Source organism: Pinus tabuliformis, chromosome 2_2 (genome assembly GCF_031772625.1).
Source record: "Pinus tabuliformis cultivar Carrire ecotype Pingquan chromosome 2_2, CPIR1, whole genome shotgun sequence".
In the NCBI taxonomy this organism is placed as follows: Eukaryota; Viridiplantae; Streptophyta; class Pinopsida; order Pinales; family Pinaceae; genus Pinus; species Pinus tabuliformis.
The window spans coordinates 387,396,989-387,469,077 of record NC_142300.1 but is presented as its reverse complement, the minus strand read 5'-3'; the positions used below and the strand labels follow the sequence as shown (position 1 = coordinate 387,469,077).

Below are 72,089 nucleotides of genomic sequence, written 5' to 3'. Positions count from 1 at the left end.
CACTTCTTCTTATGAGTCACACTAGTGACATGTCATATCACAAAACATTTTATATTTTACTTTGTTACCACAATTGCAAAGATGCATTAGGCACGTATAAACATAGATTAGGGTATCCTCCATTTTCCTCCATTCCAATTGTTGTTATATTACTCCTCGTTCTACTACAAGTGGACTTCACCATGTCCATATTTGTTTCTTTCTTTTAGTGCAAACCAAAAGATCATGGTTAGCAACAAATGGAAAATTTCAGAAAATAGTATGACTATGCTCAATGTATGCAACAAAAACAAAAAAGAGTTATAACGTTCCAAAACTACAACATTCCTTCTACATTTCATCACTACCTTACTTTAATTCACTCCCTTGATATTTTGATTCTACTATGCATTGTAGGTTGTTGATGCAGGCTCTATTCCCCTTACATTCTTATGTGTATCAATTTTATTAACACACAATATGTTAATATAAATCTCTTCATCAATTTAGGACATCTTCTCAATAGTTATGGTTGCACGACTTAGTCATAACCCTTGTCATTTTCATTATTCCAAGACATAAAAAAATTCTAATTTTGTTGGGCTACTCTAGGGAATCCAATCAACATCCACTTGTTTATCCTACTACAACAACTGAACTCAAACTTTATTTAACTATCATTTCATTCAACCCACTTTCTTGGTCATTTTGATTCTAGGTGAACTTAACACTTTCTTTTTTGGAAAATGATATAATATAAACCAATTAGAAAAATTTTAAATGAATAAACAATACAAATATGTAATCCCGTACAGATATGAGGACTATTTCATCCTACGAGTTTATGTCAATGAAGACGTTGTTTCCCTCTTCAACGTCCATTGTAATTTCCTTTCTAGGAATTACATGTTTTCATTCTTATTTTACCCTTTATTGATTTCAAAATTACCCATTTACACATAAATTTTACATTTTATGAACCCTTTTAGCCCTATTCATTTATACTTTATGAACTCCTAGGAAAACAAACTATAATTTTTATGTTGATAGCCTTGAAATTTTTTACTTGTTTTGGTATTTTCAAGATTATCTTTTCCTTAAACCCAATCATTGTGACCTTCCATCCCATCTTATCAGCACTTTGACAGCTATTTACAAGAGTTTTAAGTCATTAATCTCTTTTGTTACTGCCACATTACCTATTTCCTTATGTTTTCTCCCTGTAAAATCTCATTGGCCAGTCTTTTATGCCACAATCCTTATCTTATTCTATATTTAAAACTTTTAGAATATCAAGAAATCGATTACCACAATTCATCCATCATAGATTTTTCAAAATATTCTTTCCGGATTTCCGTAGAGATTTATATATTTCCCAACTAAACATATTATTACTTTTTCCATAGTTTTATCAATCTTATCAATACTACAAACCAAGTCTATTTATGACATTCATTCTCATTTGATTCATAGCCATAAGTTATAACTTTATGAAAATCATACAGATTTGATTCATAGATAAATTATAACATTCAGTATACTCATATTCCAGTTATTTTCTTAGCATATGTTTTTCTTGGAAAAAAAATTCAAGTTCTGATAATACTAATCTTAAATATGCTCAATGAGACTCTTTTTGGGTTCCCAACGCCCTGGCATTTAAAAACCTTATGGTGTCTTACACACACACACACACATATATCTTGTTTTATGCATATGTTATGTTATCCTTTAACTCTAATCCACCTGGATCAATTCACCTTTGTTTCAGCCAAATAAAGTACCGATAACATCTTTATTTTCTTTGATTTAGATAAGTTATGTTCTTCAAACCTTTATCCATGAACTCACGTTAATATCATAGTTCCATTTCTTTTAGAAGTAGTCTTAGTCTTGAAATCTATATATATTCAGAGTTTCTCTTCTTATAATCTATGTTCATATTTCATCTATAGAGTCTTGTTTTGGGGAAAATATCACCTTGAAATAGGAGAAATAGATCCTATACTACCTCCTTGTTAATTAATCTAGGTCATAACTTGTTCATTCACTTGGCCTCATATGTTTATTTGTTATATCTTAACTTGCTATAACCTCTTATTGTATTTTACATTAAGCCTTACCAATACGCTTCAAACTTTTTGATATCAAAACATAGTCCCTTGTGATTTAAAATATTAATCATAAGAGTCTCTTTTATCCTTGGTCCCTATTTTATCACCAAGATCTTTAACCAAGTTAGTGTCCACTACAAGACTTTTGAGAGTCCAACACTGAAAAACCCTCAAGGTATATTCAATTTTTTTTGGACTTTCAACTTAAAATACATTAATAATCAACATATCAAATAAAGTTGTAATAATATTTATGCCCATTTTCCATTTATTTATGAAGGGTATGCACTTGATCAGACCCCCATTATCGAGTATTTTTCCCCTACCTTAGATGGGAATTCCTTGTTCATATATGAACTTAACATGTCACAAGTTTGTGTTCCTCGTACTTGAATGACAACAGAGCACGTTTTTGTTTATGATAACTACAATAATTTTCTACATATATTTATTTTAGGCTTAATAGATACTCGGCTCGTACTATTCCATTATTATTATATTCCTATATGTTCACATCGTTATGTCCCCTGAAATGTATATTCCTTGTAACAGTCATGCTTATATTTGGCTTATGCTTTCCATGTAAATATTTTTTCCATATTTGAATTTAATATTTAAATGGGTTAAGTAATCTTGGCATGAATTTCAAGGGGATGAGGGAGGTCATTTTCTTGGGAAGTTTAGCTTACTTGATGAAATAAATTGGAATTTTGGGGAAAACCATTGAAGGTTGGTTGTTGACCTTTAATGTAACCGGCATGGAGTTTTAATGAGAGGCTAATGTTGTAAAATTTAAAATTTCAAGCAAGGGTCACAATCCATACTTGTTTGAGCTACACAAGATAGAAGGAAAAAATTTAATTCATCATAAGCTATGTGGGTAGTGTGGATAGCTGCAACTTCACATAAAATATGAGAAACCATGTAGAGATCACAGGAGCACAGTGTGGAAAAAGGAAAATATACACGAATTGGAAAGCAAAGAGTGTGGAGGGAACCCACATGCATAGGCAAGAAGACATAAAATCTTGAATATGTTCATAGCATAATAGTGAAGATACGCACAGGTTCTTGAAGGGATTGTGCACACATAACAAAGAACATGACTAAAAGAACAAGAAAGATCTCACTGGTTTTGACTTCTACTCAAACAATTACATGCCAAGTTTATGTATCTTAGATTGTTTGGTTTTTGCTTTGTGCGTCGGAGAGGGTGTATACCAAGAGTCTTACCGGTGGTGTCTAGAGATGCTCATAAAAGTACATGAAAATCTATTGTGAATAATAGGAATACAAGAGCACATGTGTCATAAAATAGTTAGTGGCACATACAACAGTGTGGATGACGATGGCTTCCTTCACCACCGTCATAAAACAATTATATGTTTTCTCGAGCAATAGGAGCAAATAGGTTTCCTTTAGCTCAACTTAAGTCTCATGATAGCTTTGGGGGATGGAGGTAGAGAGGGCCTTCGCTAGATTTTGTTGACATCCGAGGTAGAGGCTTAGGCCTTGGATTTCTAATTGAGGAAGATTTGGGTGTCCATTTCTTGTTTCTCATCTATTTTGAAAATGCGTTCTAGATTCCCTTCATTGGGTGGAACCATTGCGTTACATGTTTCCAAGGTGGAGATAAAACCTCTTTATTCCCTAGAGTGCGTGGGTGGCTATTTTATAGCTAAAGGGTGGATGCAACAAGCCTATGTATTTCTTTTGCATTGGTTGACTGCTAAGTAGTTGGTGGGCGGGGATAGGAGGATCTCTGGAGTGTCTATTTTATCTAGTAGTGGATTTTATTCACTTGAGCAAGACCACCTCAGTCCCTATCATCTAGCTTGGGGCTGACAGTTGCAAGTATCTTGGTTGCAACATCTTTGTGCTTGGGTGGAGAGTTATAGTCCCAAATGCATTTCCTATCCTCAATACAAATCTAAGATAATTTATTCTTATGCATAATCATGTATGGAAATCATGTTAAAATGAGAATTAGTGATATGTTGAATTTTCGCTTAAAAATCCTTGGTCTACTTGTGTACCATTGTTGAATTGTTGGTTATAATGCTTATGAGGATGTATTAATAAGCATGAATGTTTTCATGTGGTTAATGGCCTTACACTAACATCCTGGTGGAAGGATATATTTACCTATGATATTGTTGGGGTTGCACTAGTGAAATGATTATACAGTAAAGTCAATGGTCATTATCGAATTCTTGTCATATTGTGATGATTGAATTTTGAGTGGCTAAGCAACTATTTTCATGGGTTGTTGTATACCTGTTGTTGCTAACTCTCATGGTTTCACCCTTTTCACTTCAATATTATTTTATGTAGGTGACGTTGAATCCTTGTACATTTATTGTTCAGCTGGTAGGGTTGATAGAGTCAAGGAAAGTAAGTTTCATGTTTGGTAAATATATGCTCTTACTCCCTATGTTCTTAGGAAAGAATTGGACTTGAATGTGTTGTTATTTTGACATCATGTTATTGAGTTATTGTTGGAAACGTTATGCATAAGATCCCTTATAATTATTGTCAATTGAGTGTTGGAACCAATGCTTGAAAAATTCAAGAAAAACCAAAAAACATTATGATAGAAACTTGTACTTGGAACCTTGTTAAAACACTGAAAATGAATTAAATTTAAGCTTCATTACCCCCAAGATGCAGGTCAAGAAGTCAGCCAGGCGGGTGGTGGCTCTATACCACTACCTTTCGCAGGTCGACTATACAAATGGTAGAGGTCAAGAGTTTGAATGGAGTCGGGACTTTGGGCAGTCTAGGGGTGTGGCTAACCCAAACCCAACATATTACCATGCCAAGAGGAGAAGGCCAACCCTGACTTAGGTTGGAGGTTGGGGATCATGCCTAGAAAGGAAAATAAAATCCACACTAGTGGAAATGGGCCAAATTCCAACTGATCTTTTAGTTTCCCTTCCATGTGTCCCTATCCATGGTGGCAGTGCATCCTAGACACCTACCACGTGGCCCACTATATGGTTTCCACATGGAGGCCAAGATCATATAGGAAGGTAAAAGGTACTATCTTTAAGAGGGAATAACTCGTAATAGATAAGTCGGATTCAAGAATTTTTTATATGATTGGAATAATATCAGTTATATGGATGAAATTACAATGCCCTCTATTAGATGTTTGAAGGAAGTTGAGAAAGGTCAAAATATTTAGGTCTTGTCCCCATAACTATACGTTGGGAGTTGGATCTACGTAATGACTACCTCCTTCTAACTTTTGTCTGGCTTTGTGGTTAGGAGGGGGTGTCACAGTGTTGCATTAGATCATATAGATCCAACACTTGGACTGGATGGGCTCTATAATGAGAAAGCTAACAACATAGTCCTTGAATGAGATTTCATGAATATTTTTAGAAAGTTAGCTAAATTGATATTTAGGTGTTAAAAGAAGGATTGAATATAACTGATTAAACACATGATTGATATATGTATTAGATTGTGATTCCACATGAAACATAGCATTGATCATTAAATATATTTTATTGTTGATTGATGAACTAACCAAGTGTGTTGGCTGATATATATATATATATATATATATATATATATATATATATATATATATATATATATATATATATATATATATAGATATAGATATATATATATATGGTGGTTGTTCATGAGAATGGGATAATCCTTATAGCTAGATTTTGGTTAATATTGATGTTCTAACATGGTCTATTTTGTTACAACTACACTTCAAATGTGGAACTTGTATAAGAACAAGGTTAATGGTCATGATTATGTCTATTTGTTTATTTTATTATGCATCTAACAGTTATGTGTGATTAACAACACATCAAAATCACTGAAGGATAATAAATAATTAAATCATGAGGGTAGGAATGCTTCAGTACAACTCTAATAAGTCAAAGTATGGATACCAAGAGGTAGGAATGAGTAAGAAAGGTCGGTTGAAAATAAGGGAGGATACGACTCTCCTTATTAGTCAGATACCTTGAGAAGCTTGAAGGTTGAGATAAGAAGTTTGAAGCTAGATAATAAAATAATAGTAAAGGCACAAGAGAGGCAAGCTGAGGTGAATGCAGTCATCCTACAAAGTCTCTCAGAGTTACACAAACTAAAGCAACATGATATGGGAGCTTTCTATAGAGCCAAGTTGAGCCTCTTGGAATAAGAAGAGAGAAAAAACGAGGGATGTTATAAGATCTATGAAGAGCCACATAAGTTAAAGGGGAGATATTTTGAAGTAAAATGGACCATTAAGAACCCTAGAAGGAAGATCCAGAACTCGTGGGCATCATTCTAGTAGGCATTCCAGTTTTTCTACCAGGGGGAATCTTTCTCATTTTCCCATCATCCTCATCATCATCACCTTAATCATCAGAGAAATAGGGGGAGAAAATATATGGCCAAGGATCTGAAGAAGGATAAACCACTTAAATTTGATTGGGAGGTGAATAAATACAAAGATGTAGAAGCCTGGTTTCTTGGGATGAAGAAGTTTTCTTAGAATTCATGACTATTTTGAGAACATGAAGGAATAGATAGCCACCTACAGTCTAGAAGGAAGCGTGGGCATATGGTGGGAGGATTTGAAAAATGTTAAAGGAATAATTGAAGAAATATTGACTTAAAGTAAGTTTTAAATTCTCTTCAGAGAGAAATATTTATCATATTAAGACAATAAGGAAAAGGAGTTTTATGAGCCGAAATTGGGATATATGTCAGATGAAGAGTACATTACTATATTTCTTCAGCTACTGAGATATGTGTCGTATCTCAGGGATGAGAAGGGAAAAAATAAATTATTTATCAATTAGATGCCCATATCATTTAGTGACCACATCAAGCTTTATGAGCCTCAAACATTGGATGATGCTATGAAAAAATTTCAGCACTGCTATGAGCAAGCAAAAGGAAGGCCAGCCTTTAAAGGACATTAGAAATTAAAAGGTGACAAGACATAGAATAAAATATGTTCCAAAAATATGATTAGTAAGAAATCAAGTGTGCCCTAAGTTGGTGAAGGCCAATTAGTAGAAAAGTTGTCAAGGGGAGAAAGCTCATGCAAAACTACCTAGAGGATACTAGTGCAGGCCTGAGGTAAAAAAGCCACTGAGGCATTGGATGTGTGGTGAGAATCACTAGAAAATGGATTTCCTGCATCGAAAAATTGTAGGACCTTAGATATATAGCACACCGGAATCTTGGATAGTGGGTCACATAGTGAAAAGAACTCCTATGATTTATGCAGTGGTGAATAATCGCTAGGAAGACCACCATGCGTCTATCATTGAGATGGAAGGTAATTTTTCCAACTGAATTATTTCTATTTTAATTGATTTGGGCTCTAATTATAATTATGTGAGTCCAAATATTGTAGAATAGTGTCAACTGACCAAGGAAATGCATGTAGAAACATGGTCAATTCTATTGGAAGCAATAATCATAAGAAGAATTAATTACTGGGTGAATTCATGGGCATTTGAACTCAACAACATGGAAACTTTTGCAAATTTAAATTTATTTCCATTGGGTGTGTATAATATGTTAATGGGAATCTATTGGTTGTACAAACACACGCTAAGGTAGATTTATTTGGAAAAGATATTTAGTGCTTAGACGATCAGGGAGAAAGAAGAATTTCACAGGGTGTTGTTGGGAAAAGTATCCAATACGGAATGACCCTATCCCACTCTAAGGGTGATAGTACCTCAGCAACAATCGAAGCAAAGCTATCTAAGATTTCTTCCTTATGAAAGTAAAATAGGGGAGAAAGAGATCCACTAACCGATGTCTTCCGCTAATGGTTGATCCAATCTTCTCTCCTTGCTGCTTGTTCCCAGCTCCTTGCTCTTTCACTGGCCCAGCTACACAAGATCCTGCAAAATGGCAAGAGATGGACACTACAAGAAGCATACATTCATAATTGATTCAAGGATTAGAATAAATCAAATACACAAGTATAACAATACACCATTGAGACACATGCATATAGAAGAACCTCAAATGCTTTATTAATGGAAGAAGTAAAGTTCAGGAAGTGATACAACCATAAAAGGCCCAATCCAGCATCACCTCCCAGCAGAAAGAAATCTCCTCTTCACCTCCTTCAAAGCAAATCACCCAATAGTTCTATACTCAAACCAACATCACTTCCTTACATTCCCAAGATTCTAGCCGCCCTAGACCTCATGAGAGAGATCTATATATAGGGTTTTGGAGAAAGGATGAGTCAGCTTGAGGCCAGCATTAAGCTGACTAGTGTCCTCTCTCACTTCAGTTATTCTTTAGTTCTTGAATCCACTTGGAGGTTCTTGCTTCCACTTGGAGATCTAGACCCTCTTACTCATCACCAGTCGAATTCCTTGATCAAAGTGTCATTTTGGAAGCTTCCTGGGCATTGACACCTTGAAGAATGACTGTGACACATGTCCCAATTCTCTCAGCGCAGGTAGCCTTCTTTGCAGTTGACATTCAGCACAGGTAGACAGTGCAGCAGTTGACATTCAGCGCAGATGCTCAGTGGAGCAGTTGACATGATCCAGAATTGCCTTGTTTTTGAGTGTTTGCAGGTGGAGAACTACTATTCAGTGCTGTGGTTTGCTGACCTTGTTCCTCTAGGGGTAGGAACAACATGTTTAGGGACTTTGGATCCCTTAGATTATGGACATTTCATGCTTCATGCTGTAAAGCACAAAAATGTCTATAACAGTTGCCCCCTAAAGTATGAGGCCGTTTATCAGGTGAAATGCTTTATCAGGAGGATCCGAAGTTCATTCAATCGCTGAGAGGTGACCTGTAATAAAATACAATACAATACATTATGATTCATTCTGCTTTCATGATCTAGCTGAGGCGGGCATTCCCATGCTCAGCTTTATAAATTCATTTTGGTACATAGAACAGATGATCGTCTGATGGTAGACTGATAATTCTCTGCTGAAATTATCATCCTTTGAGTAGGATGATCATCTGCTGCAATGATGTACATATCAAATGTCTTTATATTTCCTGAATATATATCGCAGCCCGGATGGATGAAACTAGATCCGGGGTCTTCAAACTCGTTCGATCTTCACTCTAAGTACAAGTCGATCCATGCGAGAATTGCGCTGAAGTCGAACATGGAAAGACATCGCTTGATTACCGATCAATGATGTAAACCGTTAACAAGCGCGAGAGGAATCACCGATAATGATAATGACCCTCAAGGTACTGCAGTACAATTCACGTGGTGTGAATAAAGGACTTGGCGTCGAACACCACGCAAAATCTTTCGGTCGAAGGTCATTGATGTATACCTGTCGCCGGAAGTGAGAAACTTGCCATTGAGGCATGCAAGCTTCAAAGCACTGAAGGGGTTTGTTCCTAGATCAACTTCTTGGATAATGAGCTGAAGTCGACAAGAAGCGATCCGTCAAAGGAGGGCCTTAATGAATCCCACATCAGTGACACGGAACGGAGCTAATGATTTCAATGGAGGTGAAAACAATCTGTGACATATGATTCAGGTTGGCGATCATGGATGGATGAAGGATAATGTATGGCAGTGGACAGGACACAGTTGACTCTTTCTGAACAACATCTCTTGAACATATAACGACACTGATGTGATGGATCGGTAGCATTACCCCAAATGTGGATGGTTTGGCGAGACCATGGTGATGAGACCGGTGAATGAAACAACCCAACCCGATGTGATACGGAGGAAAAGTGTCATGTTCAAGAGTGACTTGCTACCATTAAAGCTTTGAGGTTCTCTCAATTTTTCCCCAGTCATTTCTGACCAGTACCTCTTTATTTTTGTCAAGCTTGAGGAGGATAACATATGCTTGTTCTATAACCTGCCCTTCGGGCAAGCCCATCGCTATGTTTTAACGAGCTTAGCGATAGGGAAACTCGTTCTCGTCTAAAGACAAGTTTGTCGCTATTTAATCATTTTAACGAGTCTAACGACAAGGAAAACTCGGTCCTTTTCATTTTTAGAGAGTCTGAAAAGGTACAAAAAGTTAACTCCAAAATTCCTTTTTCGTCATTTAATCCCTTAAGTCCGAAAAAGTATAAAACAATACAGAAGGGATGAATTTTCGATAACTTTAACGAGCCGAATAAAACAAGCGCTTGACCTTTTGTGCAATAAACCCTCAGGTCCAAAAAGATTAAAATCTAGAGGAGGGATAGCTCTTCCGGTCACTTTAACGAGTTGGAAGGCCAAAACTCGGCAAACTTTTCATATTTTACGAGTCAGATGAAAAGAGCTCAAAGAAGACTCATCTTTTGAGGAACGAGTGATAAGCAGGGATAGCAGCAGATTCCAGGTACAGGTTGGAATTTTCCAATCACGGCAGTGTCACAAGGATGGCTAGGTGAAATCACTCTTCACAGCTATTCCTCAAAATGGGTAAACAATCATATGGAGGTGAACGATCGGCCAAATGACGGTGGAGGTGGCAGGTGCAAACACGACCAAGGCTTTTTATGGCTGATAAATGTACGATCACAGAGGTTATTTACCGGTACTGGGTTCATTTTTTAAAGAGCTTGAATGTGCCAAAACATTGCTCAATCTTATGTTTATTTTTTAACGAGCATGAACTATGCGCTAAAACTGCTCGGATCTCGTTTTTCTATTTTTTAACGAGCATAAATTCCGCGGTAAAACTGCTCGATTATACCAGTCATAAGATAAGAATGTCTCCTGTGAGATAGCTATTTTTTATGGAGCTTTATCTCGCGAAGCTATGCTCCTAATTTGGCAAATTTTGACCTTTGCCCCACATCCTTTCTTTATGCAAGTTAGGAAACGAATAATCCAAAAAACAGATAAATAACCGCTCTTTGCTTGCACTCCAAAAGGTTTGCATGCCCCCAGGTATAAAATACAATTTCAAGGCTGCCCCTCCTCTCCCCCACCTCTGCTTTTCTTTGGGTGTTCACAGCTACTTGTCGTCTTGCCAGTCTAATGCTAACGATACTTGTCTTCTCGTTATTTTTAACAGGTCTTATGTGATACTTGTCTTCTCGTCAGCCCAACTTTTAACAGATCTCTTGCAAGATCGCAAGAGAACAGCTACTTGCGACAAGAGAGCAACTACTTGTGACAAGAGAAGAACACTACTCAAAGATAAAACATTAATGTTATTGAGGGAGGCTTGCCTCTTTCTGGTTACCCAAAGATTGTTTCGTTAATCTTTCAAACAAAACATTTCCTCGGCACTGTCTACCGAAATAGACAAGGGTGAATGACTGTTGTCAAACACGTAACCTTGACAAAAGAATCCTATTCCAGAACAACCCCTCTTCCATCCACGGACGGGGTACGGACTAGTCATACTCTCTCGCGGAAATTCTACCTAATACCCAAGGTTTTCTTTGCCCGAAGCAGACCAGGATGCATGCCCCCTGGGTTCCAGTCCCATCTTTCCGAATCACTCGAACTCATCGGGAAGGAGGATTGGGGGTGGAGACATTTCTTGATTGAATAGACCATTCAGGGTTGGTATGTGATTATTTGCGATGCGTGATCCTGGAAATGAAAGTTGGTCTACGAGCTTGACCATTCTTCCTTCGTGTGGAAAACACATTACTCTAAAGAGTGAGGAGACTATTGCTCCCATGCAATATATATAGTCTCGTCCAAGGAGTAGGTTATAATCCAAGGGTCCTTGAACGACCATCATGTTCATTTGAACGGTCTTCCCTTTCAATGTAACAGGCACATTGGGGAGGATCCCTAATGGTCGACTGGTTCCTTTATCTAAACCCGAGAGATTTCTTATCTCAGGCAAAAGCGTCGGGGAACCCAGTGCTTTCCAAGCAATAGAGGAAAGGATACTCACAGATGCCCCTTCATCAATGATAGTTCCAGCCATTACCATTCTGTAGATTTGGACTATAATTCTGAATGGTATACTGGCTGGTAATCGGGGTCCGCCTAGTTGGTTCCAATCAAAGGGCACAACCAGGTTGCTTGGTGGTGGGACCGAATATACGGCCATATATCACCCTGACGATGTTCCTTCCTGCGATAAAGGAATGGGCGCATTGCCCTGATGCTCATCAGAGTCTGTGTTGATGAAAAGAATCTGGATGGTGTCATCCTTATTCTCTTCAGTGAGGGTGTCATTTGAAGACGAATCTTCAGTGACGGTGTCATTTGACGATGAAACTTCTGAAGGAAGAACCGGGTCAACTGCCGTTTCGACCTTTGGACTTTCGTCCGGTCTGGATTCAGTAGGTTCATTTTCAATGACTGACGCTTCAGCTGACCACTTGAGCGGGCCAGCTGTATTCTCAACCAACGAAGGACTTGGCACGAGTTTTTTGTATCCAGGAGGAAGTCTCAACGGTGAAACCGGACGATCTTCCAAAACTCTCTTCGCTTCGTCTAAGAAGGGACAACGGTGGATGGCGTGATCGCTTTCACACAGTCTGCAGGGGGATCTTGCTCCCCCTCTTTGTCTTGAACCTTCACTTTCGCTGGTTGACGGTAAGCATTCAACATGGCTATCATAGGTTGATGCTCCCGAATTGTGCAAACGAGGGGACCAGTCCCTTAGTATCCGGGGAATACAGGGACAATCTCTATGGAAGTGGTCTCCTCTACATATGACACATGGCGATTTAGGCCCGGTCTGTGCTGTGTGTGGATTTTTGTCAGATGTCTTTTGCTTTCCCCCAGTCACCTTAGGCTCCTTCTTCTTCTTCTCTCTCTTCTTCTTCTCCTTCTTCTCCATGGGAGCTTGGCTTTTGCCGGCTCTACCTTGCGAAGATGAAGGATTGGAGGAAGAGTTATAAGAAGTAGAAGGCTGGTGGGCAGCTCTAGACTGATCTAACTGTTGACTCGACTGTTCAGGAACCATGGTGTTCTGAACTACATTGGTTGAGAATAGCCAAATTGGCAGGCCAATTGTCAGTCCTGGAAGCGACAATGTGGCCATGTGGGGCGCACCAACTTCTCCCCAAGAGGAGAAAGGACTAGGATTTCCATCATGTGGAATTCCTTGGTTGGGGCGTTCCATGTTCTCAACCTACAGATCAACGCAGGAATAGGAGGTGATTATGTTCCGTTTAAAATAAATTTTATAACGACGCTTTAGACACAACTTGCTTTTTCACTTTTTAAGAGTCGAGAAAAAGCTAAAGATGACTCTAGTCTCCTTCGATGTTTTAACGAGCCCGAAGTGACAAATGCTCGGATGGACTTTTTCAGTTATAGAGTTTGAAAAAGGCCAAAAGAAACTGCTCTGGAGATCTAGGCAGAGGGTGTGCCAAACGTTTCGCAAAACCACAGAATACGTTTTACGGTACGAGTGGTTGATCTTCGTGAATGCTGTGTTCACTGCATTGCGATCAGTAGGGCGACCGACACGGTTTCCTATGGATAAAGGCTTTGTTCCTATAGGGGTCTCCCAATATATACGCGACGGTACGTGGGAGCACAAGTGCATATTGATACTTATCGCTTCACCGTGGAGGAATCACCCAACCACTCAACGCTAAGATATCACGTTTAACGACGCCGGAACACGTCTCTAGCTTAGACCTCTATGTGTTTGTGTTATGTTTCAATGCGTTGTTATGTAAATTCAATTCATTTTAATGTTGATCTTGTTTAGTAGTTTGCCTTTATGGATCACCACGAGATGTATAATACAACTTCCTAAATGCAGTCTAAGATGATAAGCAAGCTTTTCAATCTTTCAACTTTGAAAATCTTAACTACTGAGGGAAAAGAAAGACATCATCTTTTCACACAGATCATAGAGCACACACTAATGCACTTTTTCCTAAATCAACATGCAAACTGTCAAAATGCACATGCACAATGCAGGTTTTTCTTTTCTCTTTCTTAATGTTGATGTAATACAAAAAGAAAGCTGTTGTATAATTTTGAATTCAATTTCAAGTGAAAGCAAACAAGCTTTTGTCCAAAATCAAAAGACACCTTAAGATTTACTTGTTTCAACACTAGAAATGCATAAATTTAAACCATATGACGAAAGCAAAAGCTCAATCAGCTATGAACAGCAAACAAACTAACTCTTAAGATCAAAACGACACTTATCACAGGTCTAGATCTAAGAGGTCACAGCAAGACTAGTTCACTTTCGCTATGGGAAACTACAAATGATGTAAGAAATACACAAAGAACAAATACAGTTTCTTATACAACCGAGGCGGAATAGTGGCAAGGAAAGTTGGTTTCAGATAGGCACATTGACTGGTAACAGGCTGCAAAAACAAGGATGAAAACAGGGCAATAAACAGCAAGGAACCCCAGTTGCACAAGGAAAAACTGGTTCAGCGCAGGTAGTACACTGTCAATTTGACATTCAACGCAGGTAGCCCCTTCGGGACCTGCGATGAAATGCAGACTGCCTTCACAGTGCCTGCAATGAAGAGATAAACTTTCGTTTTTCTCAGTTTCCGGGTTACAGATTGCTCAAAAATTCACAGTTTTTGGCCAAATCAGAAGCTATCAATCAAGTACACACTAAAGGATGAAAAGGAGGATGAAAAGCTATCACTAAGAGATGTTCAGAGTCCTTGTGGATCAGCTCTTCAAATCATAAACATGCCCAGAAATTGAGCTAGAGTAGCTGCCCTCTACTTTGCATTTCAAAGATTCAAATACGGTTTGATTCGGTACTCCCTGTGTTTATGAAATGAATAGCAAAAACACAAACAACCAACAAGATACGATCCCCAGTGGAGTCGCCAATTTGTTGTTGGGAAAAGTATCCAATACGGAATGACCCTATCCCACTCTAAGGGTGATAGTACCTCAGCAACAATCGAAGCAAAGCTATCTAAGATTTCTTCTTTATGAAAGTAAAATAGGGGAGAAAGAGATCCACTAACCGATGTCTTCCGCTAATGGTTGATCCAATCTTCTCTCCTTGCTGCTTGTTCCCAGCTCCTTGCTCTTTCACTGGCCCAGCTACACAAGATCCTGCAAAATGGCAAGAGAGGGACACTACAAGAAGCATACATTCATAATTGATTCAAGGATTAGAATAAATCAAATACACAAGTATAACAATACACCATTGAGACACATGCATATAGAAGAACCTCAAATGCTTTATTAATGGAAGAAGTAAAGTTCAGGAAGTGATACAACCATAAAAGGCCCAATCCAGCATCACCTCCCAGCAGAAAGAAATCTCCTCTTCACCTCCTTCAAAGCAAATCACCCAATAGTTCTATACTCAAACCAACAGCACTTCCTTACATTCCCAAGATTCCAGCCCCCCTAGACCTCATGAGAGAGATCTATATATAGGGTTTTGGAGAAAGGATGAGTCAGCTTGAGGCCAGCATGAAGCTGACTAGTGTCCTCTCTCACTTCAATTATTCTTCAGTTCTTGAATCCACTTGGAGGTTCTTGCTTCCACTTGGAGATCTAGACCCTCTTACTCATCACCAGTCGAATTCCTTGATCCAAGTGTCATTTTGGAAGCTTCCTGGGCATTGACACCTTGAAGAGTGACTGTGCCACATGTCCCAATTCGCTCAGCGCAGGTAGCCTTCTTTGCAGTTGACATTCAGCGCAGGTAGATAGTGGAGCAGTTGACATTCAGTGCAGATGCTCAGTGGAGCAGTTGACATGATCCAGAATTGCCTTGTTTTTGAGTGTTTTCAGGTGGAGAACTGCTATTCAGTGCTATGGTTTGCTGACCTTGTTCCTCTAGGGGTAGGAACAACATGTTTAGGGACTTTGGATCCCTTAGATTATGGACATTTCATGCTTCATACTGTAAGGCACAAAAATGTCTATAACACAGGGAAAGAGGAATCCTAGTTCAATGACTCTTCTCATGGTTATGCAAGCCAAGAATATCAGTAGGAAGCAGTGCATGTTGTTTCCAATGCAAATTTCTTGTGATGAGAGAGTTAGAAACGATATTGAGAATGAGGAAAGTGAGTTGTTGGAATGATATCTAGTTCTGTAGAAATATCCAGATATGTTTCCAATATTGTTTCCTTGATTTGCTCCTCACATAGAGGTATATTTCTCTATTAATTTGATTCCTGGAGTAGCATTATGAGTACTTGAAAGTTGGTTGAGCTAAAATTATAGTTAAAGGATATGTTCGATAAGGGCTAGATAAGACCAAGTGTGTCTCCATGGAGAACACCAATTCTATTTGTGAAGAAAAAGGATGGAACCCTTAGATTATGCATTTATTACAAATAATTAAAAAAGGTGACCATAAAGAATAGGTATCTCTTTCCATGGATTGATGATTTGTTTAACCACCTGAGGGGAGCAACAACATTCTCCAAGACCAACTTGAGGTCAAGTTACCATAAAGTGTGCATCAAGGAGGAAGACATTCATAAGACCACATTCTAGATGAGGCACGAGCATTACGACTTTGTAATGGTACCCTTTGGTCTTACTAATGCCCCATCTACATTTATGTTCTTAATGAACAATGTGTTGCGTCCTTATTTGGACAAGTTTGTCATTGTTTTTATTGATGTCCTATTGGTGTAGTCAAGGACATAAGAAGAGCATGAGAATCACTTGGCTACAATGCTACAATTGTTGAGAGAGAAAAACGTTTATGTAAATCTTAGCAAGTTCCAATTCTTCCAATCATAAATACATTACTTGGGACACATTGTCTTGAAGGACAGGATATCAATTGATCCGAAGAGGTTGAAGGCCATCATGGAGTGGCCAACACCAAGGAATGTGAATGAAATCAAATTTTTCATGGGGTCAGTAGACTACTACAAGAAGTTCATCTGAAACTTCCCCAAGATAGGGAACCTTATCACATCCTTCCAGAGGAAGGGAAATAGGTTTTAGTGGAAAACTTATTATGTAGCTAATTTCGATCAATTGAAGTAGTTTCTCACTAATGCAGTAGTGTTGAGGATTGTAGATCTAGAAAAATATTTTGTGGTTTGTAAAAATGCTTCTAAGGATGGGCTTGGTGAAGTTCTAATGTAGGAAGGACATGTAATTTGTTATGAGTCTCGGAAGTTGAATGAGAACTAGGAAAATTATGTGACTTTTGATTTGGAGTTAGATACCATTATTCATGCCTTAAATATGTGGAGGAATAACCTCCTTGGCAGGAGATTCACACTTATGACATATCATTGGAGCTTAAAATATATGTTTGACCAACCTAAATTGAATTCTAGACAAGTTAGTTGGATAGCTACACTTAGTGAGTTCAATTTTGAGATCAAATACATCAAGGGAAAAGAGAACAGGAGATGGCGATGCACTTAGTAGAATAATTCAATTAAATCACTTGATATCCATAAGCTCTTATGGAGTGGACCTTGTGGAGAGGATAAAAATTGCAGGACAATACAATGAGAGATATCAACAAGTGAAGGAAACATTGCAGCAAGATGGTGAGGGTGGAAAATATGTAGAGTATTATCTCACATATGACGACCTTATTATATTCAAGAACATAATCTATGTGTTGAGCAATGAGGAGTTGAAGAGTCTCATCATCAGGGATTTTGACACAAACCCATATTTCAGCCACCTAGGACACCAAAATACTCTTAAGGTCATCAAGAAGTTTTATTTTGGTCCTAATATGAAAAAGGAAGTGGTTTATTTTGTTATTGAATGCATACAGTTCCAACCGGTGAAGGTCGAATGAAAAAAATTGACTGGTTCATTGTCACCCATTCCCATTCTAGAATGGAAATAGGTGATCTCTATGGATTTCATCATAGGTTTTCCTAGAACCTCCAAGTGACATTATGTACTTATGGAGGTCACTGAAAAGTTGAGCAAGGTGGATCATTTCACAGCATTCAAGTCCACCAACTCAACTAGTGAGGTGGCACAATTTAATAAAGGAGATTGTAGGTTACATGGAGTTCCCAGAAAGATTATTTCAAACAAAGATGCCCAGTTCACTTCAAAGTTTTGGAAGGAAGTATTTGCAAGCTTGGGGAAAGAGTTGGCCTTTAGTATATCTTATCATCCACAAATGAAAGGGAAAATAGAGAGGGTAAATCAAATCCATGAGGACTTGTTGACAACGTATGTAATGCGCCAAAGAAATAAGTGGGAAGAGTAGCTTCCACTTGTTCAGTTTACATGTAATAATGGGTACCAAGAGTCTTTAAAGATGAGCCCATTTAAGGCATTGTATGGAAGGAGAGGTAATACTCATGTCATCTAGAGTCATCCAGTGAATAGTGTCATTATTGACGTAATTTGTTCAAATAAATGGAGGAGAAAATGCAAGTCATTAAGGAAAATTTAAAGGTAGCACAAGACAGGAAAAAGATCTATGTAGATCAGAATTGGGTGCATAAACAGTTCTAAGTTAGAGAATGTGTCTACTTAAGGTTTAAACAGAAGAAAATCTCCTTGAATACTAGGTCATGTGCCAATTTTGCACCATAGTTTTGTCGACTTCTGAGATCCTTAAGAGGATTGGACTAGTGGCCTATAGGGTGGCCTTACCTCCATCAATTAAAATCCATGATGTTTCCCATCTTTCCTTGCTTAAAATATATGTACGAGATTCTAATCATGTCATTTATTGGTTTGTGCTACAAGTGGACCCATAGGGAGAGTTCCACCGAGAACCACTATGCATTCTAGATCGAAGGAGTCTCACACTCTGGAATTGATCCATAGAGCAAGTCAAGGTGCAGTGGAGGCATTTCTATCCATAGGAAGCCACTTGCGAAATGGTTTGTGTGATGAAGGAAACCTATCCTTTTTTGTTTTCTAGTTGAGCCAAATGTTTATATATATATATATATATATATATATATATATATATATATATATATATATATATATATATATATATATATATATATCTATATATATATATATATATATATATATATATATATATATATATATATATATATATATATATATATATATATATATATACATATACTGTAAAGAGATGTAGAATAAAGCTCCATGGACAACATGTTCTTTTTTTTCTTTTAGCATGTTTTCTCTATTGTATATCGACAAAGAACATTGAGGCTGTTGTTCCCAAAAGAGGGAGGGTTTTTTAATGCTCATGCTTATATTCGGCTTATGTTTTCCATGTAAATATTTATATATGTATTTGAATTTAAAATTTAAATGGGTTGAGTAAGGGACATGGATTCCAAGGGACTGAGGGAAGCCAATTACTTTGGAAATTTGACTTACTTGTTGAAGAAAAAATTGGACTTTTCGATACAACCATTGAAGGTTGGTTGTTGAGCTCTAATGAAAATGGTATGGAGTTCTAATGAGAGGTTAGTGCTGTAAAATTTAAAATTGAAAGCAAGGTACAAAACCCATATCTGTTAGAGTTCAAAAAGATAGAGAATCAAGTACACAATTTAATGCATGAGTAGCTACATGGGCAGTGTTGAAGGGAGCGACTTCACAAAAGAAAAGGAGAGACCAAGCATAGGTTGCGGGAGCACAAAATGCAAAAAGGGAAATATGCATAGGAGTTGGTAGGCAGAGAGTATGGAGAGAACACACACACACGGGAAGGAAGACATGAGCTCTTGAAGATGCTCAGTGCATCGTAGTGAAGATACATGTAGGTACTTAAAGGACCTAGGCATATACAACAAAGAATATGACCAAGAGAATGTGAAAAAGCTCATTGGGTTTGAATTCTACTCGAAAAATTACATTTCATGTTTGTGTATCTCAGCTCGTATGCTTTTATATTTGTGCATTGGAGAGAGAGTACATCAGGAGTGTTTTTCGTGATCAATGGAGAAAATCATTAAAATAAATGACAATATGTTATGAACAGATGGAACACAGGAGCATTTGATTCATAGGATAACCTTTGGCATGTACAATAGTGTAGAGGATGTTGCATTGCTTCACCACCCTCATAATATAATTATACTTTTGGTTGAGAAAAAGGATAAAACAAGTTTTTTTCAAGTGATAATAAGTCTCAATTTATTCTAGGGGCATGGAGGGTGGAGAGGGCCTTCTCCAAATTCCCTTGATAGCCCGGGGTAAAGGCTAAGGCCTTCGATTCCTGCTTGAGGAAGATTTGGGTTTCCATTTCTTGTTTCTCATTTGCTTTGACAATGAGTTCTATAATCCCTTCATTGGGCGGAACCACTATGTTCCATGCTACCATGGTGGAGTTAAATATTCTCAATTATCTATGGAGATAATATGTTGATGTCGTGGGAGCACAACGTTGAAAAAGGGACATATACATAGGAGTTGGCAGGCGGAGAGTGTGGTGATACCACATGTTAGACTCTGTCTTGCCCGTTTGTTGTCAGCCCGTTGCAGTCAATTTGCACCGCTTGAGTTCAAGTCTTCAGCAGGATAGCTCCTCTATTCTATATTCAGTCAAAGGGAATCGAATAATATTGGATGAGACACATTTTATCAAGGAAGCTGTAGCTTTTGTATCGGAGTTTTTATTGTCCATTCCATGCCTTTTTGCAGAACCTATATTCAAACTGTTTGGCCAAACAACTGCCATTGCTGCTAAGTCAGGACTTCTCTTGAAATGGATGCTTCCCCAACTGTTTGCATTTGCAGTAAATGTATCTGTTCAGAAGTTTTTACATGCACAGAGTTTAGTCTTACCTATAGTTTGGATCTCGGGAGGAGTATTAATCTTGCACCTTATATTCTGTTGGATAACTGCCTTCAAACTAAAACTAGGCCTCATTGGTATTGTCATGACACAATGTATCGTGCGGGCTTATGACCATCCTTGAGTTTCTTTACATAATGCATTCTGCTTCATGCAAAGCTTCATGGATGGGCTTCAAATTAATTGCATTCCGCCAACTTCCATCCTTCTTAAGACTATCTATATTTTCAGCCATAATGGTATTCCTGCAGATATGGTACTATCAGATCCTCGTTTTTCTTGCTGGGACATTGAATGATCCAACAGTTGATATAGATGCACTCTCCATAAGGGAGTTAATCCTGATGCTCCATGACATTGGTTATCAAAGTATTAGTATGATACTTCGGGAGATGATGATACCACTTGGCTTCAAACGTTGCCATAAGATGTTCCCTCCTGTTCATAATATTCTCTTTGCAGCGTAAGGGTCTCCAATGAACTTTGTGTTGGGAATGCTGAGGCTGCATGCTTTTCAGTTTTTGTTTCGGTCGCTACATCTTCAATAATCAGCATAATCTTTGCAATAGTTTTTCTTTTTTTGCAAAAATGTCTTAGGTTATCCCTTCACAAGCAGCTCGACTGTCACAGAAAGAGTCTCAGAGTTGGTTCCATTTCTTACTGCATCTATCCTTCTTAATGGAATACAGGCAGTGCTATTAGGTGTGGCTATAGGATCTGGTTCACAGTACTCTGTTGCTAATGTGAACTTAATTTCCTGTTATATGGTGGGATTGCCGCTAGGCATACTCATATGTTACAAGTTCGGATTGGGGATAACTCGCATCTGGTCTTGGATGATAGCTGAGAAGCTTCCACACAGGAGTCCCTTCTATACTACACTCGTGGGCTTATTGAATCTAGAAGATGAAGATTGTTGTGGGGAAAAATTCCTATGCAGGACGATCCTATCCACCTAAGGTGTGACAGTGCCTTAGCAACAAACAGAAACAGCTATTCTAGTATTCTTCCTTTATGAATTAAGAATGAAGAGAGATAGATGGACTAACCGGTGTCTTCCGTTTGTCCCTCGATCCGGTTTCTCTTCTCTTTGAGGGTTCCCATCTACTTGCCTTCTCACTCGCCCAGCTTCAACAAGTTCCTGCAAGATCACAAGAAGAGAACACTACACAAAGACATAGATTCATATTCATAACTAGTTCAGGATTAGAAATAAACTAAACATATTAATGCAATCATACATCAAAGATACATCAGTATATAGGAGAAACCAAGATAGCTTTATTGATGAATAACAAGGTTCAGGAGGAGATACAACCAGGAGGGCTCCAATCCAGCATCTCCTTCCCAGCAAATGAAATTCCTATCTTCACCTTCCTTCAAAGCATTAAGCACCCAATGATTCCAATCTCAAACCAACAACAATTCTTTGCAATAACAAAATTCCAGCCTCTAGATCTCATGGAGGAGAGATCCATATATAGATGTTTGGAGAGAGGATGAGTCAGCTTGAGATTTGACTAGTGTCCTCTCCCTCTGTCAGTTCTTGCTTCCACTTGGAGACTAAGAGCCTCTTACTCATCACTAGTCGAATTCCTTGAGGCAAGTGTCATTGGAGAAGATTCTGGAAGCTTCCAGGGTCTTTCCACCTCGTTGAATGAACTTGCCATTTGTCACTTCCCGCTCAGCGCACCCTGGTAGTGCTTCTACCTGCATTGTAGTGCACCTAGCCAGTGTAACTTCTGCATTTCAGCGCATACAACTAGTGGAGCCTCTGAATTGATCCTGAATTGACTTGTTTTTGAGCAGTTTCTGGTGGAGAACTTCTGTGAATTGTTGTCGTTTGTTAGCCTTGTTCCTCTAGGGGTAGGAAAAACATGTTTAGGGACTTTGGATCCCTTGGATTATGGACATTTCATGCTCAATGCTGTAAGGCACAAAAATGTCTATAACAGTTGCCCCCTAAAGTATGAGGCCGTTTATCGGGTGAAATGCTTTATTAGGAGGATCCGAAGTTCATTCAATGCTGGGAGGAGACCTGTAATAAGATACAATACAATACATCATTTTTCATATTGCTTTCATGATCTAGCTGAGGCAGGCATTCCCATGCTCAGCTTTATAAATTCATTTTTCTGTACATAGAATAGACAATCGTCTGATGGTAGACTGATAATTTTGATGAAATTATCATCCTTTGTGTAGGATGATTATCTGCTGCAATGACGTACATGTCAATGTCTTTATCTTTCCTGAATATATATCGCAACCCAGATGGATGAAACTAGATCCGGGGTCTTCAAACTCATTTGATCTTCACTCTAAGTACAAGTCGATCCATGTGAGAAATGTTCTGAAGTCGAAAATGGAAAGACATCGCTTGATTACCGGTCAATGAGGTAAACCGTTAACAAGCACGAGAGGAATCACCGATAATGATAATGACCCTCAAGGTACTGCAGTACAATTCACGTGGTGTGAATAAAGGACTTGGCGTCAAACACCACACAAAATCTTTCGGTCGAAGGTCATTGATGTATACCTGTCGCCGGAAGTGAGAAACTTGCCATTGAGGCATGCAAGCTTCAAAGTACTGAAGGGGTTGTTCCTAGATCAACTTCTTGGATAATGAGCTGATGTCGACAAGAAGCGATCCGTCAAAGGAGGGCCTTAATGAATCCGACATCAGTGACACGGAACGGATCAAATGATTTTGATGGAGGTGAAAACGATCTGATGACATATGATTCAGGGTGGCGGTCATGAAAGGATGAAGGATAATGTATGGCAGTGGATGGGACACGGTTGACTTCTCTGAATGACTTCTCTTGAACATATGGCGACACTTATGGGATTGATTGGTAGCATTACCCCAAATATGGATGGTATGGCGAGACCATGGTGATGTGACCGGTGAATGAAACAACCCAACCCGACTGTGGTACGGAGGAAAAGTGTCATGTTCAAGAGCGACTTGCTACCATCAAAGTTTTCTTGAGTTTCTCCCAATTTTTCCCCAGTCATTGCTGACCAGTACCTCTTTATTTTTATCAAGATTGAGGAGGATAACATATGCTTGTTCTATAACTTACCCTTCGGGCAAGCCCATCGCTATGTTTTAACAAGCCTAGCGATAGTGAAACTCGTTCTCGTCTAAAGACAAGTTTGTCGCTATTTAATGCTTTTAACGAGTCTATCGACAAAGATAGCTCGGTCCTTTTCATTTTTAGAGAGTCTGAAAAGGTACGTAAAGTCAACTCCAAAAGTCCTTTTTCGTCATCTAATTCCTTAAGTCCGAAAAAGTATAAAACAATATAGAAGGGATGAGTTTTCGATAGTTTTAACGAGCCGAACAAAACAAGCACTCGATCTTTTTGTGCAATAATCCCTCAGGTCCAAAAAGATTAAAATCTAGAGGAGGGATAGCTCTTCCGGTCACTTTAACGAGCTGGAAGGCCAAAACTCGGCAATCTTTTCATATTTTACGAGTCAGATGAAAAGAGCTTAAAGAAGACTCATCTTTTGAGGAACGAGTGATAAAACGGGTTAGCAGCTGATTCCAGGTACGGGTTGGAATTTTCCAATCACGGTAGTGTCACAAGGATGGCTAGTGAAATCACTCTTTGCAGCTGTTCCTCAAAATGGGTAAACAATTATATGGAGGTGAACGATCGGCCAATGGAAAAGTGGAGGTGACGGTGCAAACACGACCAAGGCTTTAATGGCTGATAATGTTACATTCACAGTGGTTATTTACCGGAATAGTTCATTTTTTAACGAGCTTAAATGCAGGTGGAAACATTTGCTAGATCTTATGTTTATTTTTTAACGAGCATGAACTATGTGCTAAAACTGCTCGGATCTTGTGTTTATTTTTTAACGAGCATGAACTGTGTGCTAAAACTGCTCGAATCTTGCGTTTATTTTTTAACGAGCATGAACTGTGTGCTAAAACTGCTCGATAACATGGTCTAATTTTGATTTTTTACCATAACTAGCTTTGTCCTTTTGAAAGATAGTACTGTACCTTCAATTGCTGCATCAAACTTGTTAGAAATGAATAACATTGGTTTGAAAATGAGATTAAAACCCTAATATTTTGCTTTGAACTACGTAAAAAACAATCAAAAAGTGTTTTTACCTCTCATTTTACCATTTCATTTGAACTTGGTTTGTTGGAGCTTTGGAGGTGCCTCTTCCCCCTTGATTTTCACCAGCTGATTTTGGGAGATTCTGTGGACGATTCTCGGCGCTGTCTGGACCAGGTAGGAGCTAAACCCTAGCTCTTTCTTTTCATGGTTTCCTTTTTGCATTCTGCGCCTCTTTTCCTGTTTTTCTGAGCCCCTGGGGTTTCATGAGCTCGTTTTCCTATCAACGCACCTTGTGCCTAGCGAAACCTGCGCTGAATGTCAGCCAGTATGAAGGCAGTTTGACATTCAACGCAGGTGAACCACTCCTGCAGGTGCGTTGGGCGAAAAAGAGGAACTTGTTGCACATTTTTTGATGAAAATTTTGCCTGTTTTGCATCAAAATCAGGATCTTACTCCTTCTCTTGCTTGTTTTGCAGGGATCTTTGAGCAAAATGACCCTTACATGGTGAGAACGAGAACATGAAGAAGAGGACATGATTGCCTTACATGATCCTGTCACGGTGAACGCACTGCGGAACTGTGGCCTGCTGAAGTTCTTCTGTATCTCTAGCATGAGACAACAGATCTCTCTACTGCAGTATTTGCTCGACACTTGGGATCTTATCAACCAAGTATTTCAGATAAGGGGAAAATCTATCCCCTTGACCGTAGTAGACATTTACTTCTTGACTGGCTTGTCGAGGCGGGGTGCCCCCACTTCTTTTTCAGGTTCGGCCCGAGGGAGTGACTCTGTGAGAGATTATGTTAGCCAGTATTGCAGGGAAGGATCTCAACCGAGCAGAGACGGCAAGATCGTTATCCATGAGATTTCTGACAGGTCCCTCAGGTCTATCTTGTATACTATTGGTAGGATGGCCGGTAGTGCGTCTCTTCACGTAGCCAACAGATCCTATGTGCAGCATGCCTTGGAGTGTCTCCAACCGAAAATATTCAACTCGTGTGATGCAGTACTTCTTCAGATGAAAAGTCAGTTAACCAAGGTAAAGGACGGGAAGCTGAAGAACTTTGGGTTTGGTTCTATTTTGACTGCCTTTGCTTTGGAGAAGATACCACTGATGCAGCCGCAATACATTGCACTCGACTTGCCTTCTCCTACTGAACCACGCATGCAGAGATGGGTTGATCACATGTCTAGGCATGCCGGTCAATCTTAGATTTCTTTCACTGATACCTTCTTCAGGTGGTTCGAGCGTCATGAGATGGTCTATTCCGAGTATCCATATGTTGGCATGGATTTCTGGGGCGATCCGGATTTGGTACTCCCGGACGGCGAGCAGTGGGGCGCTATTGGTAAAATCTTCGACCATATCACTGTTTACTGTTTTTATTTATAATGTCCTTGTGCTTTATTCTATCAAGACTTTAATTAAACTCATGTGTGCATGTAGATGTTGGTCCTGTTCGTCCAGCAGCTCGCCCGAGAGCGCCAGCCGCTGCCCCAGCAGGGGAGACTGTTGGGAGGGTTATTCTTCGTGACCTTGATGTGGCTGAGACCCTTACAGCTGTGCAGGAGCAGGTTGAGAGCCTTACTCTCGGCATTCCAAATGTGAGGATCGAGGAGTTACCTTTACAGTTGCAGCGGCATACTACTGGTGTGCCTAGACGATGGACTCGTCTCTTACGCATGATCGCACAGGCCGTGACGTGCTATCATGAGCATCACTAGACTAGGGTGCCCCCTAGCATTTTTGAGTTTTTGGGTCATGCGACCGATTTTGTCTTGGTTACAGAACATTATATGTAAACCATAAACAACTTATATATATATATATATTTGATTTTCGGGGTTTTATTCTGGTTGAGTTATGTGATCCACATGTACAATATTGATGATGTGTTTCTTTTTATAAATGTCGCAAATGTCTATCTAACACATAGTTTGCTAATGAGTCAGTTAATGTGTTTAAGTTTCTGGAAATATGTTGGTATTGAATTAAATCAAATTGTCTTTCCAAAATCTTAACCCTTAGGAACATGCGATAAATACCTGGGTTGCGGACGGAATATATACCATTGAGTTGTAGTATTATGAGTTGTGAGTCTAGCCTGACGATTAGTCGGCGTATACCATGGGTGATGGCATCAGAGAGTAGTTCTATCAACGCGCTATACTCAGCGATGTTATTCGTTGATTTCCCAATACATACACCTCTGAAACTTACTAACTCGCCGCTTGGATCAAAAATGGCCCAGGCTGCGGAGGACAGGTTCCGCGAACTACGACTCGCTCCGTCGGCATATCCAACACATATCTCCAAAAGGTTTGAAATCTGCAATAAATGTAAAAAGGTGGATTACTCGACCAAAACAAACACTTTAGCAAAAACAAAATACAACAAAAGCATACAGGTTACTATTTAAGCATAGTAATGCTTGAGGTACAACCCATTACGGGGCTGCGCCAGTGGAATTCCGTCATAATCCATTAACTCGTAGGCTCCTTTTGCTAACACTCGTTTAAAAATATAGGGGCCCATCCATAAAGAATTAAATTTACCCGCTCCCAATTTATCGGATTCTTGGTCGTAAAGCAAGACCAAGTCACCTTCTGAGAAGACATGGGGTTTGACATTTTTGTCGAACTGTGCCTTGACTCGTTTCTTATGGGCTTCGTTAGCCAAAGCGGCATCATGACGGGTTTCATCCAATTGGATTAATCCCAAGAAACGGGCCTCTTCTTCTGAAGTTCCGTGGAGGAGATCAATTGCGAGTTTAAGAGACGAGATTTCACACTGGACTGGCAAGACTGCCTCCAGGCCATACACCAGTTGGAAAGGTGTGAACCCGGTCGCATTCCATACCGATGTTCGGTAAGCCCACAAGGCTGAGTACAGGATTATGTGCCACCTTCTTTTGTGAACTTCGATCATCCTTTGGAACATACGCTTCAGGACTTTGTTGATCGCTTCAACCTGTCTGTTGGCTTGCGGATAATAAGGGGTAGAGCTGTAATGAGATAGCCCTAGCTTGGCAGCTACTTCAACCATCATGTGATTGCGAAATGTGATCCATGATCTGTAACTATAGCCTGTGGTATGCCGAATCTGGCGACTACATGATTGAAAAAGAAAAGGGCAGCTGTTTCACCAGTGTTATCTAATGTAGGTATCGTCTCAACCCATTTGGTAAAATAGTCAACGACGACTATAATATACCCATGCCCCCCAGTCGAGGTGGGGTTACATGTCATGAAATCGATGCCCCATTTGGCGAAAGGCCCAAAAAAAACTATTGGCTGTAAAGGTGCGGGTGGTCTTCTGGTTTTGCTATCAAAAATTTGACAAGCATGGCAACTTCTAACTGCGGTTATGCAATCTTTGAACATGGTCGGCCAGAAGTATCCTGCTCGTAAGATTTTCTGTGCTGTAGCATATCCAGATTGATGCCCCCCACACGTGCCTGAATGACACTCATTCAGGGCTTTTTCGGCCTCCTCATGGGTGAGGCACCTTCTCAGAACTGTATCGATACCACGACGGTAAAGCGTATCACCGACGATTATGTAGTCTTTTGCTTGGTATCGTATACATTTTTGTTCTGAGTGAGAGGTGTTATGCCTGAACTTTTAGGTTTGGAGATAAACGATTATATCTCCATACCACTCATCGCTTGTGGATATCAGGAACAAACTTTCGTCCACGATTGATTCTTGGGATGTTTCATCATTGGACGACGATGGGAGATCGCATAATAATTCTGCGAAAACCAAAACTTTCTTTGATTTGGATTTTAAAAATTCCAGATCAAACTCTTGAAGGATCGCTATCCATTTTGAGTATTTGCCCCCCAGCAACTGTCGCGACAATATATAAGTCATGGGGTTGCAATCTGATAGAATGGTAGTTTTCCGAAAGAGGACATAATGTCGAAATCTTTGTATCGCTTGAACAGCAGCGAGTGCTAGCTTTTCAACGTAAGAATATTTTCTTTCTGTATAATTCAAGTTTTTACTTAAATAATATATAGGATGTTCAATTCCATCGACTTCTTGAACTAAAACCATCGCAATGGTCGTATCCGCTGCAGCCAGATACAGGTTAAAATCTCTTTGATAGTCCGGGGCATACATTAATGATTCTTTTACTAGAGAATCTTTCAGAGAGTCAAAGGAAGCTTGCGCCACCTAATCCCAGACAAAAGGTACATCCTTTTTCAAAAGACGAGTATAACCTTTAGCAAGTTCTGCGTAATTTGGAATGAACCTCCTCAGAAAGTTTGCTTTCCCTTGGAGTTTCTGAATCTGAAGCAAATTTGAAGGTGGAGGCAAATTTATGATTGCCTGAACCTTACAGGGGTCGAGACGAATCCCATCCTTGGAGACTACAAAGCCAAGTAAATGACCAGAACTGACGCAAAATACACATTTGTGTGGATTGAGTCGTATCTTGTAGTGTCGACAACATAGAAATATCGCTCTTAAATGCTGCGGATGATCAGTCCGCTTTCGTGAATGAGCCGGAAGGTCATCGAGGTATGGTTGAACGATGTTCTTGATGTCGTGGAAGGCATAATTCATTGCCCTCTGAAACGTCACCCCAACGTTCTTTAAACCAAAGAGTAATTTTCGATATGCGAATGTGCCCCACGGAAAAATGAATGCAGTCTTTGACTGGTCCTGTGGGCGGATATTTATTTGATTATACCCGGAGAATCCATCCATAAATGAAAATATTTCACATCCGGCGCATTCATCAATTATCTGGTCGATGAAGGGTGTAGGGTAGTTGTCTTTTGGACAAGCTTGATTTACATCCCTATAATCGACGCACACTCTAATTGTTCCTTGTTTTTTCATAACAGGGACAATATTCGATACCCAATCGGTTAGAGGAACCGGGTAGATGAAACCATCACGGAGAAGTTTTTCAACTTCTGCCTTAATTGCAGCGGCTTTCTTGGGGTGCACCTGCCTGAGCCGTTGTCTCACCGGTTTGACATCAGGATACATCTTAATTTCATGTTCAATGCTACTCGAGTCGATGCCTGGCATTTCATCATATGACCAAGCAAAGACATCTCTGAATTCGCGGAAAAGAGCGTTATATATTTCCAGTTCTGAAGGAGAACAACCTTTGCCAACATAAATATTCTCTACAACATCTGCTCTGGTTGAGATATTTATGGCTATAGTCTCTTCAATATTGGATAAGTTTCGCTCGGAATCCACCGTGTTTACAGTATTTGATAGGAATTCAAAAACTGAAGGGTGATAAAGGTTGTTTTGAGTATATTCCATGGTGCCCCCTCAATCAACATTGATTGTAGAATTCCTTCGTCGATTCCATGCACTCGCGACCAAGGATCTAATGGAGTACCATATTCTCTAGACCTATCTACCCAAACGCTTGATGAGCGTTGATTTGGGTTCGCCTCCCATGCCAGAAACATTGATTGCTACAATACTTCTATTGGGCTTGGGGGCAAAACCATTGCATGATCCATGTCGATATCGTCTTCTGAGATCTTCATGGAAGATATCATATTGCAGGCTCCTACCAACGCTACTTCTCCTATATAGATTGGAGGTGGAAGTGCGAAAGTTCCCATTAATGTGGGGTCTTTCAGTAGGCCTACTCCAATATCTTGAAGCGAATGGTTGCTACCATGGATCATAGGAATGCTTCCTGTAACTTCTGAACCATTAGGGAGGAAGTTTTGTTGGTCGAAAATTGTAATCCCTCCTTGAAAGGGGAATGCAATCTTTCTAAAATAGGTCGACACAACAGCTGCCATGGCATAGATCCATGGTCTTCCTAGTAGGATGTTGTAATCAAGATTCCCATCGATGACTTCAACATCTATTTCTACCGTTTTTCCCCCTAGTTCAACCTTCAAGTTATTTAGGATACCATATGGGGTATATGTCCTACCGTCGAATGCTTTTAATGTTGTCGAGGATCGCGACAAAGTTGGAGATCCTAAAGTTTTCCAGCAACTCATCGACATAATACATGTAGATTCCCCCTCACCAATAATTGTTCGGTGAACAATTTTGTTGAGGGCTTTCACTTGGATAAGGAAAGCTAGTTGAGCTGGTAACTGAGGATCGTATCCTTTATGATCAAAGGATACAAGATTGGAATCCTTAGGATCAACCCCACCAATGGCTGATAACAAAGCCTTCCTTTGGGATGGGCAATTTTGTAGTACTTCAAGAGTCGACATAGCGGATGGCGATTGGGCCAAATCTTCCACTATGTTATAATGCTGCGCTGCTCTGGCGCAAGGATTAAATGTCGACTTGTGTACTACTCCCTTGGCGGTTTTATTGTTAATTCAAGAATGATGGGTGGTACAACTTCTGTCGAAGTTGTTGTCGAACTGCTTGGTTGATCTTTATCCTTGCCGTTCGACAGCTGCGGATTCCCGTAATCTTTGTTCCTTGTCGAAATCAAAGCATCATTTTGTTGCTTGGAAATCGACAACATAAGCACTTGCAACGGGGAAGCATTTCCAATATCAACCAGATTTTGTCCTGGATTTGGAAACGGATCAGTTAACACAGCTGAGGTTTGCGGACTCTGGAAGAATCTTTTAATCTCAGCTTTGTATGGACATTGTCCTGTCCGATGATCCTCATCACATTTTTGACATGGATATTTTAGTTTCCTATTTCCAGGAGGGTTTGAAGAAGTTTTTTCAGGAGATGATTCATCCTGTTTCTTCTTCTTCCCTTTGTTTTGCTTCTTCTTGCTCCCTGGTTGTTTGGTTTCTTTGCCTTTATCTGCTGATACGACATTTATTTCCGAAGCAAGAATTTCTTCTTTTGCATTTTGATCTGAAATCTTACGGGCCTTCTTGGAGTTGACCTTTGTTGATTTCGCGTTTGTCGTGCCAATCACGCCATCGCCGGCGTGAGAGTCATTGTTTGATTTAGGAGGAGGAGGAATTGAGAATTCCGACCTAGGGGCATCAGGTATTTTGTCGTAGAGCGTGCCAGACTGAGTATAGACTAAGTCTAGATACTGCGCACGAGCGATAACTTGCTCTTCTGTTACGACTCCCCCCTTTGCCACATCTTCCGTTATAGCAGGAAGTAACGACTTGATAAACCATTCAGCTAATAGCTGATCGGGAACGTACGTTTTTACCATCCTACGACGACGTCGCCACTCATGTATATGATCAGATATGTGAGTGGCCGTTGTCTGTTTGAAATTGGTTAAGATTTCCGTTCCCGTTTCATAGCTTATCGGTAATTGAAAATTGGTTAAGAATGTCGTGGCTAAGGTGCTAAAATTGTCGAACGAAGCTCTAGGCAATTCAATATATCATTTTGCCGCTGGACCCGTTAATGTCCTCTGAAAAAGGCGAAGCCTTATCGAATCATCATTCAGGGTGTTTCATGAACACCATAGATGAAATGTCATCACGTGATTCGATGGGTCCTCACCTGGATTTCCATTAAATTTAGGAATGTCTGAAGGAAGTTTGTGAGGAATCGCTGGCCACCAAGGGGCATAAGCAATTGGATCATTTGTTAACCGGTGTAAATCGGGTAACTCTAAAGTTGCCACGAATGGTAACTGTTGATTCAGGTTAGGTGAAGTATACCCAGGATATGATGGGATCGCCTGAGCAGTTGGCCTTTGCATACCAGCATAATGTAACTGATGTTGGTATGACTGATACGGTTGGTGGACATGACCACCGTAAAATGGTTGATTTTGACCGTTTTGAATGTGCGGTTGTCCACTGTTCGCAAAGATCTGCTGCTTAGAACCTTGGTATACTTGTTGGAATTGTGGTTGTTGGTATTGCACCAACCATGGTTGCAAAGCCATGTTCTGTTGCGCTATACTAACCGTTGGACCAAGGTGTGGGGTAATTGTACCCGTTTGGACCTGTGTCACCCCACCAGTAGGCGATTGTGGTTGAGTCACAGGGTCAAGGGGCTGTTGCATTACAACCTGAGAAATCTGAGGTTGACATACAACAGGCAACGTTTGAACTTGCGACACTGTCACAATAGCCGGTGTGGTCGGGATGTTCGACATAGGTACACATTGTTGCATAGAATACACAACCCTTGGTTGTTGAGGTAGCATAGGTACCCAACCACTTGATGTAACTCCAGTATAACCTGAATACTGTTGTGAACTCCCGTATGGATATCCTCCCAGAGGAGGTAATGAAAGGGTATACTGCCCCCCATACGGTGGCAATCCGGAACTCAAGGGGATTGTTTGTGCTTGGGGACTAGATTGCCCAAATTGACCTCCAAATGGATCAATCTGGCGAGTCTCAACATAAGAGTTGCCGAATATTATTCTGGAGGAACAAACTGGAACAGACCACACTGTCGAAATAGTCCCTGGGCGGACTCCTTCTAGCGGTTGTGAGCTAGTCGGGACAAATGGTATGCCGGCAAACATTGTCGGAGTGACGGCAGGGAGTTCTGCTGTCGCTGTGTCATTCGACACAGTCCTAGATGTTGACGGTTGTTCAGACATTTTGAGTCTATCCAAGAGATTACCTAGCGATTCTACAGGAACTTCCACTGTTGGTAGACTAACTTTAGATGTCGAAGGAAATAGAGTGACCCCGACTCCAAAATGTGTTGGAGTACTTGCTTGCGGATCTTCTACAATTTCCTCTATCACAATCAAACCAGGTGGAAGGGGAAGACCGTCAGGTCTGTAAAATATTTCTGGTGCCGAAGAAGGGGTTGAATCAATAGCGACAGATGTTTGAAGAACAAGACTTTCTAGACCGGTTACAGATGGAACTGGTTCAGTAACACAAGTGTTTGTTCTCAGACTAGGATCAGTATCACTGTCCCTCTGTGGCTGTTGAACTTCTTCTGTGGAGGCAGGGTTTCCAGAAATGTTTGGAGTAACCGGAATCCCAGATGTCGTCGGAACACTTGTTCTAACTTTGATAGGAGATTTCGAACCGGTTAAACGAGTTCACTTTGTCGGTACTGTTTTCGATTCCGGAGACAAAGACGGTTGACTTGTAAGCCTCCGCGAGCGATGGGGTTTCAATTGACTTTCTTCCACGATTGCGGATTACTTCATCAACCAAAATACAAAAGGGGAAAGTGTGTTTCCGAATTAAATGAATTTTTTAGACGCTTTAGACACAACTTGCTTTTTCAATTTTAAAGAGTCGAGAAAAATCTAAAGATGACTCTAGTCTCCTTCGATGTTTTAATGAGCCCGAAGTGACAAATGCTCGGATGGACTTTTTCCGTTATAGAGTCTGAAAAAGGCCAAAAGGAACTGCTCTGGAGTTCTAGGTAGAGGGTGTGCCAAACTTTTCGCAAAACCGCAGAATACGTTTTAAGGTACGGGCGGTCAATCTTCCTGAATGTTGTGTTCAGTGCATTGCGATTAGTAGGGCGGCCGGCACGGCTTCCTAAGGATAAAGGTTTTATGCCTATAGGGGTCTCCCAATATATACTCGAAGGTATGTGGGAGCACAATCCATACTGGTGCTATCGTCCCTCAGGAGGAATCACCCACCATCAGCGAGATCGACAGTCACCAGGCTTTACGACACCGGAACACGTCTCTAGCCTAGACCTCTATGTTGTGCGTTAAGTTACAAAGCGTTGTTAAGTTTATTCAATTTATTTAAGGTTGATATTTTTAGAAGTTTGCCTTTTTAGGTTCACCATGAGATGTATGATACAATTCCTAAATGCAGTCTAAAGATGATAAGCAAGCTTTTATATCTTTTCAACAATGAAAATCCTAGCTACAAAGGGAAAAGAAAGACACCATCTTTTCTCAAAGAGAAATCAGCACACTCTAAATGCACTTTTCCTAAATCAAACATGCAAACTATCAAGATGCAAATGCACAATGCAGGTGTTTGTTTTCCGCTCTCTTAATATTGATGCCTAAAAAGAAATCTTTTTGTACAACTTTGAATTTGCATTTAAATGACAAATACAAACAAGTTTACTTTTTCGAAATCAGAAAGGGTAGAAGAGAATACAACACTTTACGACTTTCGAAATGAACACTTGTTTTGACACTTAAAAGAGACAAAATCAAACCAAAAGCAAAAGTAAATGTATAATCAACTGTAAACAGCCAATGAACTCTCTCCTAAGATCACAATCAACAGATCTAAATCAAGGGCTACAGGATGACTATTTCACTCTTGCAAAGGAAAACTGTAAATGACGCCACAAACACATAAAAACACTCACAGTCTTTTTGTACAAAAGGAGGCGGAATTTAAGCAGAGAAAAGGAGTTATCAGATAGGTACCTATGCTGGTTACAGGCTGCAAAAAAATCAGAGATCAAAACAAGGCAAAACAGAGTAGAGAACCCCAGCTGCACAAGGCCTAACTGGATCAGCGCAGCCCTAACACAGAGGTTTTGAAATTCAGTGCAGGTAGCCTTCACAGGACCTGCGTTGAAATGCAGAACCTCTTCACAGAGTCTGCGCTGAAGGAGAAACGAGAGTTCCTCACTGGGTTCTGGGTCACAGTTTGCTGATTAATCTACGGTTTCAGGCCAAATCAAAGCAACAAGCAAGGTACAATCAAAGGGATGCTTTGAGGAAGGGCTAAGATCTATCACAAAGGATCATCAAATCATTTGTGAGTCCATTTTTTAGATCATAGACAAATCCAGTGATTGGATCAAAGCAGCAGCTGCCTACTTTGCATCTGAAAATAACAGATGCAGTTCGATTGCTGCTCTTGAGTCTATGAAACAAACAATGATAGAGACACAAACAAAATGACTAAATAGATCTCCCCAGTGGAGTCGCCAATTTGTTGTGGGGAAAAATGCCTATGCAGGACGATCCTATCCACCTAAGGTGTGACAGTGCCTTAGCAACAAATAGAAACAACTATTCTAGTATTCTTCCTTTATGAATTAAGAATGAAGAGAGATAGATGGACTAACCGGTGTCTTCCGTTTGTCCCTCGATCCGGTTTCTCTTCTCTTTGAGGGTTCCAGCTACTTGCCTTCTTGCTCGCCCAACTTCAACAAGTTCCTGCAAGATCACAAGAAGAGAACACTACACAAAGACATAGATTCATATTCATAACTAGTTCAGGATTAGAAATAAACTAAACATACTAATGCAATCATACATCAAAGATACATCAGTATATAGGAGAAACCAAGATAGATTTATTGATGAATAACAAGGTTCAGGAGGAGATACAACCAAGAGGGCTCCAATCCAGCATCTCCTTCCCAGCAAATGAAATTCCTATCTTCACCTTCCTTCAAAGCATTAAGCACCCAATGATTCCAATCTCAAACCAACAGCAATTCTTTGCAATAACAAAATTCCAGCCTCTAGATCTCATGGAGGAGAGATCCATATATAGATGTTTGGAGAGAGGATGAGTCAGCTTGAGATTTGACTAGTGTCCTCTCCCTCTGTCAGTTCTTGCTTCCACTTGGAGACTAAGAGCCTCTTACTCATCACTAGTCGAATTCCTTGAGGCAAGTGTCATTGGAGAAGATTCTGGAAGCTTCCAGGGTCTTTCCACCTCGTTGAATGAACTTGCCATTTGTCACTTCCCACTCAGCGCACCCTGGTAGTGCTTCTACCTGCGTTGCAGTGCACCTAGCTAGTGTAACTTCTGCATTTCAACGCAGACAGCTAGTGGAGCCTCTGAATTGATCCTGAATTGACTTGTTTTTGAGCAGTTTCTGGCAGAGAACTTCTGTGAATTGCTGTGGTTTGTTAGCCTTGTTCCTCTAGGGGTAGGAACAACATGTTTAAGGACTTTGGATCCCTTGGATTATGGACATTTCATGCTCAATGCTGTAAAGCACAAAAATGTCTATAACAAAGATTTTGGTAAGAAGCAATGTCATTCTTCCTGGAGCTCTGATAGAGGTGTTTGAAACGCTAGTAGCTACAACTGTTGATGAAGAGGGAGGTTGAATAAGTCTCTTACTTCAAGAGTTTATCATCAATAATGTTCGAAAATGATCCTTCTCCAAAACTCTGTTTTGGAGAAGAAATCGACAAATTTGTTTTTGTAATAAATTTGCATCTTAAAGCCTTCCATATATGTAAATACGAGGACTTATAATAAGTATTGAAAGTTCCATAAATAAATGGCATATTCTTGATTTTGCTGAAGCTGGAGATCTATAGGATAATGCTGCAGCCATGTCAGATGTTGGAAGGACAGAATTAAGAAGAACTCCATCGATTAGAACCGATTAGAAGAACACCACGATTGCTCCCCTGCAATTATTCATAAATATGTCAAGCCTACCAATATCTTGGTGGATCAATTTTTAGGCGCACGACGCATTGGACTGGGCGCGCGGCGCATCAGGGGCGCGCGACGCATCAGGCACAAAAGCACAGTGTAAAATTACACTTGCGCGGCGCGTTGGGCAGGGGCGTTACCCACACAGCAACAGAGCTCAGAAATTTGTTGCTCTTGCATCCAATCCCATGCCCATACGCTTCAATTGCAAGTGTGCCATCATCATCAATATCAGTTATAGGCTCTTCATAGCATTCACGCAGGCATCATAGGTCCAGTAGTATCGAATTGACAGAGTCTTCTGCTCTAAGAAAATGGCAATCTAGAATTTTGAATCAGTGGGCTGCACGCCAAGCTCAGGAGATGATAATCGCTATGGAAAGACAGGCCCGAGAATAAGAGTTTCTATCTCTTGCTGGTTTGTATAGTGTGTCAACCAGGGCGGCGTCCTCACTTGTGCAGATATGGTGGAAATCCGTAATGATTTAGAAGTGTTATAATGGATGTGATATTCGTAGACCTGTAAAGGTGACCATTTACCAATGCTTGGAAGGAGGCGTTATTTCTGTTTTGCAGGCATCTGTTGACGATGATAAGGATGAATCATTTTACACATTAAGTTGGGCATGCGATATGAATTGTTCACCATTATTAGTTGCAGGTGGTCACAATGGTATAATTCGAGTGCTTGATGTTGCAAATGAAAGGGTCCATAAGAGTTTCGTTGGCCATGGAGATTCTGTGAATGAAATAAGGACCCAAGCATTGAAACCTTCCCTTATTTTATCTGCTAGCAAAGATGAATCTGTACGACTCTGGAATGTTCAAACTGGAATATGCATTTTGATATTTGCTGGAGCTGGAGGACATCGCAATGAAGCTTTCAGTGTAGATTTCCATCCTTCAGATGAATATCGTATTGCAAGCTGTGGCATGGACAACACGGTCAAGATCTGGTCTATGAAAGAGTTTTGGACCTATGTTGAGAAGTCATTTACCTGGACGGATTTTCCATCGAAATTCCCCACGAAGTATGTGCAGTTTCCTATTTTTATTGCTGCAGTGCATTCAAACTATGTGGATTGCACTAGATGGCTTGGCAGTTTCATCCTATCAAAGAGTGTGGACATCCTGCAGAAGTATCCAGTGCCAGAATGTGACGTTTGGTTTATCAAGTTTTCATGCGATTTCCACTATAATTCTATGGCAGTTGGCAACAGGGAAGGAAAAGTTTATGTTTGGAAATTATAGTCGAGCCCTCCTAATTTAATTGCCAGGTTATCACATCCACATTGCAAACATCCTATTAGACAGACGGTTATATCTCATGATGGAAGTACCATTCTCTGCTGTTGTGACGATGGTAGTATGTGGCGTTGGGACGTGGCCCAGTAAAATCATCAATTTCTTGGTTCAATGTGCATTGCATGCCCATTTTTATAAAGCTACACTTTACTAGACATTTGAAATTAGCAGGCTCCCCAGGGCCTTGTGTTCATAAAGATGCCTTCAAAGACAGCCAGTTGTATTATCATCTTAATGGAGTCAAAGGAATCTTCTCAGACGTCAGTGGGACATCATCACTGCCAATTCTAATGCATGTATTCAAAACAGATAGTGTATGTTGTCATGGAGTAAAGTGGAAATGAACACAGTATTTCCAGGAAAATGGTCTATTCGCATCAGATAGTTGATGGCCGCATTGAGTTGTTTATATATAAGTCGTTGTTTTATGATAGAACCTTCTTCAGATGAATTAAAGGTATCAGTATATGTATGATGTGGTGATAAGCACATGGAAAATGTAACGTGGCAATCGTTGCAATATGTGGGCATTCGATTCATCTAAAAGAGCATATGTGGCAGTTTGACCCATATTTTAGCATTAAAATATTGGGGACCTCTTCCCAATTTCTGTAAAGTGGCAAAGCATATCTCCAGAAATTTGAGAGCAGTTGCAAAGTGGCATTCAAAGGTTCGATTGCCTATTTCTGTCTTTAGTTAGTCTACGCTCCAGGATTAGTTTTCGTGGGTCATTAGAAATCCTCAAGCTGGTATAATGGAAGGCTTTTCTATCTTTAGAGCAAATGGAGGATTCTTTTCTATCTTCATGGCTTCAGGTGAAACAACGCCCTTATTTTGGGTCATTCTGTTTTCATCTAGTATAGTTTATTTATTGTATGGAAAATGATTTGTAGGGGGTTGGGAGGAGATTTCTGAGAGGTGTGCGTGGAGAAAAATAGAGTTTTTCATTGTACAGTTGAATGACAGAGATTAATTAAATGGCTCAGCTCTGATCTGTAAGATTCTTGTGGTGTGGAAATTTAGCATATGTTTTTTTTTTGTTTCATACGTCTTTGTAATGTTTCCATTTCATTTCATAATCGTTTCTAAATGGATAATTTTAAGTGAGAAAGGTAGAATTCAATTTATTTGCTCTGTCTTGAGGAAGTGTTCATATTTAATGTTTTCTTCTGTTCGATAAGGATTCATCACACATGCCCTTGTCGACTTCTCGGCAGTCTTGCCATTCGTTTAATATCAATTTAATTGTTAAATTTCGCTCCTACCTTGCCTTATGGAATAATCTGTGCCTTTGATTAAATCTCTGCTCAAGTTGTTCTTTTCCCATGCAACCTAGAAGACCCCATCATTAAAACCCCTTTTCCTATCAATCTACTAGCCTAAAATCGATATTCCTTATTGGTCATCTCAGCCCATTTGAAGATTTGTCTGTCGAGATAGACCTGGAGAGAGCCCTCTCCTATCCTCGTAGGGCTAGCTACGAGGCTGAGCGTGGTTTGATGTTGCCTTGAGTTTTGCCTTCCTCAGCTTGAGGCAAGTTCGAGCGTTAACAATACACACACAGAGGAAGGAAGACATGAGCGCTTAAATATGTTTGGTGCAACATAGTGAAGATATGTGTAGGTACTTGAAGTGCCTATATACAAACATAAAAAAATATAACCAAAAGAATAAGAATGAATGCACTTAGTTTGAATTCTACTCAAAAAATTACATGTCAAGTGTGTATCTCAACTCATGTGCCTTTTTATTTAGGCACTGGAGAGATATTATACTAGGAGTCTTACTGGTGGTGGATGGAGATGCTCATAAAAATAAATCAAAATGTGTTGTTAATAGAAAGAAGACTAGATCACCTAATTCGTAGAAAAACTAGTGGCATGTATAGCAATTTGTAGGTCGTTGGGTTACTTCACCACCCTCAACATACAATTATACTTTTGGTTGAGAAATAGGAGAAAACAGGTTTCCTTCAAGTGAGGCTAAGTCTCAAGATATCCAAGGGTGATGGATGGTGGAGAGGGCCTTCTCTAAATTTGGTTGAGAACCTGGGGTAGAGGCTTAGGCCCTGGATTCGTTATTGAGGATGCCTTGGGTCTCCATTGCTTGTCTCTCATTTGGTTTGACAATGACTTCTAGATTCCCTTCATTGGGTGTAACAACTGTGTTTCATGCTGCCAGGGTGGAGGTAAAGCTTCTCAATTCCCTAGAGTGTGTTTGTGGCTATTTGATAGATGAAGGGTGGAATTAGTAGGGCTCTAGATTCCATGTGAATTGGTTTACTACTGAGTATATGGTGGGTGGGTGTAGGAGGATATTTGGAGTCCCTGTTTCATTTGGTAGTGGAAATTATTCCCTTGTGCAAGACAACTTCAGTCCCTGACATCTAGCTCCGGGGTGATAGCTACAAGTAGCTTGGCTACATCTTGTCTATTGTTGGGCAGATGGTTATAGTCCCCAAGTTAGTGCCTATCTTCTATACAAATCCAAGATAAGTTCTTCATATGCATAATCATGTATGTAATTAATGTTAATGTGTGAATTAGTGATATATTTAATGGTTGTCTAACAATCCTTGGTCTACCTGTGCACATATGTTGGAGTGATGGTTATAATCCTTATGAGGATGTATTGATGAGAATGAATGTTTTCATCGAGTTAACGGCCTTACGCTAGCATATTGTTGCAAGTATTTATTTGCATATGACATTTTTAGTGTTTCACTAGTGAAATGATTGTATAGTGAAGTTAATTGTCACAATGGAGTCATTCTCATCTTGTGACGATTGAATGTTGAATGGATGAGAAATTCATATCATGGGTTGTTGTACACTTGTTATTACTAACCCTTATTGTTGCAGGTGATGCTAAATCCTTTTTCATTTATTGTTTAGCTGGTAGGGATGATTGAGTCAAGGAAAATAAGTTTTTGTTTTTTTAAACAGTTTCTCGTACTCCATGTGTCCTTAGGAAATAATTTCACCTGGAATTGTTGTTTTTTTACAGCATTCTATTGAGTTATTGTTGGCCAATTTATGCATAATATTTCCTAAAATTATTGTCAAGTGAGTGTTGAAACCAATTCCTGAAAAGTTCAAGAAAAACCCAAAATAATATTGAAATAAATTGGTCTTTCGAACCCTATTAAAATGCTAAAATATGGCATAAATTTAAGTTTAGGGATCCACAAGTCAAAGTTCAGGAGGTGAGGTAGGCAAGTTGGACCTCGGGGGCTCTCCACCCCAAGATATGGTGCCCTGACTGTGAAAATGGTAAAGGTTAGGAGATTGAATAGAGTTGAGAGATCGAGTAGGTCAGGGGTCAGGGTAACCCCAACTTAGCACATTACCATGCCAAGAGGAGAGTTGATCCTGACTTAGGTCAGAGGTCAGGGATCAAGCCCAAAATTGAAAATAAAATGCATTTCGATGGAAACAGGTTGAATTTCGACTTGTGGTTTGGTTTTCCTACCACATGGACCTGTACACGATGGGAGAACTTCCTAAACGCCCACCATGTGGCCTACTGGATGTCTGCCACGTGAAGGCCAAGATGATATCGAGAGTAAAAGGGTCTATCTTTAAGAGGGCATAACTCTCAATCCATGAATGAGATTGATGAAAAATTTATATTTTTAGAATCATTTTGATAATATGGATGCAATGATGTTATATATTGGAATTTTTAAGGAAGTTGAAAAACATCAAAAGATTTAGGTCTCGTTCCCATAATTGTACGTTAGGAGTTGGATCTGCCTAGTGACTACCTCATTCTAAGTTTGTTGGGGCTATGGGTGTAGAAGGGGGTGTAACATTCCTATTTCATTAGAATATTCCATTAACTACTCTGATTACATATATAAAACAGTTTAAAATTAAAGTTTGTAAATTCCCAATTTTTTTATTGATATTTCAATTGTTATATATAGTCAATCATCATATGTATGGATTTTTATTTTCCTTGTGCTTAGTATTTTCTTTTGGATTTCCTACTTCAATGTTGTATATGTATTGTATACATTTATTCTCAAGCTATATACATATTTGTAACTATATACATTTATCTCCGTGTGTGGCGACTTGGAGGCGGGCCCAAGTTGGGCAAACAACATGATCGTGCGACGAGGTGAATGAAGGGTTGGTGAGTCGTGCAACGACCGTGCAGAGGCACCGACGAGCTGGGCAACTGAGTTTGCCGAAGATTGTATATTTGGCTGAGTATGAAACTTGGTGTTTCCCAAGTATACTTGTAAAGCTTGTAACATTAAAGATTGTATAATATATTATTCGGCCAGACTCATTGTTCAGGGAGTTGCCCCTCCCTTTATACTGTGCAATTATGTTCTTCATTTATAATTGCTGATGATAATGAATGTGTATGGGTGTTCATTGGTATAAAGGATAACATAATAATACTTGGTTGCGAAACACAAACTAAGTAGGAGTAAGTGGTTAGGTGTAGTCCACAAACATAAGTATTGGTGAAAAGAAAGTGTTTGGTGGTGCCGCACCTCCCCAAGAGTAGTTGAAAGGCTATCAGCAGCTTGGGGGCATGACAAGTGGTATCAAAGCAGGGTTGTTTGTGATGAAATGCAGATATTGAAGCTGATTTAGGGTTGAAGAAGCTTGACAGTTGATGACAGTGGAAGCAGGTACTTGTAGGCAAAGGAAGATGTTTCACATACAAGTGGAACAAGGGATGGTTCAGATTGTAGGCATCTTGGTGAAGCTGTTGGATGGTCGAAAGTAGATCGCAAAGAAGAAGGAGGTTGTTAGCGATGGAAACTAAATCTCAGGCTGGTTCTAGTCACAGTGCGAAGGATGCTACTATGGCTTTCATGGAAAAAGTGTTGGAGAAGATGGAGGACTTAGAAGCTTTCTGGACTAAGAAGATGGACTTGATCAAGAGAGATCAAGAGGCCAATTTGAAGATGAAGGAAGAGCTCGATGAACTCCAGACTCAACATGAGTACATTGATCTTATGTGTACAAAACTTGAAGTAAGGGTCAAGGAGGTTGAAGAGGCAAGAGACCAAGGTCTTGCAAAGATTATGGACCTGTGAAAATATCTTGACGAAGCCAGAGATGAGATTGCGGTGTTGAAGAAGGCCGTGAGGCATAACTCAGGTGGAGGAGTGCCTCATGTGAAAGCCAAGGAACCAGAATCTTATGATGGTACAAGGAGTGCAAAGACTCTTGGAAACTTTCTATGGGACATGGAGCAATACTTGGAACACTTGGGTCTATCTGATGATGAGACAAAGGTCAAGGTAGCTGCTCAATTCTTGACAAAGGATGCTAATATGTGGTGGCGAAGGAGGATGGATTAGATTGCCAATGGAAGTGCTGGTGATATTACTTTGTGGGATGAGATGATCAAAGCTTTACAGACCCATTTTAGTCCTTTGGATGAAACGTGGGAAGCAAGGACGAAAATTAAGTTCATAAAGTAGACCGGGAACCTTCAGACATATCAGCGGGAGTTTGCAAGTGTGGTTCTAGAACTTCCTGACATGGTGAAGAGGGATAAGGTGTTCAACTTCATCATTGGGTTGAAGCCTTGGGCATGCAATGAAGTGAAGAGGTAGAGGATTAGAACACTTGAAGAAGCTTTTGTTGTTGTTGACGGGTTAGTGGAGCATTATGAGGAGTCTTCTGATGATAGGAAGAAGAAGTCCGATAAGCCGAAAGAGAAGAAGAAGGATGATGCTTCGAAATCCGATGATAATTCGAAGATGAATAAAGCCTTGAAGTGTTGGATATGTACTGGACCACATACGGTGAAGAATTGTCCTTCTAGACCAAAAGTGGCTACGATAGCACAATCTAATGCGAAGAATGAGGAAGCTTTTGTGGGGATGATGTAGATACTTGGAGTTGTTGCTGCTACAGAAGTGATCTCTCAAAGGGATCCGGAGAGGAATAGTTTGGAGTATGTTCGGATGAAGGTTGGGGGTGTTGATATACTCACTATGGTGGATAGTGGGGTTACTCACAACTTCGTGGGTGAAGATACTGCGAGAAGAATTGGGCTGAAATTTGTACCGGTGAAGTCATAGATGAAGACAGTCAATTCTCCTCCTGATAATGTTCTTGGTGTAGCTGAAAAAGTGGACACAACACTAGGTGAGTGGACATGGAAGGTCGACTTCACTATAGTGCGGATAGATGACTACAAGGTTATGCTGGGGATGGAATTCATGAAACAATTTGATGCTATGATTGTTCCACGTTTGAGGAAGCTGTACATTTACGATGGAAGGGAAAATGTACCCATTGGAGTGACGAGGCATTATTGTAAGTTGGCAGTGATGCAAATGGAGGATGAGAAGCGGGTGGAAGATATGAGTAAGCGGTTGTCTACGGTTGAGACAAAGCTTACCGAGCAGTGATTGATCATCAGGACACTTTCAGATAGTATATTGGATTTATCAAGAAGGCTAGAAGTGGTTGAGGATGATGATGATGATGATGATGAGGCATATGTGAGGCCGAATGTCGAGGAGGAGGATCAGCTCACCTATCTACAAAGGATGGAAATAGAAGATCTTGACAAATGGATTGAGATGATTAGTGAGGGTGAGCCTTCAGGCTCTACCCCCTCCACATCTTCTTAGATGACAAGAAGATGGGGCTCATCGTTAGCTGCTCATGGCAGTGAGTCCTTAAAACATATTGAGCAGGTATGACAGATGGTGCAGGGATGGCTTGGCATCAAGCATCATGACATGTTGCAGATGGGATGGAGTTTCCATGGACCTGAGCATGGGAGAGATTCTTGGTGAGTCCAGGATGTGGTAGAATCCGAGATAGACTAGTGAAGACATCAGGATGGACATTCTTATGATTTGAGTGTGACAGTTGGACCGATCACTCGACTAGTTCAAGTCATGAGGGCTAGCAGTGTACCAAAGAGATGTTGACATCAGGCAGACGAGGAGAACAGTTCACAAGATGAGGACGACACATGATGGAGATGGAAGTTCTACATATGTTGTAGCAATGTTTGCAGTATGTGGAGGAGTTGACATCATGGACCAAGGAGGAGACAGATATCGATGATAATCTTGGTGGATGGCTACCAGGATGGCATGTTGTCGAGGACGAAAACGACTTCAGGTGGAGGAGGATGTAAGGACTTACAATCCTAAATGCGTTCTGCCTGAAGTGTGACTGTAACTGATGGAGGGCGCGCAGTTGGAAAGTTGAACGAACAACATAAGGTACGAGCTCGACTTGGTGTGCGACAGCATTATGGCATAACGCAATGGCATAAAAGTTGGGCGAGGTTGATATATATGTGTGGGAACTTGGTTACATACCCACGGGCTAACCATACTTTGACACAAAACCGACGGGGTAAAGTGTGATGAAGTGTGAGCGTGTAAGGCATGGAGGATGAGTAGGCTGGGTAGGCAACTCGCCCTGCCACCTGTATAAACAAGTAATGTGTGGATGGCATTTGGACAATCCATTGCTCATCGCTCAAACATGTAAAGAAGGCGCAGAAAAAGAGTGTGGATGCAACTAAGGAGAAAGGCGCACATTTAGGTGATGTGCCTATTCTTGGGCAAGGCCGCATGAAGGTGAACCGCTTGTCTTAGTTTTGGGTGAAGGGCACGGGCAGGGTTGCCCACCGGTTGGAGAAAGGCGTGCATAGTGTGTGTGGGTGCCCGGTTTGTGCGACGACTTGGCATGGGTTCTTGGGTGACTCGAGTGAGCGCCCACCTGTTGTGCAAGTGTGCATGGTGACTTGGTGAAGTGTTGAGATTGTGGACAAAGGTGTGTCTTGGGTGGAGGCGCCCATGTGTGGCGACTTGGAGGCATGCCCAAGTTGGGAAAACAACACAATCATGCGACGAGGTGAACAAAGGGTTGGTGAATCGTGCGGAGACCATGCAGGGGCATTGACGAGCTGGGAAACCGAGTTTGCCGAATATTGTAAATTTGGCAAAGTATGAAACTTGGTGTTTCCCAAGTATACTTGTAAAGCTTGTAACATTAAAGATTGTATAATATATTATTTGGGCAGACTCATTGTTGAGGGAGTTTCACCTCCCTTTATACTGTGCAATTGTGTTCTTCATTTATAATTGTTGATGATAATGAATGTGTATGGGTGTTCATTGGTATAAAGGATAACATAATAATACTTGGTTGTGAAACACAAACTAAGTAGGAGTAAGTGGTTAGTCGTAGTCCATGAACATAAGTATTGGTGAAAAGAAAGTGTTCAGTGGTGCCGCACCTCACTAAGAGCGGTTGAAAGACTACCGCCGGCTTGGGGGCGTGACGTTGTGAGTGTCATAGAATTCATCTAGAATAGTTTCCAACACACAAACTTGTGCCAAGGCAATTCTGCTTCGAGAGAATTCGGGCTCGGAAATGCATGTAGCTGCCCGAAAAGATATTCCACGTGACGTACCCTATAGAAATTCAGCTGTGCAATTTCTGACTCTTGCCACCAACTACACAGCACAAAAAAGTATTGTAGAGGGTCATCTCTTATCATGATCTGCCAAAATTCACAATGAGTATATATTTATTCTGTGTAATATTAACAAGTTTTATTTAATTACAACCACATTTATGTATGGAGATTAATTATTTTTGTAACATTAGGAAAATGTGTACACTATGATGAATTAATTTGCAGATCGTTATTATGAATGAGATTATTTTTTAATATTATTAATAATATGAAAAAAATACCTGTGGTTTAGTTTTTGACCAATCACAGGTTCAAATTTTATGGGACATGTTGAGAATGAAAGTTATTTTGGGAATTAAACTTATCAAGAAATCTAAAAATATTGTTTAATTTAATACAAAGTAAATTGTGATAATAAATATCCTATTATGGGTGAATAATTCTTCTTCCATACGCAGAATTAGATTTTAAAAAATTACTAAATAAAATATTATGAATTATCAATAATAATTTTGAAATTAACCAAAGTGATTAGTGGCCTTTAAACTTACACTAACAGACTATTACGCAGATGAGAAATTGCAAAATACTTGCATCAATTTTAACTGCCAAAGCTAAGTACATTTAATGATCGATTATATTTTTAAAATTCAACCTGTATTAAACTGTTAAAAAACGTTCTAGACGCTATAAACTATGAAAATCGCAAGTACCGATCACTGCCTAGTAATAAACTGTAACTCTTTCTGATGTACGCATTACAAGATATTTGATGCAGGAGCATTTAGCTAGGGAGATCAAGCCTGGAGTATTTGTCTCAGCAGACTGGAAAGGTTCACAACTAGTTTTCTATGTCTCATTTAATTCTTTTAGTTAATAGTATTTAGGATGTTGTGGCAAGTTTAAGGTTGTCTCAACCTACTGTTTCTATTTTCATTACTTTTTCTTTTAAATTTATTGTTGTAGGTTAATTTTAGAATCTAGATAAAAAGAAATGAACAGTTATCATGAATAACCATTTGTAACTGCTGACAGTTTTAAGTAATTGTAGAAGTAGGAAGGAGAAGGGATCCGGACGGAGGAGACGACAGTGAGGAAGAAGCTGCAGCTATGACATATGGATCAGATGAGGAAGTACGTGAAATTAGGTTGTTAAAGTCAATTTTGTTGGCTAGTAATAAGCCAAAGCCTGAGATTTCAACCTATGATGGTAGTTTGTCTGCAGAAGTACTATTAGACTGGATCAATGAGTTAAAAAAGTACTTTGAATATGAGGAGATCAGCAAAGATAGAAGAGTTAAATTCGCTGCCATCAAGTTGAAAGGGCATGCAGCCTTATGGTGGGATAGTGTACAAGAAGAGAGGAGGATATTAAATAAGCAACCTATTAAAAAGTGGACCAGGATGGAAGCTAAACTGAAGGATAAGTTTTTTTCCAAAGATTATCCGATTGCTATGTACTGACAGGTGCAGAATCTGAAGCAGAAGGGAATGACTATAAAAGAATACACCAAAGAATTTTATCGCGTAAACCTGAGAGCAGGTTACATGGATGACACCCCAGAAAAAACAATGAGGTTTGTAAATGGCCTAAGGCTGGAGATATTGGATGAGATAAGTATTCTTTCCCCGAAATCTATAGATGAAGCCTATAAGAGCGCCTTGAAGGTAGAAGAGAGGATTACTAGGAGATAGAATGCTAGAAGAGGACGTGGATCTGGCAGAGGGAAAGGACAATCCTTTGGTAGAGGCAGAACTATCAACCGCATTGAAGAAGGCAGCAGTTCAAAGACTTCAAGAACAACAGAAAAGGAAAGTAGCACTAGGGGAGGAAGGTCATACTAGCATGGAAGGGGCAGTGGCATAGGCAAAAGAGTTGCCATCCAGTGTTACAAGTGCCACAAGTGGGGGCACAAGTCCTATGAGTGTCCTGAAGGTGAAGAGGCTGCACGAAGAGGAGAATATGTTGCTCAAGCAAAGGAAGCAGAGGCACCACCCCAAGAGGTAGAGAATGTACCGGAGATAGGAGAGGCCTTGGTCTTGAATAAGGTACTGCTGAAATTGGCAAAGGAGACAGCTGACCAAACCCAAAGAAAGGCATTGTTCCGGACTGTGTGCAAGTCACATGGAAAATGCTGCAAGCTGATTATAGATAGTGGAAGCACTGATAATATGGTCGCAACAAAGATGGTGGAGAAATTGGATTTGAAAAGGTTGAAGCACCTAACTACCTATAAGGTGTCTTGGTTATAGAAAGGTCACCAACTGCTAGTTGATGAGCAGTGTGAGGTGGAGTTCCATATTGGCAAGTATAGGGACAAGGTGATTTGTGACATCATGCCCATGGACGTGTCTCATATTCTGCTAGGGAGACCATGACAGTATGACCAAAAAGTTGTTCATGACATAAAAACAAACTGTTACAAGTTTGTCATGGACGGGATTAAGCATACACTAGTGCCCATCAAGGAAGAAGAAACAACAGAAACTAGTGGGACAAAAGTGTTGCTGATGGGTGGTAAAGGATTTCTAAAATAGAATGAAGATGACGAGGTAAAGTATTTTGTTGTAAGGAGACCGAGAGCAGTGTTGTTGCACACTGAAATTTCTGACTTACCTGAAGAAATCCAAGATTTGTTGCAGGAATTCAGCGACATTGTGGTGGATGATTTACTGGATAAGTTACCACCCAAGAGAAGTATCATTCATCACATAGATTTCATACCTGGAGCAAGTTTACCAAACAAAGCTACTTACCAAATGAGTCCTAAGGACAACGAAGAGATCAAGAAGAAGGTACAAGAATTGTTGGACAAAGGCTTAATACGGGAAAGTTTAAGTTCCTGTGTAGTTCCGACAGTTTTAGCTCCCAAGAAAGGAGGCGAGTGGTAGATGTGTACAGATTCAATAGCAATAAATAAATTTACTATCAGGTACAGGTTTCCATTGCCATGAATGGATGACATGATGGACTGCTTGAGTGGAGTAGCATATTTTTCGAAGATAGATCTGAAGAGCGGATACCACCATATTAGAATAAGCGAAGGGGACAAATGGAAAACAACTTTCAAAACCAATGAAGGGTTGTACGAATGGCTGGTGATGCCATTTGAGTTTAGTAACACCCCTAGTACTTTCATGCACCTGATGAATGAGATGTTGAAGGAGTTCATTGGGAAATTCGTAATTGTGTATCTTGACGATACACTGATTTTCAGCAAGACCAAGGAGGAACATTTTCGACATGTTAGATATGTTTTGGAGAAATTGCAGTAAAACAAGTTGCTAATAAATTTGAAAAAATGTTCTTTCTTTTAGAAGGAGTTAGTCTATTTGGGTTCTGTGATTGTAGAAAATGAGCTGAAAATGGACCCAAAAAAAGTTGTAGCTATAATCAGCTGGCCATCCCCTAAGATTCTGTACGAAGTTTAGAGTTTTCACACATTGGAAAGTTTCTATCGTAAGTTTATAAAGGATTTTAGTGAGATCTATACACCTATGTTGGACATCATTAAAAAGGCAAGTCAGCCTTTCCATTGGACTGAAGCGGTAGAGAAAAGCTTCCAGATATTAAAGAAGAAGATCACTGAAAGGCCAATCTTGAGGTTGTTTGATTTTAACAAACTTTTCTAAGTTCGTTGTGATGCCAGTGGTACAACCATTGGAGCCATACTCAGCGAGGAAGACAAACTAGTAGCCTATTTCAATGAAAAATTAAATGAATGCAAGCAAAAGTATACATCTTATGACAAGGAGTTTTATGTCATCGTCCAAGCCTTGAAGCATTGGAGATATTATCTATTGGGTAATGAGTTTGTCTTGTTTTCTGATATTTCCACATTACAGTATGTTATGTAGAAACATAAGCTGAATCACAAACATGCAAAATTGGTGGAGTACTTGTAGAGTTTTACATTCGTATTGAAGCATATCAGTGGTCAAGTGAACAAGGTAGCAGATGCACTAAGCAGAAGAGTTTTACTCTTGCAGGAAAGCACGATAAAAGTGTTGGGCTTTCAATACCTAAAGGACTTGTATCAAACACATGCAGATTTCAAGGAGGCTTATGAGGCCTGCCAAAATCCTTTGTTGAGGAATAATAGCCCATGGCTGGACTATAACTTGTAGGAGGAGATTCTATTCAAGGGAGGACAGCTGTGTGTTCTAGAATGTTCGATGAGGGAGAGCATCATCCAGGAAAAACATAGTGGAGGTCTAGCTGGATATTTCAGCATTGATAAGACCTTGGATTAGCTCAATCTTTTCCATTACTGGCTGAAGATGCGAAGAGACATGCAACAATATGTGACCAGGTGTAAAGTGTGTAAGTTGGCGAAAGGACATAGTCAGAACACGAGACTCTACACACCACTGCCTATTCCAGGTAGACCATGGGACTTAGTTAGCCTGGACATTGTCTTGGGTCTACCAAGAACACAGTGAGGGTATGAATCCATTATGGTGGTAGTGGACCGGTTCTTAAAAATGGCACATTTCATCCCTTGCAGGAAAACTAGTGATGCCACTCATGTAGCACACTTGTTTTTCACTGAAGTTGTCAGACTACACGGCCTACCCAAGTCCATTTCTTTTGACAGGGATGTGAAATTCACAGGGCATTTCTAGTGCACCTTGTGGAAAAAGCTAGACACATAGTTGTATTTCAGCTCTGCTTATCACCCACAAACTGATGGGAAGATGGAGGTGGTAAACGGGAGCTTGGGAAACCTGCTACGGAGCTTAGTTGGAGAAAATTCACGAATGTGGGATGGTGTACCTTCCCAAGCAGAATTTGCTTACAGCAATTCACCGAATCAAGGCACAGGAAATAGTCCTTTTCAGATCTTGTATGGAATGCATCCTCGTGGAGTGCATGAGTTATGAGATCTGGGACGGTTAGAAGGAAGGAGCGCTGACGGGGAAGATTTTGCAAGAGAAAATAATGACCTACATGAGTAGGTAAAGTCAAAGTTACAAGACAATAGTCAGAGGTATAAACAGTAGGTAGATCTAAAACGGTGGGAGGTACAATTTAATGTAGGGGACCAAGTCCTAGCACATTTGCACAGAGAAAGGTTCCCTGAGGGTGTATACAATAAATTGAAATTTAAGAAAATTGGACCTTGCAAAATTTTACGTAAATTTTCTACAAATGCCTATGAATTGCAACTACCTCCAGGAATAGGCATAACGCCTATCTTTAACATGGTAGATCTATTTCCATAAACTGCCAATCCTAAAGATGACAGTTTGGCACGGCCAAATTGAGATACCCAGAAACGAAGTAGTTCTTGGATGAGGAAAATGCCTCCGGCTTAGCCCCTTGAGATCGAGAGAATCCTCGATACACAGGTGGCCAGGCGGACTTGAAGAAAAGAGTACCTAGAGTACCTTGTCAAGTGGAAGAACCATCCCATTGAGGTCAGTTCATGGCTTGACATAGGATAGATACAGCGTGTAGGGTATTCAGTGGAGGAGCTCATGGACTGGTGCCATGAAGTTTTATTACCACGGGAGCCTGATGTAGGAGCATCCAGTTAGGGGAGATCAAGGCTAGAGTATTTGTCTCAGTAGACTAGAAAGGTTCATAGCTAGTTTTCTAAGTCTCATTTAATTCTTTTAGTTAATATAATTTCGGATGTCGTGGCAAGTTTAAGGCTATCTTAGCCTACTGTTTTCATTTTCATTACTTTTTCTTTTAAATTTAGTGTTGTAGGTTAATTTTAGAATCTAGATAAAAAAATGAATAGTTATCATGAATAAGCATATGTAACCACTGACAATTTTAAGTAACTGTACAATAATCCTTTAAAAAAGGAAAAAATCAAAAACTATAACGATTTCCATCATAGGTGAAAAGAATAGAAACATACAAGCATTTTTTAAGAGAGAATCTAAATCCATTTCCATTGCAACAACAGATTAATTTCTTCCTAATTAAGAACTAAGCGTGTTCCATAATAACCACAGAGAACTAGCAATTCAGTTTTTCTTAACAACCACCAAGAACGTCAAATTCAGTGAAACAATAGAGGGCCTCATGGAATAATCAACCACGGATATGAGGGTGAAATAACCAGCAGAGGAATCAAATACAGTTACAACCAACATCTACAGTTCATAAGTATTCAAAGAACCTGACAAAGACTACAGTCACACATCGATGGAGGGTTTCATAGAAGCAATAAACACAGTCATAGCAAGGACACCGCATACATCTATAGGTACCAGAATATATAGATATATTTTCTTTTTCCTTTCAAATGCGGGCCTACCGCAATGCGGTGTTGGATATCTTGAAAGTATTTTCTGATTATACTTTAACATGTGCCCCCCATGCTCAGAATGTCATTGCATATTCACTTGCAACAGTAGCAAGTAATTTGAAAATTCTGATGAATTCAAACAACAAGTTTGAGATTCACATGAAGCATCACCCAGTTGTCCCCGACAATCAAAGGTATTGGCAAGTGTTTGAAGATGATGATGAGATCGATGAATTTTTGCAAAATAAAGGTAAGTTCAAAGACACTTCTATTGATGTGGAATATGATGGTGGTGAGATGGATATAGAAGTCAATCAAATGGAAGTTTTGCAGCTCAAAGACAACATCATTCCTAAAGGTCTAATACCATTAGAGGAGGTCTTCGATAAGGATGATGTGGCTCGAAAACCGAGCGTGCTACGAACCGAGAAAGGAGTTGAGGATGTAAACATTGGATCAACTAAAAATCTTAATATGGTGAAATTATCAAAGGAATTTCCTCCACAGGTAAAAGAAAAGTATAGGAGTTTTTTATCCTCTTTTACTGATGTATTTTCTTGGGATTATTCAGATTTTAAGGCATATGACACAAGCATAATTCAACATGTAATCCCGATCAAGCCAAATCAAAAGCCTTTGCGTCAGAAGCTAAGAAGAATAAATCTGAAGCTACTGCCCTCAATCGAGAAGTAAGTGAATTGGTTGTACAAAGCTGGTATCATAGTCCCCATAAGATTTTCATATTGGATTTCAAACTTCGTGCCCGTGCACAAGAAAATAGGTGAGATCCGGTTATGTATTTATTTTAGAAATCTGAACAAAGTATCCTTGAAAGACAACTATCCGTTGCCTAAGATGGATCACATACTTCAGAGAGTAGTTGGAGCATCCCGCATGTCGCTACTCGATGGTTATTCAGGTTATAACCAAATTTTGGTCCATGAGGAGGATAGAGACACAATAGCGTTCACCACTCCATGGGGAACTTTTCATTATGCAAAGATGCCATTCGGATTGAAGAATGTTGGTGCAACCTTTCAGTGGGCGATGGATATCGCATTTGCTAATGAAAAAGATGTCTTTCTAGTTGTTTATCTTGATGACTTGACCATTTTCTCTAATTTAGATGAAGATAACCTTTATCATTTGAAGATTGTATTTCAGCGGTGTAGGAAGTATGGCATTTCTCTCAATCCAAAGAAAAGTTTGTTTGCCATGGATGAAGGCAAGCTTCTCAGACATATTATCTCAAAGGATGGCATCCTCATCGATCAAACTCGAGTGGAGGCCATTCAAAAGATTGATTTCCCACGAAATAAGAAAGAAATCCAATCCTTCAATGGTAAGATAAATTTCTTACATTGCTTTGTGCCCAATCTTGTAGAACATTTAAGAGAAATCACAAACATGCTCAAGAAAGATGTCAGTGTAGTAAGGTGGACTGAGGAAGCAGTTAAGTCTTTCAATTTGGTGAAATTAACTCTTTCTTTAGCTTTGGTTTTGATCAGCCCAGACTATACTCAGGATTTTATTTTGCTTTCATTTGCCTCAGATCATACTATGGCAGTGGTATTGATACAGAAAAGAGACCAGCTTGAGAAACCTATTGCATTTTTCAACAGAACCATAAGGGATGTGGCATTGAAGTACAATATAATTGAAAAACAGGCCCTTTCTTTGCTAAAAGAATTGAAATATTTTCGGGTTTATATTTTGCATTCTCACATCCTTGCTTATGTCCCTAATGCTGGTGTTAAATATGTATTAGTGCAAATAGATCCGGAAGGGAGAAGAGGCAAATGGATTGCTGCCTTGCTGGAGTATGACGTGGAAGTCAAACCGACAAAGCTCATTAAAGGACAGGGGCTGGCTAAGCTAATGGCTGAGTCAAATTTGCATGCCTTGGACATTAATCTAACTGTTGTTATGTCTGAGGAAGATGAAGACAATCTGCCCGCTCAGGTATCAGAAATTTTCCTTCTTTCTCCTTGGTATTCAGACATTGTTTATGCACTCCAAAATTTGTCATCACCACCTGGAATGGCTAAGAACAAAAGTAGGACACTGAAATTGAAGGCTGCAAAATTTTGTATCATGAATGGTGCACTTTATTGGAAAGACCTCGGTGGTGTCTTATTGAATTGCTTAGTAGAAGAAGAGGCAAAATAGGTTATGGAAGACTTTCACAAGGGAGATTGCAGAGGCCATCTTTTATGGAAGACAACAGTGAATAAAATCTTGAGAGTGGGGTATTATTGGCCAACTCTTTTTGTTGATGTGTACAAAATAGTGGCCAGCTGCCACGAATGTCAGATTTTTCAAGGTAAGAGGAAGTTGTAGCCTTTACCACTCAAGCCCATTGAAGCAAGTGCTCCATGTCAGCAGTGGGGTTTGGATTTCATTGGTGAAATCCATCCTTCTTCTTCAGTGCAGCATAGGTGGATCCTCACAGTGATGGATTATTTCACCAAATGGATTGAGGAGATTCCTACAAGGCAAGCTACTGATTCGGTAATTATCTCATTTCTTGAAAACAACATTTTGTCTCATTTTGGCTATCCAAATAAGCTGATCACTGACAATGCAACAACCTTTAAATATAAAATAATGATTGAATTTTGTCATAAGTATCAAATCACTTTGGGGCACTGGACTGCCTATTACCCTCAAGGAAATGGATTGGTAGAATCCTCAAATAAATCTCTTGTCAACATTATCAAAAAGTTGCTGCAAACTAACAAGAAAAGTTGGCACAAAAAGCTGGTCAATGCACTTTGGGCAGACAGGGTAAGTCAAAAGAAATATATAGGAATGTCTCCTTTTGAGCTTGTGTATAGTGTGGACACGATCTTCCCGATCTCTTTGGTAGTCCCGGTGGTCAAACTTATACAAGAAGTAGGTAGCGAAGACGATAGTTTGCAGCAGAGAATCAATCAAATGATTCTGTCACGCGGAAAGAGTCGTTAGTGCGGACACAACCGACCTTCCTAGAAAGCCTAAGACTCTCTAATGACAAACAAGACAAATAAGAGCAATCCTTCTCTAAATATGCTTTTACACTATGAGAAATCAAGTGTTTAGATCCTACCTGTAATCCAACGCTGTTGTAGTAGTCTAGCTTCGTTGATCCGGATGAGCTCCTCCTTCCCTTCGAAACCTGCATTCACCAACAATCAAACAATTAAATAGCACCTGAATATCACATAAAATAAAACATATTTAACATGTAGACCAAGGAGTACATGAAACAACTCATTAATAACAAATTGTTGAGAAGAATGGACTAATTTGTATTAAAAGGTAACAAAAGGAACCATTACAACCTGAGCCTTGGTGTTGTGCAAGCTCCTCCCAGGGTCCACAAGAGTTCTCCCTTACTCTGATCAGCTCACCCACCTCCCAATGGAAACAAGTAAAGATGGTAATCTCTCCTCACAAGCTTCTACAAGGAAGTCCTAATTCCAGCAGCATCTACCCTTAGGAATGTTTAGCTTTCAACCTCCCCTCCCTTTGGCCCAATGCCTGTATTTATAGTGCTCTAGAGGAAGTTATTCAGGTCCACCATCAATGGGATAAGTCCCTCTTTGGATGGGATAGCTCCCCTATTGATGGGATAAGTTCCTCTTTGGTAGGGGTACATGCACCATCTAGAGGCGCTTCATACACGTCAAACATGCTTCTAGAAGACTCTAGAAATAACCACAAGTAACTTTTTTGGAGTGAAACTTGCGCCTTTTGACCTTTACAGGAGTACGCACCCATCCCTTTACATACAGAGCGTACAAGTACGCAGGTTTTGTGAACTTGGGTTGCGTACCCGCAGGTAAGGCTAAGAGAAACTGTGTACCAGAGATAATTGACTTTTAAATGACTTTTCTCTCTTTCTTGAAGTTTGACATGGAGAGCAAAGGCATGAGACTTGCCAAGGAGGATAGTATGACAGTGGATGGAGCCATACTAACTGCAAATAGTCATGGTGACATTTTTTAGTGTAACAGATTGCCCCCTAAAGTGCGAAGCCTGTAGTAGATTAGGGTTTTTATGATCTAGGAAGGGTGAAGTACTTTATCATTTCAAGGAGTATCTTGTGGAGGACCCGGTCAGAAACTGCAAATATTCAACACAAAATACATATATAAGATGATATCATCGCTGAGGTAGGCATTCCCATACTCAGATTGAAAACTTTAACTAACAATCTAACTACTGCTCTGATACAAGAATGATTTTGCAGTACATCACAATCATAGACTTTTGTAGACACAGTATGGACGCATCCATCTGTTTATGATTAGTCTACTGTATAATGAATACAAAACTCCTCGCAGCCTGGATAGTGGAAACTAGATCCAGGGTCTTCATTTCTACCTCCCGAATTGGTACGATTCTATCCATGCGAATAAATGAGTTGATGTCGAGCATGGTAGAAACCACTCGATTACCAGTCGATGATGTAAACCGTTAACAAGTGTGAGAGAGACCACCAATGATGTCAATGGTTCTCAAAGTACCCAGTACAATCCATGAAATGTGAATGAATGAGTTGATTTCGAACACGTCACAGAATCCTTTGATCGAAAGTCAATGATGTAAACTGTCGTCAAAGGCGAGAAACCTGCCATTGATGCATGCAGACTTCAAGGTACTGACGATTTCTAAGTCATCTTTCTAGATAATGTGCTGATGTCGATAGAAAGTGACCCGTTGTAGGCAAGCCCACAACACGAAATCATTGTTCAAGTTGAAGAAATGTTGCTGTAAGGACTGACTCAGGGATGGTCAAATGGATGACAAGTATTTTGCATATGAATGGTTTATTTGCAGAGACCTCTTGAACACATAACAACACGACAGATGGTTTGGTGACGATTGACCCAAAGTTAATACCCGAAAATGGTTGAAGACTTTCAAAGTGGTTTGATCAACTTTTAAGGCAAAGGATTTCCCAACCCAGGTGAATGAAAAGTGTCGTGTTCAAGAGCGGTGATAAGGTTCTTCTGTAACAAAGGATAACAAATCGGTTCATTCTTCTCTCTTTTCCGCCACCATTTCTGGCAAGTACCTCTTTATTTTTTACAAGCTTGAGGAGGATAACATATGCTTGATTATAAGCTCATCCTTCGGATGAGTCCAACTTAGTTTAGATTCGGACCCTAAGAAGGAGTGGTCTGTTCCTGTTTGTAATCGAACAGGTCCTTTACTGTGAAATTTTAACGAGTCCAGTATAGGAGAAACTCGGCGTTTTTCATTTTTAGAGAGTCTGAAAAAACTAAAGAAGACTCCACGGTGAAATTTTTCGTAAATTTGTGTCTCCCAAGCCCGAAAAAGTATAAAATAATACCTGAGAGAACCGCTTGATCTCGCGATCAAGGAGTACTTTCATGATTAGTGTCTCTGACCTGAAAATTAAAAAGCGATCAAGGACATGTCGTTTTATTTCCGTATCAAGTTTGAAACGACAAAAACTCGGCAATCTTTTCCTGCTTTTACAGTCAGAAAAGGGCTATAAGGGGACCGTCTTTTAATTCCGTTTTAACGAGTGTAAAAGAAACGCTCGGCAATCTTTTTATGTTTTAGGAGTCAGAAAAGAGCTTAAAAGATGACTCTGATGTTTTGGTTCGTGAAAAATGATGATTTTGCTCTAAAGTCCTTTTGTCCTGCACAAAAACGACACATTACTCATACCTGTTTAAGATGGGTAAAAATACATTGAAAAATGTCCTTTCATGGTGAAAAATAAACAAACTTAGCATTCATTCATCCAAAAAAACCTATAAAAAGACTTTTTACCATGTCATTTTTACCATTTTACTGTTGAGGTTGAGAAAAGGGCTTTTGACAAGAAAACTTCCTGTGGAATTTGCGGAGAATCCGACCGTCAGAATCGAGCGTTGTCTCTTTCAGGTATTTCACAACATCCTCCTCTTCAATTTCATCCGTTTAGAATTTCATTTCAAGTTTTAGTTGATTTTTTGGGGGGTTTAGGGTTTTAAAATATGTTTCTCGGGGGACGCAGGTGCCCTATGGGCGACCTACGTACCCCGACTTTTTCGGATATAGGAAAAAGGTCGGGGTACGCAGCCCGCCTTCAGACCAGCTGCGTCCCGCCGCTCTGTCTTCTGAACGCGGGGTGCGTACCCCGTGAAACACGGATTTTGAAACCCCAAACTCCAATTTTAACCAACCAAATTTTATTTAATGAATTCTAACTATTGTTTTTTGGTGTGTAGGTCACTCACCATGCTGGATTGGCGTGAAAGAGAGCACAAAGACGTTGATTTGGCCGCAATAGGTCATCAACCTTCTATTGATGCGTTAAAGGCATGCAGTCTCTATAAATACTGGGCCATACCTGGCATGAGGGCCCAAGTGCCATTCTTAGAGTGGCTGGTTGAAAGGTGGAATATTCAGGATCAATGTTTTTACATCAGAGAAAACCAGCTCGAGATAGAGTCCTCCGACATATACTTTCTCACTGGCTTGCCTAACAGGGGCGAGCAACTCTCTCTATTTGGGACTAGGCCGGGTGGCCAATCCCTTGCTAGTCTTCGGCTAGAGTGGTGCAACAATCAAAACCAGGAGAAGGGGATAGCAATCAAATATATATCCCGACCTGAACTCATGGTAATTGCCTTTACAGTTACCAGACTTTGCGGCGCTGCCGCTTTGCACATAACCACTGGATCCCAAATGCGGATGGCTATAGATTGCTTCCAAGGCACCATTTTCAACTGGTGCGATGCTGTGTTGGCCAATATGAAGGGCCAACTAACCAGGGCAAAGAGAGGACAACTGAAGACCTTTGGATATGGGCCTTTAGTTGTGAGCTTTGCCCTAGAGAGAGTTCCAATGCTGATCCCCCAACATCTTACAGTTCCAGTTGGGCCTCCTCGAGAGCCTAAGTTGACGAGATGGGTTGCGGTAATGGCCCGGCATCCTGACGAGGGAGCAGCAGTTGTTCGATTTCCTGATGGTTACTTTCACTAGCTGGAGGGCCAGGTCTTTTCGATTCAGGATTTTCCATACGCCGGAATGGATTTTCGCAATGATCCGGACATGGTTCCTCCACAGGGAGAACAATGGGATGACAGAGGTATTTCATTTTTTCACAAGTTTTTAAATTATGTATGTATTTTTTTTTGTTTTTATATATCGCCTCAAAACTGATATCACAAATTTTCAAAATGCAGATGTAGGTCCACGACGTCCGGCCAACCTCCGGGCTTTTGAGAGGAGAGTACCAGCTGTACCAGCGCCAACCCCACAGGATGTGGCCGCAGAGACCTTAGCCGAGCTGGAACAGGATCTAGAGTGTCTGACGGCGGATATACCAGAGACCACTATAGATGACATTCCTATCCGACTTCAGCGCTACGTGGTCGCAGTCCCAGGACCTTTCAGGAGGTTCCTATGTAGGGTAGCGCGGGCAGTGGTCTCGTATAGAGAGCACCACCAGTGATTGGCTAGTCACTTTTGTAGACACATATGACATTTTTGGTTTTTTGTACTTATCATTTTTGCCGATCATAAGGTGTTTTTCAACCTATGATCGAAGACGATGTATATTTTTGACACACTCCTATCTATATATATCATTATTACCGGCTTATTTTGTTAAACATGTGTGATGAAATGTTTATAAATTTACATTTATGATTGTTACAAATGTCTATTTAACATTCGAGACGCCATTGCATCTGCTAATGTATTTAAAGACCTTGGAATATGCTGATATTCAATGTAATCAAATTCACGTTCCAAGAGATGCACCCTCAAAAACAATCTTAATAACACTGGATTTCTAATGGCATAGACTCTATTAAGCTGTAATACAATGAGTTCAGAATCTAACCTTACTATCAAACTCCGAATCCCAAATGAAATAGATTCAGATAATAATTCAATCACTGCACTGTATTCTGCAATGTTGTTTGTTGTTTGACTGAGGCTCACCCCATGCATAGAAACTAACTCGTCAGAGAGCGAATAGATAACCCAAGCTGCGGAAGAGATATTTCGTGTACTACGATAAGCACCATCAGCAAATCCAATGTATGTTTGGAGAGGCGTCAACATCTACAATATCAAGAGTAAAACCAAGATAAGCCAGAATAATGACAAAAGCACACTCTTTAAACTAAGCACACAGCCTAAACTAAGCAAACATACCAGCTAAAAAGAAAAATAACCTAACTAGAACTAACTAAATCTCCATACCCACCATTTAAGCATAATACCTCTTTAGGTAAAGTCCATTTCTGGGTTTACCCAAAGAGTCCCCATCAAAATCTACTAGCTCATAGGCCCCTTTTGCCAGCTTTCGCTTGACAATGTAGGGCCCATGCCACATGGGAACGAATTTTCCAGCACCTAATTTATTGTTAGCTTGATCATATAATAGCACTAGGTCTCCTTCCGAAAAATTACAAGGGGTCACGTTACGGTCATACTGAGCTTTCATCCTTTTTGCGTGAGTCTCGATTGCCAAAGCAGCGTCACGTCGAGTCTCATCTAATTTAGCTAAGTATAACAGACGCTTCTCCTCTTCGGAAGTAGCTGGGAGTAATTCGATAGCCATTTGAAGTGATGGAATTTCGCATTCAATGGGCAACACTGCTTCCAAACCATAAACTAGTTGGAAAGGAGTGAACCCTGTTGATGTTTTTACTGAGGTTCGATACGCCCAAAGCGCTGAGAATAACATGTTGTGCCAATTCGAACGATGAATACCAATGATTCGTCGGATCATGATAACTAGAACTTTGTTGATAGATTCAACCAAACCGTTTGCTTGGGGATAATAAGGAGTAGAACTATCATGGCGTAAACCAAGTTGGCTTGTAAGTTCTGTCAACATAATGTTTCGAAAATGGTGCCCATGGTCAGTGATGATCGCTTGTGGGACACCAAACCTAGCAATAATATGATTGAATACGAAAATCGTTGTTGTTTTGCCGCTTGCCTCGAATGTAGGCATTGCCTCAGCCCATTTAGTAAAATAATCAACCGCAAGGATGATATACGCATGCCCCCCGGCCGAGTGAGGGTTACAAGTAATAAAATCGATACCCCATTTAGCAAAAGGACCAACGGCAATTATAGGGTGGAGAGGAGAAGGTGGTGCGCGCATCTTGCGATCAAACACTTGACAATTGTGGCATTTTCGGACCGCAATGATACAATCTTTAAACATGGACGGCCAGAAATAGCCAGCACGCAACACCTTTTGAGCTGTGGCATACCCAGACATATGACCGCCACATGCTCCAGAATGACAGTCATTCAAAACCCTTTCTGCCTCTTCATGAGTTAAGCAACGATGAAAAACCAAATCCGCCCCACGACGATAAAGAGTATCTCCAATAATTCTGTATTGTTGGGACTGGAATCGAATTTTCCGGCGTTCCGACTTTGAAGCTTCGGGCCGAAAGGATTGGGTTTGGAGATAGACGATTATATCCCCATACCAAGGATCTAAAGTGCTGATAAGAAACAGAGATTCGTCCGCAATGGGTTCCTCTACCACAGTTTCATGAACAACAATGGAGGGATCAATTCCTGGCATTTCCTCATAGGACCAGGCAAACACGTCGCGAAATTCTTGAAATAGGACCTTGTATGTTTGAATTTCGTTATCTGTACACGAGGCACCTATATGAATGTTTTCAATAACTCCGGTTTTGACTGAAATGTCGATGGCAATAGTTTGGGAAATGTTTCCCAAATTCAACTCTGAATCAGGATGTTTCATGGGATTCTGAGCGTCCTTGACATATTCAGCTGTAAAAATTGATGAAAAATCATTTTCAAAGTCATCACCCTCAGGAAAAAACGAAGATCTATGATGAAGATCTTCCCATGGTAGATTGTCTACACTGAGGATTTCGCGAAGTTGTTCGTCAGATGACACAACTTCGGGAAACGTTATCCGTTCTAAGGTTGATGTGAAAAGTGATTCCTCACGGACCACATTCATTTGGTCGAATTGGGTTGAACTGGAGTTGGAAAAATACTGCACGGCTTCATAAGCAATTTCATATGGACTCAAAGGCATTGCATTACCGAAGGAGTCTATTTCAGGTTCAGATGGGACAAGCCAAGGATCATCGTAAATAATAGTGTCTGAAGTAATCATATGAATGGATGCGAATGAAGGGTCTGCATTGATCGAAGGAAAGGGAAAAGTTCCCAGCAGACCGGAATCTTTAACCAATCCTACACCAACATCCCTGTAAGGGATAGTCGTTTTACCAACATGCTGGATACTCTCTGAAGAGGCTGGGTCGGATGAAAAGTAAGCCAGCTGGTCTATCGTCACGATCTTACCATTATGTGGAAACTTTATAACTCTGAAGACCGATGACACGACTGCTGTCATAGCATAAGGCCAACTGCGACCCAAAAGAAGGTTGTAGTCTAGAGGGGCATCAACCACCTCCACATCCAGACTAACGGTTTTTCCTTCAACCCCTATAGGCAAATCCTGTAGAATTCCAAATGGATGGAACCCACGGCCATCAAAGGCCTTAAGAATCGTCGGGGATTGGTTCAGTGAAGGAGAACCAAGCGATCTCCAACACTGAATCGACATAATACACGTAGAAGCTCCTTCATCAATTACAGTCCGATGAATAGGCCTATTTTTTACTATCACTGGAATCTGGAAAGCCATTTGATGAGGGAGACGCGGTGTACTATTTTCTAGATCAAAGATTATCAGGTTCGGGTCCTGAACATCAACAGCTCCTATAGCCGACAAGAGTAATTTTCGTTGTGCTGGGCATGATTGCAGCACTTCCAAAGCCGACATTGCTGAGGGTGAAACAGCTAAATCCTCAACAATGTTATAATTCTGAGCTGCTCTCGCATGTGGATTGAAAGCAGACTTTCGAAGTATACCCTTGGCGGGCGGTTTAATTATCAAGTCCGGGTTAGGTTTCTCGATCTGTAGTGGATCGGAACTGGGAGCTGGGGTTGATGGATTAGAATGAGAAGATTCTGCTTCTTTTCCATCAACAGGATTCTTACTACCATAATCTTGCGATCGAGTCGCAATCCGTACATGAGACATCATCAATATGGGCTCTTCACTGGCGCTTGAGGAAGAACCTATCATTTTACTCTCCTGCTTCGGAAATGGATCTTTCAAAACAGCAGGAGTTGGGGAACCCTTAATGATTTTCACAACCTCTGCCCGATGAGGGCAATCTCTTGTGAAATGATCTTCTTCACAAATTAAACAAGGATAGTGAGGTTTGCGCTTTTCGTCGTTAGATTCTGACTTCTCTTTTTTCTCCTTTGGAGCCTTGTCTGCTTTATCCTTCTTCTTGCCTTTCTTCTTACCACCGTTTTTTGATTTAGCCGTAGATGACTCTACAGCATGAATATCGGCAGTAATTTCAGGAGAAGATTCTCCTGTCGGGGAGTCCGGTAAGGTTATTATTGGAGAAGAATTCTTTGAGGATTTCTTCTTACATTTAGTATTCACCGTACCAATCATGCCATCAGCAGCATGAGACCCCGAAGGAGCAGCAGCAATTTGATTCGACTTAGGAAGATCTGGGATCTTCTCGTGCAACATACCCGACTGAGTGTAAACTAAGTCAAGGTACTGGGCTTGAGCAATGACTTGCTCCTCAGTAACTACTCCAGCCTTAGCTACATCTTCAGTAATCTTCGGTAATAATGATTTTACAAACCATTCAGCTAAGATTTGGTCCGGGATAAAAACTTTCACTAAGCGTCTTCGACGTCTCCATTCATGAATATGATCAGAAATATAAGTGGAGGTCGACTGTTTTAATGAAGTTAATAGCTCCGTGCCGTTATCGTATCTGACCGACAACTGAAAATGAGTTAGGAACGAGGTAGCTAACTGGCTAAAATTGTAAAAAGAGGCCTGTGGTAACTCAATGTACCATTTGGCCGCGAGACCAATGAGCGTACGCTGGAAAAGACGTAAGCGGATCGAATCATCCGAGATAGAATTGGAAGCACACCAGAGGTGGTAAGTCATCACGTGATTGGACGGATCCTCTCCAGACTTACCTTCGAACTTGGGTATATCACTGGGCAACTTATTTGGCATTGGCGGCCAGAACGGAAGATATTGAATTGGATCGTTCGTTAGGCGCGTCAAGTCTGGTAAATCCAAAGTTGCGATAAACGGTAACTGCCGGTTAGGATCTCTAAAACTCTGGGTCACAAGACCAGTCCTAGGAGGAGGATATCCAGGATAACTAGAAACAGGAATCGCATTAGGAATATTATATCCTCCTAGAAAACCAGGATTAACCGGACCGTACTGGGGTTGTTGAGGTTGTTGATAAGTGTACCCAGGATACGGTTGATACTGGTAAACCGGTTGTTGGACAGCAGGACCGAATTGATACTGTCCCTGGTACTGTTGGTGGGTAAATTGAGGTTGACTTGTTACAACAGTGCTTAAACCAGGCTGCCCTACAGGCATCTGGACCGTGGTTTGAATCGTAGATCCGGACAACGGTAAAGATGTCTGAGGAGTGGTTGCAGAGACAGTAGAAACCGGAGCTGTCGATACTCCAGAAGTAAGTGCGGTAGATGTTGCGGTAGTTGCAGCAGCTGTTTGAGATGGAGTACTTGGTGCAATTGGCGGCTGAGTAACTACCGAAGTTACAGAAGTTTGAACATTTGACTGGACAGGTTGCGGTTGCTGGAGTGAACTAGAAACTACGGGTTGTCCAGTTTGAGGTACCAACTGTATACTTGGCTGCAACACCTGTTGACCTTGCGATGGATCCCACACTATCATTCCGGGGTATTGACCCGTAACAGGTTGAGGATACTGAGATCCATAACCGAATTGAGGATAGGATTGATAATTGAAAGGCATAGTTCCCATACCTTGAACATATGACTGACCTTGAGGTGGTTGATAACCTTGACTCAAGTATTGACCTTGAGGTTGATAACCTTGGGGTAAATACTGATACTGGGGTTGACCTTGACCTTGAGGTTGATACCCTTGAGGTTGATACCCTTGGGGTTGATACCCTTGAGGTAAATATTGATACTGAGGTTGACCCTGGGGTACATATTGAGGCTGGGGTTGACCTTGAGGCATGTATTGTACCATGGGCACATACTGACCTTGAAGCTTCCCCCCAGACACAATTTGTGTACCTTGCGGTTGCCCCCCAGGCGTTAATTGAGGCTGCCCCCCAGGCGGTAATTGACCACCTTGAGGTTGAGAAACGGGAACTGAACCTGACATCATGTAAATGTCCCCTACACCCAATGGTTTATTACCATTGTTTCCAGCTAATAACCCATGATCAATGGGTTGAGGAGATGCCCCCGCAAAGGTACCAGAAAGTGATTGATACCCGGTGGGAACAGAAGGACCGCCGTGCAAGAAAGATTCAGGAGATTGAGTAAACACGGACGACTGACCAGACATATTTACAGGAGTATAAATACCTCCAGGTGGAAAAGGAGTACGAGGTGGAGAAAAACCTACCCCTGAGTTGTCTAAATAATTGGTTAACGAAAGGTACCAAGTAGTACTTCTAGGAGGACTGTAAAAGATAGATTCACGCTCCCTGAGATCAATAGTAGGTTGATCTTCAAGGGTAGATACGCCTAATTCTTCCTCTGGAGCAAGTTCTTCAATAGCTATCAAACCAGTAGGAAGATTTTCGGTGATGACTCTTTCTACCCTAGGTGAATCTGGTACACTAGAAGTTGGAGTAACAGGTTCAGATATTTCAGGTTCTTCGCCTATATCACTAGTAGATGAAAAACTAGCAGCAAGCTCAGAAACTTCAACTGCTTCAGGATTATAACTTGTCTCTAGACTTTGGTAATCTTGATGGACTACCAACGAAGACTCTCCTTCTTCTGGTGAACCTACTCTACTGCCGCTAGGAGGAGTTACAAGGACCTTTAAACCTTCGTAATGACTTGGGACCTCTTGAGGAGATTCACCCCGAAGTCTACGGGATGTTCTCAACAATTCGGCCACAGAAACAACCGCAGGAGACTTGCCCCGAAGTCTACGCGACTGTCTCGGTAATTCCGCCACAGTTAAAAAATTTTAACTACTGCACACGCAAACAAAGTAAAATCTCAAAACAAACCACCTAAAGTCTCTAAAGAACCAAACAAATTTGAATCATACGCCTAAAGAATCTAGGGCGTCAAACCAAGCACAAACAGTAGCCTTCCAGATCGAAAACACTAGTTCGAGATGAAACCCAACATCGACGGATTCAGTACAGAAGTGGCGGGTGGATGAGTTACCCTGGCAACCTGCTTAATGAATAGACCGGCCCAAGTTCCTCCACTTTAACCGTCTCGAGTGAAGTGAACCCCCCGGAAAATCCAAGTGAGTCTAGCCGACGTCTGCTCCAGGTACAGTGGGATCTTCCCTCCACCGTCACCTCGGTAGAATCCTAAAGATAATGGTCACTAAGGTTACCAACCGCAACAAATGCACCTGGGGGAACAGTCTACACTCCGACAGCACGCAAGGGCAGAGTATCAAGCTCAATCCCCTTGCCGTTTCCTTGACAATAATCCAAGGTTTACCGACAAGTGACCCCTGGCTCCTCGACAATGGTTAATCTGAGGTTTACCATTTGTAATACGTGCGTGTCTGGCGTCATTCCCAACGAGGGAGGATTGATCCCCTCACTGGTTCGGACACGAGCTCGTGCTTCTCCTTCAAGAGGAGCTTTCCCAGAGTACAAATGAGACAATTGGATTTATTCTATCATAAGATAAGCTACTTGTTTAGTTTTGTTGTCTTGGAGATTTAATTACTCTCCTACTCCAAGACACTAGCCTGATCTAAATTGGTGTTTCAGAGCCCTAGTAAATAAAAGTTACTACGTTGATTTTACTTTAAGCGTTAATTTTAGGGTTTTTCTTAAAGACAAAAGGTGATGGCGATGAAACTGGTGGTGTGTAGACTCGACTCGCAACCACTAGAAAGATGCACCTAAGATGATTTACACTACTTTTCCTTTTCAATGAATCTCCTAACTAAGAGAGTTGGAAAATGCAAATTTTATAGAAAACAACTTTCTTAGTAAAGACAATCAAAGAAACAATTCTCTTTATCTTTTCAAAACACACAACTCATGACCACTAATTACTCTAGGAGATTTCCTTTTTCTCTCAAAAGTCTACAAATGCTACCAAAGCAAACTTTTTCCAAAAGAATTTTTGTGTTTTTTCTATGTTAATAAAGAATATAAAACTGTTTTATCAAATCAAATTTAACAAATCTAATACAATTAAATCAAATTCATTGAAAAGCAAATCAAAAGCAAATTTACCTAAAAGTAAAAATAATGAGGAAAAAAGCCTACAAGAATGATTCCCGGATGTTTTACTTAGTCAAAATGCAACTAAGGATCAGTTCATGCAGAATCATAAACTAACCAAAAAACAAAATCGAAATCTTTTTGTTCTTTTTTCTCAAGAATGGAATTCAAAGCTTTAACAAACAAACTTTTCGAGATTCGCAAAGAGAAGACACAAAGGTAGGTCTCTCACTAGGGTGACTTCTATGACAGGCCCAACTCCTAAGAGGACTGATCAAAACCAGGGAGATCCAAAGTTTGACAACCTCTAATGCCAAAGTCACTACAGGACCAGTTAAAAATCAAACCCTAAGGCAAAATCCCTATGAATTCCACCAAAACCCTCGACACTAACGGGACAAGTTCAGGTGAAGATCTTTGACAGTAAACTGATGGATCTGGGCAGTAAAAACAAAGTAAAAGCAAAATCTAAAAGAGCAAAAAGCAAAAATTGAAATTTTCTCAAAATTGACAGGGGTACGCAGGTCATCTGTTCACACAGGCGCGGGTATGCACTGTGCACAAAGACGCAGTGCGTACAAGTACGCGCTGTGTTAAACCTAGAGACTGCGTACTGCTGGCAAAGCTAAGAAAAATAAAAAACTAAATTGACTCTAAGCTAACCCACCCAAATACACAACTAGACAACCAAAAATCAGAAAACAAGCAATTTTTCTCAGACCAAAATATCAAATCAAAAAGAACTCAAACACATTCATGGAGTCCCCAGTGGAGTCGCCATTTTGTCACGCAGAAAGAGTCGTTAGTGCGGACACAACTGACCTTCCTAGAAAGCCTAAGACTCTCTAATGACAAACAAGACAAATAAGAGCAATCCTTCTCTAAATATGCTTTTACACTATGAGAAATCAAGTGTTTAGATCCTACCTGTAATCCAACGCTGTTGTAGTAGTCCAGCTTCGTTGATCCGGATGAGCTCCTCCTTCCCTTCGAAACCTGCATTCACCAACAATCAAACAATTAAATAGCACCTGAATATCACATAAAATAAAACATATTTAACATGTAGACCAAGGAGTACATGAAACAACTCATTAATAACAAATTGTTGAGAAGAATGGACTAATTTGTATTAAAAGGTAACAAAAGGAACCATTACAACCTGAGCCTTGGTGTTGTGCAAGCTCCTCCCAGGGTCCACAAGGGTTCTCCCTTACTCTGATCAGCTCACCCACCTCCCAATGGAAACAAGTAAAGATGGTAATCTCTCCTCACAAGCTTCTACAAGGAAGTCGTAATTCCAGCAGCATCTACCCTTAGGAATGTTTAGCTTTCAACCTCCCCTCCCTTTGGCCCAATGCTTGTATTTATAGTGCTCTAGAGGAATTTATTCAGGTCCACCATCAATGGGATAAGTCCCTCTTTGGATGGGATAGCTCCCCTATTGATGGGATAAGTTCCTCTTTGGTAGGGGTACATGAACCATCTGGAGGCGCTTCATACACGTCAAACATGCTTCTAGAAGACTCTAGAAATGACCACAAGTAACTTTTTTGGAGTGAAACTTGTGCCTTTTGACCTTTACAGGAGTACGCACCCATCCCTTTACATACAGAGCGTACAAGTACGCAGGTTTTGTGAAATTGGGTTGCGTACCCGCAGGTAAGGCTAAGAGAAACTGCGTACCAGAGATAATTGACTTTTAAATGACTTTTCTCTCTTTCTTGAAGTTTGACATGGAGAGCAGAGGCATGAGACTTGCCAAGGAGGATAGTATGACAGTGGATGGAGCCATACTAACTGCAAATAGTCATGGTGACATTTTTTAGTGTAACAGATTCATTTGCATCAAACTAGAGAGGAGGTATTTTAGAACACTTTCAAGCTGCAGGAAAGAATCAAGAGGATATATGATCGAAAAGCAAAAGCGGATAGATTTGAAATAGGAGACATAGTGCTGAAATTGGATGCGAGGAATGAGGAAAAAGGTAAACATGGAAAATTTGAAAATATTTGGAAAGGACCTTACAAGATCGTTGCATATCGGGGCTAGAGTGCTTTCCTTTTGCAAGAAATGAATGGTGAAGGCTATCCTGGTGGGCCGGTCAAGGGTCGGCTCCTCAAAAGGTATTATTTGTTAAATGTTTTCTACTGTCCTACCCATCATTGTATATACCTGTTTCTTTAAATTCCATTGAAAGTGTGTATTGTTTGGGGCCCAAGGTGAAGGCTATAAATCTTAGGTTTGATTTCAATTTTGGATTGGTTTGTTAGAGTCAAGTCTTTTAGTCGATTTCGGTCTTGAAAGTGAGTCATTTTTGAGTCAGTTCTCAGTCCTGAAATTGAGTTATTGAGTCAAGAGTTTGGTTTTGATTTGTCGAATTTATTAACTCCATAGCCCAATGGATGAAGGCACTTCCTACTTTCCTAGAGATCTGTAGTTATTGGCACCTCTAAGGAGCTACCATCCCCATTGGAGCCAATATTAGTTTTGGTATCTTCATCCCTCCAACAGAGGTCAAATCCTCTTGTTGCATTGCATATTAGGTGTCCCTCTCGTCAGCTGCATTCCATTAGGCGCATGGATCATCTGATGGTAGTGGCTTCTCCTACAGTTTCCCTCATGTCCTTTACCTGCTGGCTCATGTTTATTCATCAAAAGCATATACAGTCACCTTTTTGTCTTAAAAATTGCAAAAGTCTTCTCTAAGGTTTCATTGTCATTAGGTCTATTTCTTTAGGGTTACATCAAAAAGGGTTTTAAAATGTCCAATAACAGTCAGCAGGCAAATGAAGAGGTTCCAGTATCAATAAAGTTCATAATCAAATGCTCAGAGATGTATTTTTCCTCAAAACTCTGTTTGGAGGAAAAACAGAGTATTTTAGCTTTTATTGTATAAATTCATGTAATTTTATTTCCTTCATATGTAAATCACTCCACCTGCAACCCTAGTCACTTTCCCTAGCCTCAGTAGTTCCCCAAAAGTAGGTCATTAGTTCATCAAAAAGCTTAAATAAAGTCAAAAGCTCAAAAACAGAGTTACAAGAATAAAGTCATATTCCAAACATTGTAAAAGTGGGTTTGTATGAATCAACTATTTAAAGCTCCTTGTATATAAATTATGTGTTCAATTCTAAAGCTCATTTGCATTCAAAAGAAAAAGTTTGAGCAAAGCAAATCCATGCTTGTGAGAAAACAATAGAAATTGGGAAGAAATCGTTGGAATTCAGAGGAGCGGCACACTAGGCAAGTGGCACGACACACATAGTAGGCATGGCGTATAGGGCCGCGATTTCCAGTACAAAATTCCATGGGCGCGACGCACATATAGGGCGTAGCGCGTTGGGTTTGAGGCGTGGCGCATAGAGTTGCCAAGCTAGTTTTGCTCCAAAACTTCATCAAATCACCCAAAACGCTCAACTTTTCCAATATGCAAGTAACTTAAGCTCACATCATTGTTAGTAAAGGAGTTTTCCATTCAATCTATGGTGGTTGTTTAATAGGAAAGATCAAACCCTACCCTTTTTCCATTTCTCAAGAAATTGTTGCCTAGGGCTTGTTGTGGTTATTTTGCTACCAAGTTTATTTTTCCACTTCCTCACCCTTTCACTCCTTCACTCATTTTCTTGCCTTATTCCCCCCATTCCCTAAACTCTCATATTCCTAAAAATCATCTATCCCTATCCCAATTCCCATTTCCCAATTCCTAAAATACAAATT

General features: G+C 40.3%; 1 pseudogene; it reads left to right on the top strand.

Moving 5' to 3' along the window:
- The first annotated feature begins 20,342 nt into the window (after positions 1-20,342).
- On the top strand, positions 20,343-38,454 carry LOC149192889 (uncharacterized; annotated as a pseudogene).
- Positions 38,455-72,089: the final 33,635 nt, after the last annotated feature.